General features: G+C 36.6%; 2 protein-coding genes and 1 long non-coding RNA gene across 6 annotated transcripts; 1 reads left to right on the top strand and 2 right to left on the bottom strand.

The window, feature by feature from the left end:
- Positions 1–18,977: 18,977 nt before the first annotated feature.
- Positions 18,978–40,651, bottom strand: LOC130948051 (uncharacterized). 2 transcript variants are annotated; one of them, XR_009072909.1, is made up of 3 exons: positions 40,438–40,651; positions 33,085–33,241; positions 18,978–19,118 (listed from the first exon to the last, which is right to left on the bottom strand). It is a non-coding gene; the product is annotated as an uncharacterized LOC130948051 (long non-coding RNA). The 2 variants fall into 2 exon arrangements; XR_009072908.1 differs by lacking the exon at positions 18,978–19,118 and adding an exon at positions 26,543–27,742.
- Positions 40,652–46,584: 5,933 nt separating this feature from the next.
- On the bottom strand, positions 46,585–55,181 carry LOC130951999 (DNA excision repair protein ERCC-1). Of its 3 annotated transcripts, XM_057880763.1 has the most exons (13): positions 54,969–55,181; positions 54,554–54,843; positions 54,342–54,450; positions 54,133–54,236; positions 53,349–53,448; positions 53,152–53,228; positions 52,598–52,697; positions 52,380–52,451; positions 52,198–52,266; positions 50,742–52,048; positions 50,439–50,499; positions 49,243–49,368; positions 46,586–46,949 (listed from the first exon to the last, which is right to left on the bottom strand). In XM_057880763.1, the coding sequence occupies exons 2-10, from the start codon at positions 54,814–54,816 to the stop codon at positions 51,716–51,718; spliced, it is 1,227 nt and encodes a 408-aa protein (XP_057736746.1). In that variant the 5' UTR covers positions 54,817–54,843; positions 54,969–55,181; the 3' UTR covers positions 46,586–46,949; positions 49,243–49,368; positions 50,439–50,499; positions 50,742–51,715. The 3 variants fall into 3 exon arrangements, with proteins under 3 accessions (XP_057736745.1, XP_057736746.1, XP_057736747.1); XM_057880762.1 differs by having other exon boundaries at positions 46,585–46,949; positions 50,439–52,048; XM_057880764.1 differs by lacking the exons at positions 46,586–46,949; positions 49,243–49,368; positions 50,439–50,499 and having other exon boundaries at positions 51,803–52,048; positions 52,209–52,266.
- LOC130951998 (probable serine/threonine-protein kinase PBL7) lies at positions 46,726–50,511 on the top strand. The gene is made up of 6 exons (XM_057880761.1): positions 46,726–47,035; positions 47,264–47,511; positions 48,313–48,701; positions 49,219–49,351; positions 49,664–49,753; positions 49,867–50,511. Exons 1-6 carry the CDS (start codon positions 46,726–46,728, stop codon positions 50,032–50,034), a joined length of 1,338 nt encoding a protein of 445 aa, XP_057736744.1. The 3' UTR covers positions 50,035–50,511.
- Positions 55,182–72,089: the final 16,908 nt, after the last annotated feature.

Raw genomic sequence — 72,089 nt, 5'->3', positions numbered from 1 at the left:
AATGCAACTACATGCTAAAATAATTCTACCTACTTGGTGAAAAAGTAAATAAATCTTTCAAGAACAAATATGAACTGGATTTCACTAATTCAAATCACAAAATACAATACAAATAACTTGCAAGAAGAAGATAGCTCATGAAAGCAGGGAACATAGAATTAAGCACTGAACCCTCACTGGTAGTGTATATCATTCTAATTCTCTCAAGTGTCTAGGGTTAATTCACTCACATCTTCCCTAGTCATGCTTTCTAAAACTTTGTTCTTCATCTTAACCAATCAACAAATATTTAGCATACCAATGCAAACATCATGAGGTATTTTCAAGGTTGTAATGGGACTAAGGTAAAGGTGAGGATATATGTATAAGGCTAAGTGAGCTAACAAAGTGAATCCTTGATTAGTCTAAGATCTCACCTAACATACACACTTTATATAATTTAAAATGTTTTACCTAGCTACCCAAATTTTTCCCACTTTTGTATTACACGCTCATGTATCAAACTTGTTTTTGAGTTTTGTCCCATGTGCGTTGATTCTTTTTATTTTGCATTTGGGGTTTTATATATATATATATATATATATATATATATATATATATATATATATATATTGTATTCCCTTATTTAATTACTTAATAAATTTTTTTTATTTTCTTATCAATGCACATGCTAATTTAATTATTTTGATTTCACATGAGCATGCTTCCCAAATTGTTAAATAACTTATTCAATTTAATTCCCTACTTTTTCTATCATCCCATGTTCCCATAAAATTCCCCACACTTAAATTATACACAATATCTATCTTAAGCTAACCAAGAATTCAACTTGGGATTTTATTTTGTTTTTCTACTTAAGGATAGTAATGTGGTTATAAAACAAGAGGGGAGTAAAAAGCTCAAGGTGGCTAACAAGGGTGACATAAAAGGGTAGGCTTTATTTGGGATAAGTGAGTTAATAATCAAATATGGCCTCAATCATATGCAAGCATGTACATACACTAAATAATGGACATATAGAATGGAACAAAGCAAGGATTACAATCATAGAGAAGAAAACACACAAGAATAGAATATTTATGGTTAAATATTGTAACCATGTATTTAGGCTCAAAGTCTCACAGGTTGTGTATTCTAGCTTTTAACTATGTTCCGAATACAACTTCCAAATAAGTTTAGCAGAAAAGTTTTGATTTAAATTAGTGAAATACTATAAAAATTTCTTGAAAAAGAAAATATTACTTTAACCAAGTGGTAAAATATGCAATCAAACATGCAAATGCAACAACTAACAAGTAAAATAAACCATTGGTGTTGAGATAGAAGAGTAACTAACCCATGGAGATCGGTATCGACCTCCCCACACTTAAAGATTGCACCGTCCTCGGTGCATGCTAAGATGTGCAGGTGGACGGGTTGCTTCAACTGATGCTTTTCTACAAAGATTGAGCAGATGAACTTGTTTGTCTCTCCAGTAAGAAGCTTTTCTTCTCCCTTCGTGGTGGCCATCCTGAAAGAAGAGGGAAAAGAAGAAAAGTAACCCAAAAATAAAGATAGAAAACAAATAGAATATGGGTGTTAATGCCAAATAATAAGGGTCTCAAGTACATGGTAACTACAACATGCAAGTGAGAAAACAATAAAAGCATATGGCACATCAATAGTACAAAAGTTGCAACAATGGGGAAGAGAGTGTGGGTAATGCAAGATAGTGTAAGTGCATATCAATGCAAATGGAATAATAATACCTCAATTTATATCAAATAATCTAAATAATCTAAATAAAAAAAATAGGGAAAAGCAATCATGAGTCTGAAATACCTCAATTTATATCAAATAAAGAAAATCATAACATGAATGGTCATTGAACAAAAAAAAGAGAAAATAAATAAATAAGAACATTGAACCTGAGATGAAGAAGAAATATTTCTAAATTAAAAAAATCCTAATCATAAATCCTAAGAGAGAGAGGAGAGAGCCTCTCTCTCTCTCTAAAACTACATCTAAATTATGAAAAGTGAATTATGAGTCTCATCTGAAGTTTGAATGGACTCCCCCACTTTATAGCCTCTAATCTGTGTCTTCTGGGCCGAAAACTGGGTCAGAAGCAGCCCAGAAATCGCTGGAAACAAATTTTGTCACGCTAATTTTCGCAGATGCGACGCGTCCGCGTGAAGCACGCGTTCGTGTCACCTAGCTGTACGGTCACTATAGCAAATTATATATCAAATCAAAGCCCCGGATGTTAGCTTTTCAACACAACTAGAACTGCGTCGTTTGGATCTTTGTAGCTCAAGTTATGACCATTTGAGTGCGAAGAGATCAGGCTGGACAGCTTAGCAATTTCTTCAAGTTCTTGTATTCCTTCCACTTTTGCATGCTTCTTTTCCATCCTCTAAGGCATTCCTGCCTTGTAATCTCTGAAATCACTTAACACATATATCAAGACATCGAATGGTAATAAGAGAGGATTAAACATAGCAAAATTAAGACCAAAGAAGCATGTTTTCAAATATAGCACAAAATCTGGAAGGAAAAAGTAAAACATGCGAATAGTATGAATAAGTGGGTAAAGAGTTGATAAAATCCACTCAATTGAGCACAAGATAAACCATAAAATAGTGGTTTATCAAGGACATTGTACAGCATAGATTTTACGTAGTAGGTGCGGAGATTAGGACCCGTATATACATTTTGCGCGATCACCCCTTCAGTCATCCGATTGACATTCCACAGTTTAACCCTGATATACCCTACGAGTTCCTGCTACATTAGCTCCACCCGGACGCTCCATTTAACCTATTCACTGACGAGCCAGCACCTCATTAGCATCCCGATCAGCCTGCGCATCAGGTGGATCCTGAGCCAGAACCCATGGAGGATCATATACTAGAGCCTATACTGGAGGAAGATATCCCAATAGAGCAGATATCAGTATCTTCTTCCGAGCTATCTTCTGAGGAGTCGTTCACTGCCTCTATTAGTGGACCGACAAGTGTTGATCAGACCAGTAGTACGAGTGCCAGCTCCCCTCCGGAGATTATCAAGATATCTGATGATGAGGACGAGGATCCTGAGGAGTATTCTGACGTGATTGTTATCTCCTTTGACGATAATAGCTTATGCTTGGGAGCTGAGGTTGTGCCTTTTGGTAGTTTTTTGTGTTAGCGTAGCTTTTGTGTTAGTCTCTCACTTTTAATTAGATTCACTGAGAGAATAGGGTGTACATAGTTGACTAGGATAGTTTCAGGTGCCAGCTTAGGCGTTTCCTATATGGACCAGGGCCCAAAGTGTTGATTTTGTATATAGTAGGAAGATGTAAAGGGTTGTACGCTAACCTATGATATGTATGACAGCACCTTTATATGTATGTGTGATCTATGCTATATGTCATGTTTATTTATAATTTTGGCGGACAGCGTACAAGACTCCCATTGGAATGTCCCCTTATCAGTTGGTCTATGGGAAGGCCTGTCACTTGCCAGTTGAGCTGGAACATAAAGCTTAATGGGCAATTAGGTATCTGAATCTTGATTCAGAATTTACAGGAATTAAGCAAATGCTCCAGTTAAATGAGCTTGATGAATTCAGATATTTAGCTTATGAGAATGCCAAGCTCTATAAGGAGAAGACCAAGTTATTACATGACAAGAAGATTGCCATTAGAGTATTTGAGCCAGGACAAAGAGTGCTGCTGTATAATTCAAGGCTCAAATTCTTTCCCGGGAATTTGAAATCCTGGTGGTCAAGACCGTTTGTGGTTACCAGAGCTTCACCATATGGTCATGTGGAAATACAGGAAGAGAATTCTGACAGGAAATTTACAGTGAATGGCCAGAGGTTGAAGCACTATCTTGGAGGCGAGATTAATCGCCAGAGGTCTGCTCATCTGCTGAATTAGCAGAACTGCTCGTCAAGCTAGTGACGTTAAAGCAGCGCTTGTCGGGAGGCAACCCGATAATTTTGTATCCTTAGTTATTTTCGTAGTGGTAATTTTCTTATTTATTTGATTTTTATTTAGTTCTATCTGATCATGCAGCTATTTGAGAACAGGAACTGAACACTTCAAAAAAAAAGAGACGAAGGAGAAACTTACTCGAGAGATGAGTAGGAGTGGCGCTGGAGCTATGCCTTACGCACAAACAAGATCACGCGTATGCATACCTCACGCATGCGCGTCGTTTACGCCTTTAGTCATCCACGCGTGCGCGTCTGGGACCTTGAAAATCGGCGTAAATGGGTATTTGGCAGAAAGTTGCGCAGGAGGGGAGCAGGAAGTGTGCTTTGCGCACAAATTGGCTCACGCGTACGCATTCATGACGCATGCGCGTCATTTGCACTTCTGACATTCTACGCGTACGCGTCAAGCACGCACACGCGTGGATGAGTGAAATCGGCGTAATAGGTGTTTTGGCCAGAAAGTTATGCTAGTGTAAGGCTGGAACTATGCTGGGCGCACAAACTCCAGCATGCGGATGCGTCCCTGAAGCGTTCGCGTCGTATTCCCATTCTGGCGTCCCTGACGCGTACGCGTCACATGCAACGCCCAATTGAACCACCTCAGCGCCTGATTTCAATTCATCCACCTCCCAAATCCTAATTCTCTCTTGTTCTTTTATCTTTTTCTTCTTCTTTCATCACCTTAATTGCTTTTATGTCTCTCTCTGTTTGCAGTTCCTCTTTGCTTGAGGACATTGGTGCACGAAATTGCAATCACACTTTTGCAATCCCGCACAACTAACCAGCAAGTGCACTGGGTCGTCCAAGTAATACCTTGCGTGAGCAAGGGTCGATCCCACGGAGATTGTCGGCTTGAAGCAAGCTATGGTTATCTTGTAAATCTTAGTCAGGATATCAGAAATTATCAGGATTGATTGTGAAAAGCAAAAGAACATGAAATAAGTACTTGTTTTGCAGTAATGGGGAATAGGTTGAGGTTTTGGAGATGCTCCATCTTCTGAATCTCTGCTTTCCTACTGTCTTCTTCTTCAAACATGCAAGGCTCCTTCCATGGCAAGCTGTATGTAGGGTTTCACCGTTGTCAGTGGCTACCTCCCATCCTCTCAGTGAAAATGTTCCTATGCTCTGTCACAGCATGGCTAATCAGCTGTCGGTTCTCGGTCAGGCCGGAATAGAATCCATCGATCCTTTTGCGTCTGTCACTAACGCCCCGCCTGCTAGGAGTTTGAAGCACGTCACAGTCATTCAATCATTGAATCCTACTCAGAATACCACAGACAAGGTTTAGACCTTCTGGATTCTCTTGAATGCCGCCATCAGTTCTAGCTTATACCACGAAGATTCTGGTTAAGGAACCCAAGAGATATCTACTCAATCTAAGGTAGAACAGAGGTGGTTGTCAGGCACATGTTCATAGTTGAGAATGATGATGAGTGTCACGGATCATCACATTCATCCGGGTTAAGAGCAAGTGATATCTTAGAATGGAAGCAAGCATGATTGAATAAGAAACAGTAGTAATTGCATTAATCCATCAAGACACAGCAGAGCTCCTCACCCCCAACCATGGGGTTTAGAGACTCATGCCGTGGAAGGTATACAATGAAATGTGTAAAAATGTCATGAGGTACTTGATACAATGTCAAAAGATCCTATTAATAGTAAACTAGTATCCTAAGGTTTACAGAAGTGAGTAAATGACATAAAAATCCACTTCCGGGCCCACTTGGTGTGTGCTTGGGCTGAGCAATGAAGAATTTTCGTGTAGAGACCTTTTCTGGAGTTAAACGCCAGCTTTCATGCCAGTTTGGGCGTTTAACTCCAAGTTTTATGCCAGTTCCGGCGTTTAACGCTGGAATTTCTGAGGCCGAATCGCTACGCCAGTTTGGGCCATCAAATCTTGGGCAAAGTATGGACTATCATATATTGCTGGAAAGCCCAAGATGTCTACTTTCCAATGCCGTTGAGAGAGCGCCAATTGGGCTTCTGTAGCTCCAGAAAATCCACTTCGAGTGCAGGGAGGTCAGAATCCAACAGCATCTGCAGTCCTTTTCAGTCTCTGAATCAGATTTTTGCTCAGAACCTTCAATTTCAGTCAGAAAATACCTGAAATCACAGAAAAACACACAGACTCATAGTAAAGTTCAGAAAAGTGAATTTTAACTAAAAACTAATAAAAAATATACTAAAAACTAACTAAAAGATACTAAAAACAATGCCAAAAAGCGTACAAATTATCCGCTCATCACAACACCAAACTTAAATTGTTGCTTGTCCCCAAGCAACTGAAAATCAAAATAGGATAAAAAGAAGAGAATATACTATAGACTCCAAAATATCAAAGAAACATAGTTCCAATTAGATGAGCGGGACTAGTAGCTTTTTGCCTCCGAACAGTTTTGGCATCTCACTCTATCCTCTGAAATTCAGAATGATTGGCTTCTTTAGGAACTCAGAATCCAGATAGTGTTATTGATTCTCCTAGTTAAGTATGATGATTCTTGAACACAGCTACTTTATGAGTCTTGGCTGTGGCCCAAAGCACTCTGTCTTCCAGTATTACCACCGGATACATACATGCCACAGACACATAATTGGGTGAACCTTTTCAGATTGTGACTCAGCTTTGCTAGAGTCCCCAATTAGAGGTGTCCAGGGTTCTTAAGCACACTCTTTTTGCCTTGGATCACAACTTTTTATTTCTTTCTCTTTCTTTTTCTTCTCTTTTTTTTCAAAAAAAAATTTTTTTTTTTTGTATTCACTGCTTTTTCTTGCTTGAAGAATCATTTTTATGATTTTTCAGATCCTCAATAACATGTCTCTTTTTTCATCATTCTTTCAAGAGCCAACAATTTTAACATTCATGAATAACAAATTCAAAAGACATATGCACTGTTCAAGCATTCATTCAGAAAACAAAAAGTATTGTCACCACATCAAACCAATTCAACTAGTTTCAGAGATAAATTCGAAATCCTGTACTTCTTGTTCTTTTGTGATTAAAGCATTTTTTTTTCATTTAAGAGAGGTGATGGATTCATAGGACATTCATAGCTTTAAGGCATAAACTTTAAATTCTATTAATTATGAATTAAGAACAAGACTCAAATATAGATATAAAATGAAACTAAAAATAGAAAACAAAACAAAGAAAAACGCAAAACATAGGCTCCTAATGATAGAGGTTTTCACAGAGTTAAGACTCAACAACCTTGATTTTGAGAAGTGGATGCTCCCTCAGCTTGAGAGGAGAGCTTTTGGCGTTTCATCTCTTGGAGTTCACGCCCCTGCTTCTCTTGTTCCTTCCATTGACTTCTTGGTGATTGGGTGTTCAATGGGTATGAATTCATCTACTCCCACTTTTACCCCAGCCTCTTTACAGAGCAAAGAGATCAAGCTTGGGTAAGCCAGTTTGGCTTCAGTGGAATTCTTATTTGCAATTGTGTAGATCTCACAGGCGATCACATGATGAACCTCTACTTCTTTTCCAAGCATAATGCAATGAATCATCACTGCTCTCTTGATGGTGACCTCAGAACGGTTGCTAGTGGGTAATATGGAACGCCCAATAAAGTCTAGCCAACCTCTTGCAATTGGTTTGAGGTCTCCCCTCTTGAGTTGGTTTGGGACACCCTTAGAATTGGTTATCCACTTAGTTCCAGGGAGGCATATGTCCTCTAGAACTTGATCCAACCCTTTATCTACTCTCACCATCCTCCTATTAAAGGAGTCAGGATCATCTTGCAGTTGAGGTAACTTGAAGATTTCTCTTATTTTGTCCAGATGGAAGTACATAACTTTCCCTCTGACCATGGTTCTGTAGGTATGGTAGGCGGTTCCAGTCATTCTCTGTTTATCTGTCAGCCACAGATTTGAGTAGAATTCCTGAACCATGTTCCTTCCAACCTTTGTCTCAGGATTGGTTAGAACTTCCCATCCTCTGTTTCGAATTTGCTCTTGGATCCCCGGATATTCATCTTCTTTCAGATCAAATTTTACTTCCGGGATCACTGACCTCAGACCCATTATTTTGTGATAATGGTCTTCATGTTCTTTGGTTAAGAACTTCTCTTGATTCCAAAGATTCTTTGGATTATTCTCTTTCTTGCCTCTTAAATTGGTTTGTTTTCCCTTAGGAGCCATGATATTGATGAATCTTGGCTTAGTGATCACGAAAAAGCACACCAAACTTAGAGGTTTGCTTGTCCTCAAGCAAAAGAAAGGAAGGAAGAGAGAGGGAGGAAGAGGAAATTCGAATGGTGTGGTGGAAAGAGGGAGCCAAATGTGTATTTATAAGGTGGGGAGGGGAGTTTTCGAAAAAAGAGAGAGAAATTTGAAAGGAGATTTGAGAAGATATGGAAAGAAATTGAGAAAAGGGTGAAATTTTTGAACAATGTTTGTAATTGATTTGAAATAAATTTGAAGAATGGTTTTGATTTTTGAAGATTTAAAAGTGAATGATGAAGGATTGAAGTGTGATTTTGTAGAAAAGTATGGGTAAGAAAAGGAAAGTTTGAAAAAATTTGATTTGAAAAACAAAATTGTGGTCCCCCCACCTTGCTGGCGTTAAACGCCCAGAATGGCACCCATTCTGGCGTTTAACGCCCATTTGTTGCCCCTTTTGGGCGTTTAACGCCCAGCCAGGTGCCCTGGCTGGCGTTAAACGCCAGAAATCCTTTATCACTGGCCGTTTTTCTAAACGCCCAAGATGCTGCACACCTGGCGTTAAACGCCCAGAATGGTGCCCATTCTGGCGTTTAACGCCCAAAATGGCTCCATTCCTGGCGTTAAACGCCCAGAATGGTACCCATTCTGGCGTTTAACGCCCAAAATGCCCCTTACTGGCGTTTTTTCGCCAGTAAGCTCATTTTCTCTGCTTTTTGAGCTGAATCCTTCTGTAACTCTGTGAATTCCTTCATTTTTGATACTTGCCTCTGTAAGAACTAATCATATAACCTCCTAATGACTGGGTTGCCTCCCAGCAAGCGCTTCTTTACTGTCTTTAGCTGGACCTTTACTGAAAATCACTCAAGTCTCAGTTTTGAGCATTCCTGCTCAAAATTGCCTTCAAGATAATGCTTGATTCTCTGTCCATTAACAATGAACTTTTTGTCAGAATCAATATCCTGAAGCTCAACATATCCATATGGTGAAACTCCTGTAATCACATACGGACCCCTCCACCGAGATTTGAGTTTTCCTGGAAACAATTTGAGCCTGGAGTTGAAGAGCAGAACTTTTTGTCCTGGCTCAAAGACTCTGGTTGACAATTTCTTGTCATGCCACTTCTTTGTCTTTTCCTTATAAATTTTTGCATTTTCAAAGGCATTGAGTCTGAACTCCTCTAGCTCATTTAACTGGAGCAATCTTTTTTCACCAGCTAACTGAGCATCCATGTTCAGGAATCTGGTTGCCCAGTAGGCTTTATGTTCCAGTTCCACAGGCAAATGACAGGCCTTCCCATACACCAGTTGGTATGGAGAGGTTCCTATAGGAGTCTTGAATGCTGTTCTGTATGCCCACAGAGCATCATCCAAGCTCTTTGCCCAATCCTTTCTCCGGGCTATTACAGTCCGTTCTAGGATTCTTTTTAGCTCTCTGTTAGAGACTTCAGCTTGCCCATTTGTCTGTGGATGATACGGAGTTGCCACTTTATGGCTGATTCCATATCTAACCATAGCAGAGTATAGCTGTTTATTGCAGAAATGAGTGCCCCCATCACTGATTAGTACTCTGGGAACACCAAATCTGCTGAAGATGTGTTTCTGGAGGAATTTTAGCACGGTCTTGGTATCATTAGTGGGTGTAGCAATTGCTTCTACCCACTTAGATACATAGTCCACCGCCACCAGAATGTAAGTGTTTGAGTATGATGGTGGGAATGGCCCCATGAAGTCAATTCCCCATACATCAAACAGTTCTATCTCTAATATCCCTTGTTGAGGCATGGCATATCCGTGAGGCAGGTTACCAGCTCTTTGGCAACTGTCACAGTTACGCACAAACTCTCGGGAATCTTTATAGAGAGTAGGCCAGTAGAAGCCACACTGGAGGACTTTAGTGGCTGTTCGCTCACTTCCAAAATGTCCTCCATACTGTGATCCATGGCAATGCCATAGGATCCTTTGTGCCTCTTCTCTGGGTACATATCTGCGGATCACTCCATCAGCACATCTCTTAAAGAGATATGGTTCATCCCAGAGGTAGTACTTGGCATCTGAAATCAATTTCTTTCTTTGCACATTGCTGTATTCCTTGGGTATGAACCTTACAGCTTTATAGTTTGCCATATCTGCAAACCATGGAGCTTCCTGAATGGCAAAGAGTTGCTCATCTAGGAAAGTCTCAGAAATCTCAGTAGAAGGGAGGGACGCCCCAGCTACTGGTTCTATTCGGGACAGATGATCAGCTACTTGGTTCTCTGTCCCTTTTCTGTCTCTTATTTCTATATCAAACTCTTGCAGAAGCAACACCCATCTTATTAGCCTGGGTTTTGAATCCTGCTTTGTGAGTAAGTATTTAAGAGCAGCATGGTCAGTGTACACAATTACTTTGGATCCTACTAAATAAGATCTAAACTTGTCAATGGCATAAACCACTGCAAGTAATTCTTTTTCTGTGGTTGTGTAATTCTTCTGTGCATCATTTAGAACACGGCTAGCATAATAAATGACGTGCAGAAGTTTATTATGCCTCTGTCCCAACACTGCACCAATGGCATGATCACTGGCATCACACATTAACTCAAATGGCAATGTCCAATCTGGTGCAGAGATGACTGGTGCTGTGACCAGCTTAGCTTTCAGGGTCTCAAATGCCTGCAGACACTGTGTGTCAAACACAAATGGTGTGTCAGCAGCTAGCAGGTTACTTAAAGGTTTTGCAATTTTCGAAAAATCCTTTATAAACCTTCTATAAAATCCTGCATGCCCCAGAAAGCTTCTGATTGCCTTAACATTGGCAGGTGGTGGTAATTTTTCAATTACCTCTACCTTTGCCTTATCCACCTCTATTCCCCTGCTTGAAATTTTATGCCCAAGGACAATCCCCTCAGTCACCATAAAGTGACATTTCTCCCAGTTTAAAACCAGGTTAGTCTCTTGGCATCTTTTCAGGACAAGTGATAGGTGGTTAAGACAGGAGCTGAATAAGTCTCCATATACTGAGAAGTCATCCATGAAGACTTCCAGAAATTTCTCTACCATATCTGAGAAGATAGAGAGCATGCACCTCTGAAAGGTTGCAGGTGCATTGCACAGACCAAAAGGCATCCTTCTGTAGGCAAACACGCCAGAAGGGCAAGTAAATGCTGTTTTCTCTTGGTCTTAGGGATCTACTACAATTTGGTTGTAGCCTGAATAGCCATCCAAAAAGCAGTAGTAATCATGACCAGCTAGTCTTTCTAGCATTTGGTCTATGAATGGTAAAGGAAAATGATCCTTTCTGGTGGCTGTATTGAGCCTTCTGTAGTCAATACACATGCGCCACCCTGTGACTATTCTTGTAGGAACCAGTTCATTTTTTTCATTATGAACTACTGTCATGCCTCCCTTTTTGGGGACAACTTGGACAGGGCTCACCCAGGGGCTATCAGAAATAGGATAAATGATCCCAGCCTCTAGTAATTTAGTGACCTCTTTCTGCACCACCTCCTTCATGGCTGGATTTAGCCTCCTCTGTGGTTGGACCACTGGTTTGGCATTATCCTCCAACAGGATCTTGTGCATGCATCTAGCTGGGCTAATGCCCTTGAGATCACTTATGGACCACCCAAGAGCTGTCTTGTGTGTCCTTAGCACTTGAGTCAGTGCTTCCTCTTCCTGTGGATTCAAAGCAGAGCTTATAATCACTGGAAAAGTGTCACCCTCTCCCAGAAATGCGTACTTCAGGGATGGTGGTAGAGGTTTGAGTTCAGGTTTGGGAGGTTTATCCTCCTCCTGAGGAATTTTCGAAAATTCCTTTGCTTCCTCTAGTTCTTCTTGATCAGGTTGAGCATTTTTGAAGATGTCCTCAAGCTCTGATTCTAAGCTTTCAGCCATATTGATCTCTTCTACTAGAGAGTCAATAATGTCAGCGCCCATGCAGTCATTTGGTGTGTCTGGATACTGCATAGCTTTTACAGCATTCAACTTGAACTCATCCTCATTGACTCTCAAGGTTACTTCTTCTCTTTGTACATCAATGAGAGTTCGTCCAGTTGCTAGGAAAGGTCTTCCTAGAATGAGAGTTGCACTCTTGTGCTCCTCCATTTCCAGCACCACAAAGTCAGTTGGAAAGGCAAAGGGCCCAACCTTGACAATCATGTCTTCTATTATGCCTGATGGATGTTTAATGGAGCCATCAGCAAGTTGGAGGCATATCCTGGTTGGTTTGACTTCTCCAGCTAACCCAAGCTTTCTGATAGTGGATGCAGGTATTAGATTGATGCTTGCTCCAAGATCACATAGGGCTGTCTTGGTGCAAGCGCCTTCTAATGTGCATGGTATCATAAAGCTTCCAGGATCTTGAAGCTTTTCTGGTAAGCTTTTCAGAATGACTGCACTGCATTCTTCAGTGAGAAACACTTTTTCAGTTTCTCTCCAATCCTTCTTATGACTTAAGATCTCTTTCATGAATTTAGCATAAGAAGGTATTTGCTCAAGTGCCTCTGCAAACGGAATCTTTATTTCAAGAGTTCTTAAATAGTCTGCAAAGCGGGCAAATTGCTTATCCTGTTCCGCTTTGCGGAGTTTCTGAGGATAAGGCATCTTGGCTTGATATTCTTCAACCTTAGATGCTGCAGGTTTATTCCTTACAGAAGTGGTTGAAGAAGCCTTGTTAGAGGGATTACTGTCAGCACTCTCAGGTGTCTGATCTTTCCTTGGCGTATGAACGCCAGGAATGGGTGAAGTTTGGGCGTTAAACGCCAACTTTTCCCCCTTTTCTGGCGTTTGAACGCCAGAACTGGGCAAGGAATGGGCGTTTAACGCCAGCTTTCCTTCCCTTTCTGGCGTTTGAACGCCAATATTCCTCTCTGGGCTCTTACTGTCCTCAGAGGGATTTTGAACAGTGGTTTGGTTGTCCTCTGTCAATTGTTCCTTGTTTGGCTTCTTGCTCCTTTGAGTAGTGGTATTCAGTGTTCTCCCACTCCTCAGTTGAACTGCTTGACATTCTTCTGTTATTTGTTTGGATATTTGCTGTTTTGCCTGATTCAACTGTAGTTCTATGCTCTTGTTAGCAACTTTAGTATCATGGAGCATTTCTTTAAATTCTGCTAACTGTTCTGTCATCAGGAGCAACTGTTGATTAAGCTCATTCATCTGTTCTTGAGGATTAGGATTAGTGACTAATGCCATGACTTCCTCTTTTGGAACGAACTCATTGCTAGAATATAAGTATTGGTTTCTAGCAACAGTGTCTATAAGCTCTTGAGCTTCTTCAATTGTCTTCCTCATGTGTATAGATCCACCAGCTGAGTGGTCTAAAGACATCTGAGCTTTTTCTGTGAGCCCATAGTAGAAGATGTCTAACTGTACCCACTCTGAAAACATTTCAGAGGGGCATTTTCTAAGCATACCTCTATACCTCTCCCAGGCATTATAAAGGGATTCATTATCCTCTTGTTTAAAGCCTTGGATGTCCAGCCTTAGCTGTGTCATCCTCTTTGGAGGGTAAAAGTGATTCAGGAATTTGTCTGATAACTGTTTCCATGTCTTTATGCTTGCTGTAGGTTGGTTATTTAACCACCTTTTAGCTTGATCTTTTACAGCAAATGGAAATAGTAATAGTCTGTAGACATCCTGATCTACCTCTTTATCATGTACTGTGTCAGCAATTTGTAAGAACTGTGCCAGAAACTCAGTAGGTTCTTCCTGTGGAAGACCGGAATACTGGCAATTTTGCTGCACTATGATAATGAGTTGAGGATTTAGCTCAAAGCTGCTTGCTTTGATGGGAGGTGTACAGATGCTACTCCCATATGCAGCTGTAATGGGGTTAGCATATGACCCCAGAGTCCTTTTGGACTGATCAATCCCTCTTAAGTCCATAATGGACAAAAGGGAAATGATAATGATTGCAAATAGATAAATTTTGTTTTTTTTTTTTTGAATTAAGCGAAAAAATTTAAAATAAAATAAAAGGAAATTAAGATAAAAATTCGAAAGTCAAAAAGAAAATAAAATCAAAGCAAATTGAGAACTGAATCAATTAGTTAATTAAAAAGATTTTGAAAATAGCAATTAAAAAGATATGATTGAAAAATTTTTATGAAAAAGATTTGTTTTTTGAAAAGAGGAAAGAGAAAAACAATTAAAAGACACCAAACTTAAAATTTTTAGAAAATCAAACACTAATTTTCGAAAATTTTAAAGGAAAAACACAAAGAGGACACCAAACTTAGAATTTTTATGAATCAAAAAGGGACTAAGAACATGCAAAAACGAAAATCAAGAGAAAAATAAAAGCATGCAAAAGACACCAAACTTAAAATATGAAACTAGACTCAACTAAAAGACTCTAAACCAACAAAAATAAAACAGTCCTAATCTAAGCAACAAGATAAGCCGTCAGTTGTCCAAACTCGAACAATCCCCGGCAACGGTGCCAAAAACTTGGTGCACGAAATTGCAATCACACTTTTGCAATCCCGCACAACTAACCAGCAAGTGCACTGGGTCGTCCAAGTAATACCTTGCGTGAGCAAGGGTCGATCCCACGGAGATTGTCGGCTTGAAGCAAGCTATGGTTATCTTGTAAATCTTAGTCAGGATATCAGAAATTATCAGGATTGATTGTGAAAAGCAAAAGAACATTAAATAAGTACTTGTTTTGCAGTAATGGGGAATAGGTTGAGGTTTTGGAGATGCTCCATCTTCTGAATCTCTGCTTTCCTACTGTCTTCTTCTTCAAACACGCAAGGCTCCTTCCATGGCAAGCTGTATGTAGGGTTTCACCGTTGTCAGTGGCTACCTCCCATCCTCTCAGTGAAAATGTTCCTATGCTCTGTCACAGCATGGCTAATCAGCTGTCGGTTCTCGGTCAGGCTGGAATAGAATCCATCGATCCTTTTGCGTCTGTCACCAACGCCCCGCCTGCTAGGAGTTTGAAGCACGTCACAGTCATTCAATCATTGAATCCTACTCAGAATACCACAGACAAGGTTTAGACCTTCCGGATTCTCTTGAATGCCGCCATCAGTTCTAGCTTATACCACGAAGATTCTGGTTAATGAACCCAAGAGATATCTACTCAATCTAAGGTAGAACAGAGGTGGTTGTCAGGCACATGTTCATAGTTGAGAATGATGATGAGTGTCACGGATCATCACATTCATCCGGGTTAAGAGCAAGTGATATCTTAGAATGGAAGCAAGCATGATTGAATAAGAAACAGTAGTAATTGCATTAATCCATCAAGACACAGCAGAGCTCCTCACCCCCAACCATGGGGTTTAGAGACTCATGCCGTGGAAGGTATACAATGAAATGTGTAAAAATGTCATGAGGTACTTGATACAATGTCAAAAGATCCTATTAATAGTAAACTAGTATCCTAAGGTTTACAGAAGTGAGTAAATGACATAAAAATCCACTTCCGAGCCCACTTGGTGTGTGCTTGGGCTGAGCAATGAAGCATTTTCGTGTAGAGACCTTTTCTGGAGTTAAACGCCAGCTTTCATGCCAGTTTGGGCGTTTAACTCCAAGTTTTATGCCAGTTCCGGCGTTTAACGCTGGAATTTCTGAGGCCGAATTGCTACGCCGGTTTGGGCCATCAAATCTTGGGCAAAGTATGGACTATCATATATTGCTGGAAAGCCCAGGATGTCTACTTTCCAATGCCGTTGAGAGCGTGCCAATTGGGTTTCTGTAGCTCCAGAAAATCCACTTCGAGTGCAGGGAGGTCAGAATCCAACAGCATCTGCAGTCCTTTTCAGTCTCTGAATCAGATTTTTGCTCAGAACCTTCAATTTCAGTCAGAAAATACCTGAAATCACAGAAAAACACACAGACTCATAGTAAAGTCTAGAAAAGTGAATTTTAACTAAAAACTAATAAAAAATATACTAAAAACTAACTAAAAGATACTAAAAACATACTAAAAACAATGCCAAAAAGCGTACAAATTATCCGCTCATCAGACATGCAAACCTTTATGTTGACGCTTCGCTTATGGCTTTTCTGTTTAGCACCAAAGGGAGATGAATGTGCTTCATGAAGGAATGAGATGACCACTAGCATAACTGAGGTGGTTGAGTTTCTTTCATTCTATTTCTCTTCCGTTCTTATTATGTTGTCTTCTGTTTTCTGTTGCTTTGATTGCTTGCATGATCTTTAGTACTTTTAGTAAAAATAAAAAAATAAAAAAAATAAAAATTTACCTCACGTATTGCTCACTGCGGTTGAATTTAAAAGAAAAATAAGTGATGTATCGCTTGAGAAATTGAGTTTATATTTAAGAGTAGTCTTATTTACTTAAATGTAGTGGTATTATTTGTGATTTTGAATGCATGACATGAACAATGCATATTTGAATTTGAATCAAAGGATGTTGATGTATAAGAAACAGAAATTTAGAGAACTATTATGACTTCTCTGAAATAAATAAAAATTTAATCCTTGAAGCAAAAGAAACAGCAAAAGAAAAAAAACTATAAAAGCAAGGTCCAAGGCTCTGAGCATCAATGACTAGGGAGGTTAGACATGATTAAAATCTCAAAGAGTTATTTTCCTAGTCATATGCTTGTGGTGTGATTATGTCAAATAATCCTTGAGATAGAATACTTAGACTCAAGACCAAGTGTGTTTAACAAAATATGCCAAAGGCTTTGAGCATCACTGTCTAGGAGTAACTAAAAGAAAAAATCAGAACTTAAAGAGAGTTCCCCAGTTAAGTGCTTGTGGTGTTTCTGTGTCAAGTAACCCTTGAGACAAAACATTTAAAGTCACGGCTAGGCTCAAGGTGCAAAGCACCAAAGAAAAATAAATTAAAGAAAATCATGTTATGTTCAAGGATTAAACTGAAGTATAAAGATCAAAGAATTCATAATATGATCCGGATTCTAATTCCGAATGACACTGACATTTCTCTGATTCAAAGGAGAGTGAGACGCCAAAATTGTTCAAAATTACAATTGATGGTTTCAGTGGCTAAGAGAAGGGGGGTTGAATCTTAGCCCCCTTTTAAAAGCTAACACTTGCTGACCTTCAGAAGAGACTTTTCTGTTTTTGCTCGTCACTGGACACGAGCAACTCGGTTTTGTCTCGTCCCTTGCCACGAGACTTTTTGTTTTGTCTCGTCACTTGGCACGAGATAATTCTGGCTTTTGCTCCTGTGTAGTTGAAAACAGAAATGGAGTAGAAAGAGAAGAAGATTGCACCAAGATATATCCTGGTTCAGCTGCTAAGTGCAGTGCAGCCTACATCCAGTCTCCATCACAAACATGATGGAATTTCACTATAATCAATCTGATTACAACTTGTAAAGTGCTAACCCAACTTACAAGGGGATTCCCACAGAATCATGAAACACAACACAGATGTACAAAGGAACTCTAAGACATCTATGGCTTTTTCTTTTAATTTTGCACTCTCTGCCTTTTTCCGCTCTATGGCTTTTTCATACAAACCTCACTGTTTGCCTTTTTTCCATGAGACTCAAGACATGACAAAATTAAACAGAAAAATACTAAACAGAAAACATTGAAGGAGAAGAGAACTGCTAGCTTAGGTAGCTCTGAGAACTCTGTGCCTTGCACTCTCAAATCTTACTCCTTGCTCCAAACAGTGGTTGTTCCCCCTTTTTAAAGAAGAGGAAAGCCTCCACACTTGAAGCCAAAACCGAACCAACTTTCTTCCTCCTTCAACAAACACAGAACCGGTTCGGCCACACAGAGAGAGAAGAGATAACCATGCATTAACCAACATGCAATTACCTCTAGTCCTTTCTTGATCATCACCCTACATCAATCCGAGCTCTCCATCCTTGGCTTCCTCTCCAAGATGGATTTCTGGCCCTTGATGCTTCATGATGATGATGACTTCATCTGCTTCAATCTCTGCCTTCAACCATCACTTCGCCACTCTAGCTACTCCCTGTGGTGGTTGATCAGAATCGAAGACAAGCCATGCTTCAAGAATTTCCCTCTTGGCCGAATCTTCAACTTCCCTTTTTGAGCATGAGAGGCTCAAGATTACCTCACCAAATCTAACCATATTTGGTAGTAATCTCAGCCACAGCTCATCTTTCTTTTGGTATGTTTTCTTGCCATCATTAGCTTGATGGTCTTAGGCGCATGCAACATCTTCCTTTCGGTGTTGAAGAACATTTCTTCCATTGTTTCCTGGACAAGGACCGAATAGAGAAGAAGAAAGAGATGAGAGAGAGAGTAAAAGAAATCTGAAAGAAAAGCAATACCAAGTGGTTGATCAAATTGATTAGGCATAGCTTGCTTTTACTTCCCTAACATAGAGTGGCGTGTAAGTCATAACAACCATCAATCACTTCAGCTGAATTTTTCTCTCTCATGTTCCCCATGCATTAATTAACAATGTAATAGATTTTGAAATCCATCACATGGTTAAAACTTGGTTCCGTTGGAAGCACTTGGCTTTCATTTTTCTTTGGTTTCGGACCAAGCTTGGAAACATTCATCACTTGTGAGACTTGGGCTTGTAGTATTGAAATTAAAGCTGGCCCAATTGGTTAACATTTGCTTTCCTGATGAGTTTTGTAGCGGATCAAGCATAGGAAGCAAACAAGAAAGCTTTTGATTGGGCTTGCAACATTAATATTTATTCTGGCCCAATTATAACTAGCTTTAATTAAAAACACAAGGCTGAACCAAAAATTGCAACAGTTGGGCTTTGTTAATTTTCTTTTATTTTGGCCCAACAAAAATCTGCACAACAAAATTATTAATTAAGCAAATAAGCATTACGATCAAATTAATAATTTTGTAATTTAATATTTCAATAATGTTTGTTCATCATCAAAATTAAATAAGAGTTTTCCAAACTCATCAATCTCCCCCTTGATGACAAACATTATTAAAATTGAAATGGAAAGAAATTAAAGATTGAGTAAGGAAATACTCCCTTTGAATTTGAAATTCTCCCCCTTTCAAATTGTCACATGGCTCCCCCTTAATATATGCCATTTTTATCAAGGGAAGCTTTAACCTGTAACAATTTAATCAAGCTTCAAGTAACAATGTTATTCAACATAATTATTTTGAAAATGTTGAATGCTTGATTTATGAGCAGAGTTTGGTGATAGTCAAAACTCATTTGATATCATAATTGATTTTCTGCTCAAGCATTTCATACAACAAAAAAACTATCCAAATATTTTTCAAAACATTTTCTTGTTTAGGATATCAGAGCAAAATAATATGATAAAAATATTTGAAGAACAAGACAAGGCAGTTTTGAAATTTTTTACACAAATTAAAGGAACTGCCAAAAATAAATTTTCAATCCAACAAATTTATCAATGATGAATCAACAGCCAGGCATCAAAATAATTCCAACATCATTATCATCCAAATGCCAAAATAGACTAATCATGATAAACAAATGCAATTCAAACAGCCATGACCATATTCAAACAAAAGCAAAATCACCATGCTTTCTTTGAACAAGGGTTATCATAAATTTTCAAAAAATTGAAAATTTCAACCCCTGTTCCCCTGTTTTCCAGCCCCTGTTTCGTTCCAATTTTAATTTTGGAACCTAAATTTCCTCCCCCTTTTGTCATCATGGGGCAACTGCAAACAGAATTTATTCTATGAAACAAAATATGCAAAATATAACCAATATCCCAAAATGATCTAATGTTTAACAGAGTATCACAAAAGTAATCAATCAAAAGTTCAAATAGGAACCGAATAACACTAGAATTCACATAAGACATCAGATAGATTGTACTCCTGATTCAGAATCAGCATTCTTGTCACCAGCTCCTTCGCCTTTTATGAGTGAAACCTTGTTCTCAACATCTTCATTTGTTATATCAACTTTAAAATATTCAAAGATGCAGGTGAGAAACATTCCATATGGAAGACTAGGCCTTTTTGAACTTTTGACAGATTTCCACATGTGCCTTATCATAAGGTATGCAAATGATATTTGAGATGAAGTAACGAGAGCAAAAAGGACAAGTCAGACACTGTTACCCGATATCGTGGTCCACTTTGTGGCATGAAAATATGAGATATGATTTTGTAAAGAAGAATTGTCTTATCTGGACCAAGTTCTTTGTGAGTTGGTGCCGTACTATCCATTTTGGAGAGACCTTCGCAGGTGTGATTTAGAGCCATCTGGTATGTGATCCCAACCCTTAAATCCCATTTCTTAGACATGTATGCTCTTGGTCCTTCTTCTTTGTAACCTAGAGCCATCCCAATGATTCTAGCATCAAGAGTGATATGAATCTTCTTCACATATGAGTGGATTGTGCCATCAATAAGTCTCATGTTGGCGTAGAACTCACGGACTAAACCTGGGTAAACTGGCTTCCGGATATGAAGCAGAGGAGTCCATTGAAGATTATCAAACAAAGAGGAGACATTGATCCCTTTGTTGGTGAGTGAGTCTAGGCTGACTAGATAAGTAGCACAGAGAGCTCGTTCTTTCAGAACTTCATTGTGGAATTCATGGGAAGCACATGAGTCGAACCTAGATGGATCATAGTGAGAGTGTGGCTTATGAAACTTTTTCTTGAAATCCCATGACTCCAAATTTGCTGGCTCCTTGGTGTCATTCAAGGCAATCCCTTTAAACTTCTGAGTGCTCTTTTCGGGTGTGTCCTTTTTGTTCATGATAATGAGAATGAAAGGGTAGAAGATGAGAGAGTGAATTGAACCAAATTGTGTGAGAGAGGATGGATGGAATAAATGTTGAGTGAAAGGAGAATCTGAGATAGTTAATGCACAAGGTGGGTGATTAATGACCATGGGGGTTTCCAAGAGTTTGAAAAGATGGTTTCCTTAAATCAAGGGATTAATTGAAAAAGAAGGATTTGATTTGACCTATGCTTCTTCCAAAAGATATGATAAGACAATCAAGAGATTCTGTGGATTTATTTTTCAAACAAAATGGGAAACTGACAAAACTGTTATGGTGGGGTCATGGAAATTTTGGTGGGGCCCATAAAATTTTGAATTCTACGTTGCCTCCCCCTTGACCACAGCTCTTCCATTGTGCCATTATTTTCATCTCGTCCAATCCTACGAGCAAAACAGAACAGAGTCACAAATTCACAGATTTTCAATGAAACTTAAATCAAACATTCCCAAACTTTTTCTCAAGGTACAGAATCTGTCTTCACAGAGAGGTTTTGTAAAAATATCAGCAATTTGGTCTTCAGATTTTACAAATTGAATATCAATAGTACCCTTTTGCACATGTTCCCTAATAAAATGATATTTTATCTCAATGTGCTTAGTTCTTGAGTGCAGAACAGGATTTTTTGAAATATTTATAGCACTCATATTATCACAAAATAAGGGTATACTATTGATTTTTAATTTGTAATCTTTCAATTGTGTTTTTAACCAAATTAATTGTGAGCAACAAGCAGATGCGGAAACATATTCGGCTTCAACAGTGGATAGAGCCACTGTGGCTTGTTTCTTGCTTGACCACATGTTGAGTGAGCTTCCGAGGAAGCAACACATGCCGGAGGTGCTCCTCCTATCCACCCGATCTCCCGCATAATCTGCATCACAAAACCCTACTGCACAAAAGTCATCAGATTTAGGATACCATAATCCATAATTACAAGTTCCCTTAATGTATCTAATGATGCGTTTAACAGCCGTAAGGTGGGATTCTTTTGGATGTGATTGAAACCTTGAACATACACCCACACTTTGGACTATATCCGGTCTAGAGGAGGTAAGGTACATGAGTGAACCTATCATTCCTCTATACCTTGTTTCATCCACATCTTGGCTATCATCATCCTTTTCAAGTTTAGTATTGGGATGCATAGGAGTGCCCATTGATTTGGAATTTTCTAGGCCAAACTTTTTTATAAGTTCTTTTGCATACTTTCCTTGATAAAAATACCACTAGGAGTTTGCTTAATTTGGAGCCCAAGAAAGAAAGTAAGCTCTCCCATTAAACTCATCTCAAACTCACTAGTCATGAGTTTTCCAAACTCTTCACACAAGGAAACATTGGCCGAACCAAATACAATGTCATCAACATAAACTTGAACAAGAAGGATATCATCATTAGATGTTTTAATGAATAAGGTAGTGTCGGTGGTTCCCCTTTGAAAATGATTTTCCAACAAAAAGGCACTAAGCCTCTCATACCAAGCTCTTGGAGCTTGCCTAAGACCATAAAGAGCCTTAGTTAATTTAAAAACATGATTTGGAAATTCTTTATGTTCAAAACCGGGGGGTTGAGCCACATACACTTCCCTATCAATAAAACCATTAAGGAAAGCGCACTTAACATCCATTTGAAACATTTTAAAATCCTTATGGGCAGCATAGGCAAGAAGCAACCTAATTGCTTCCATTCTAGCTACCGGAGCAAAAGACTCATCAAAATCAATACCCTCTTCTTGATCATAACCTTGGGCCACTAATCTAGCCTTGTTACGAACAACTTGTCCATCTTCACCAAGTTTATTTTTAAATACCCACTTAGTACCCGTTACCTTCTTACCATCCGGATGAGGTACTAGTGTCCAAACCTTATTTTTGTCAAATTGAGCAAGCTCCTCTTGCATTGCTTTGACCCATGATGGATCCTCAAGAGCTTGTTTGACATTATTGGGCTCTATTTGTGACAAGAGAGCAAGATTGCTAGGTTCGGTTGGCCTTTTGGTGGATGATCTTGTTGTTACTCCTTGAGAGGGATCACCAATGATGAAATCATGAGGATAACCCTTCATGGACTTCCATTCTCTAGGCTTTCGGACAGGTGTTGAGCTTTGATGAACTTCTGAATGTCTCACTGTTTCAGTTTCTCGTGTCTGCTCAGGAGACAAAATGGGAGTTTCTCCTTCAATCTGACGAGATAAAACAGGACTGACAGATTCTTCATTTTCAACAGTTTTGGAATTTTTTTTACTTGTTCCATCCTCTTCACAATCTGAATCATTTTCCTTCACAATACTGGGAATTAAGTTAGAATCACAAAAGGTAACATGTATGGATTCCTCTATTGTCCTATGCTCTTTGAGATAAACTCTATAGGCCTTGCTTGTGGTGGAATATCCAACAAACATTCCTTCATAGGATTTTGGATCAAACTTTCCAAGATTTTCTTTATTATTAAGCACAAAACATTTGCATCCAAAAACATGAAAGTACTTAAGATTTGGAGGGGTTCCTTTCCATAACTCATAAGGGGTTTTCTTTAGCCCTTTTCTAATGATTGTTCTATTCAAAATATAACATGCTGTGTTCACAGCTTCAGCCCATAAAAATTTAGGAATTTCATTCTCACATAGCATGGCCCTAGTCATTTCTTGAAGGCTTCGATTCCTTCTTTCAACCACCCCATTTTGTTGGGGTGTTCTAGGGCATGAAAAATTATGAGAAATCCCTAAGTCATCACAGAATTTTTCAAAGTCTTGGTTTTCAAATTCTCTTCCATGATCACTTCTCAAATGGGCAATTTTCAAATCTTTTTCATTTTGAATTTTCTTACAAAGGGTGGAAAAGGCATAAAATGCATCATTCTTATGAGCAAGGAAAAGTACCCAACCAAATCTAGAGTAATCATCAACCACCACAAGACCATAGTATTTACCTCCCAAACTTTGAGTTCTAGTAGAACCAAAAAGATCAATATGTAACATTTCCAATGGCCTTTTGGTTGAGATTCCATCTTTTGATTTAAAAGAGGATTTTACTTGTTTGCCCAATTGGCAAGCATCACAAGTAAGATCCTTATCAAACTTGATGTTCGGAATTCCTCTAACCAAATTCTTTTTGACTAGCTTAGAAATTTGGTACATGCTAGCATGACCCAACTTTCTATGCCAAAGCCATTTTTCAGATTCAAGAGAGGTAAAGCATGTTACATTTTGTTCCTTTAAATCCTCAAGAGTTAATCCATACACATTATTACATCTTTTAGCTTCAAATAGAACATCCCCAGTTTTCTCACAAACCACTAAGCAAACAAGTTTCTTGAAAATAACTTCAAAACCCAAATCACACAATTGACTAACACTAAGTAAGTTGTGTTTCAATCCATGTACAAGAAGGACATCATTTATACAAGATGAGAGATTTTTACCCACTTTCCCAACAGCTACTATTTTTCCTTTTGCATCATCACCAAAAGTGACAAATCCTCCATCATATTCATCAAGCTTTATGAAGAAGGCTGTCAGGTCATATGCCTAGAGCATCCGCTATCCATGTACCACGTGTTCTCTTTTCTTTTGGATGCTAGGCACACCTACAAAACAATGCTTAAGAGACCTTAGGTATCCAAATCCTTTTGGATCCTTTAACGTTAAACCATCTTCTATGTCCTAAGCCATTGTAATCAAAAACAACTTTACAAACTTTGTCACCAATCATTCTTTCACCAAAGAAACATTGGATAGGAAAGTGTCCATTTCAATTGCATAGTCTACAAAATCTTGGAGTTGCTGTTTTGTTAAAGTGAGTTGGGTTTTGATACTTTGTATCATTTGAAAATGAAGCAATGTTTTCAAAATGTGATTTTTCAGATTTATAAAAGCCCAACCCAGCTTTATCATAAAGAGGTTTTTGACTAGCCAAGATTTGATTCAAATTTTCAGAACTTTGGGTGAACTTGGCTAAGTCTTCCTTAAGTCTGTTAACCTCTTTAAGCAACTCTTCATTTTGCTTAAAACAATTCACATATGCAAGGACTGAATGGTCACTTTCACAACTTTTAATTTGGGCTCTTAACTGCTTATTTCCTTCAACAAGATCACAAGCAGTTTCGGCCTCTCTCACTTTTTCTTTTAGAAAAATGTTTTCAGCTTGAAGAATGGTGACTCGTTGTTCAAGTTCTTGATTTTCCAGTAGAAAGCATCTTATTTTTTCAGAAAAGTGGTCTATCATAAGATGAAGATCTTCAGTGTCAGGGTTATGAAAGACTACCTGGTGTATATGATCTGCCATAAGGCACTGTTGGGACTTGGTTTCTGATTTTTCATCATTATCATCCGAGTCATTTTCCAAATCTTCCCATGAGGCCATTAGTCCTTTCTTCTTTCCTTTTCTCGACCTTTCTTCCTTCTTCAACTTGGGACAGTCAGATTTGAAATGCCCCATTTCCTTGCAATTGAAACAGGTTACCTTGCTAAGATCTTTCTTTGTCCTCCTGGAGCTGCTGCCTTTGCCTTTGAGCTTTGCCATTTTCCTGAATTTTTTTGCAAACAACACAAACTCATTTTCAGAAGAGTTATCACTGGATTCATCATCCAGAGGGTTAGTCACAGAAGAAAATGCAATTCCTTTCTTTTTTGAATCTTTTTTCAAATAGGAATTTTCAAAAGCAAGTAAGTTTCCTCTCAAATCATCAAGTGTCATAGAATCTAAGTTACTACTCTCAGAAATAATTAAGGCTTTTGTTTCCCACTCTTTTGTGAGACATCTCAACACTCTTCTCACTAGCATAGATTCTGAATGTGTGATTCCAAGAGCATCTAAGCCAACAGTGATGATATTGAACCGCTCGAACAGTTCATCAATGGACTCTCCTTCCTTCATTGCAAACATTTCATATTCCCTGTTTAACATGTCTGTCCGAGTCTTCTTAACAATGGTAGTTCCTTCATGAGTGATTTGCAACTTGTCCCAGATTTCCTTTGCCGTTGTGCATCGTGATACCCGTCGGTACTCCTCAAAGCTGATAGCACAGTTGAGCAGATTGGTTGCCTTGGCATTTAACTCCACCATCTTCCTATCTTCCTCGGTCCAGCTTGCTTCTGGTTTAAGAGAGACTACTCCTTGAGCATTTGTGGTAGTTGGAAATTTAGGACCTTCCAAGATGATCTTCCAAAGTCTGTAATCCACGGCTTGTACAAATATCTTCATCCTCTCCTTCCAATAGGTATAATTTTTCCCATTGAAGAGGGGAGGTCTGTTGCTTGATTGACCTTCAGCCAGATTGTATGATAACACATTTGTGCCACTGTTTTCTGCCATGAGAATCTTTACTCCAAGCTGCAAAGCTTGATCTCTTTGAGACCAAGCTCTGATACCAATTGATGGTTTCAGTGGCTAAGAGAAATGGGGGGTTGAATCTTAGCCCCCTTTTAAAAGCTAACACTTGCTGACCTTCAGAAGAGACTTTTCTGTTTTTGCTCGTCACTGGACACGAGCAACTCGGTTTTGTCTCGTCCCTTGCCACGAGACTTTTTGTTTTGTCTCGTCACTTGGCACGAGATAATTCTGGCTTTTGCTCCTGTGTAGTTGAAAACAGAAATGGAGTAGAAAGAGAAGAAGATTGCACCAAGATATATCCTGGTTCAGCTGCTAAGTGCAGTGCAGCCTACATCCAGTCTCCATCACAAACATGATGGAATTTCACTATAATCAATCTGATTACAACTTGTAAAGTGCTAACCCAACTTACAAGGGGATTCCCACAGAATCATGAAACACAACACAGATGTACAAAGGAACTCTAAGACATCTATGGCTTTTTCTTTTAATTTTGCACTCTCTGCCTTTTTCCGCTCTATGGCTTTTTCATACAAACCTCACTGTTTGCCTTTTTTCCATGAGACTCAAGACATGACAAAATTAAACAGAAAAATACTAAACAGAAAACATTGAAGGAGAAGAGAACTGCTAGCTTAGGTAGCTCTGAGAACTCTGTGCCTTGCACTCTCAAATCTTACTCCTTGCTCCAAACAGTGGTTGTTCCCCCTTTTTAAAGAAGAGGAAAGCCTCCACACTTGAAGCCAAAACCGAACCAACTTTCTTCCTCCTTCAACAAACACAGAACCAGTTCGGCCACACAGAGAGAGAAGAGATAACCATGCATTAACCAACATGCAATTACCTCTAGTCCTTTCTTGATCATCACCCTACATCAATCCGAGCTCTCCATCCTTGGCTTCCTCTCCAAGATGGATTTCTGGCCCTTGATGCTTCATGATGATGATGACTTCATCTGCTTCAATCTCTGCCTTCAACCATCACTTCGCCACTCTAGCTACTCCCTGTGGTGGTTGATCAGAATCGAAGACAAGCCATGCTTCAAGAATCTCCCTCTTGGCCAAATCTTCAACTTCCCTTTTTGAGCATGAGAGGCTCAAGATTACCTCACCAAATCTAACCATATTTGGTAGTAATCTCAGCCACAGCTCATCTTTCTTTTGGTATGTTTTCTTGCCATCATTAGCTTGATGGTCTTAGGCGCATGCAACATCTTCCTTTCGGTGTTGAAGAACATTTCTTCCATTGTTTCCTGGACAAGGACCGAATAGAGAAGAAGAAAGAGATGAGAGAGAGAGTAAAAGAAATCTGAAAGAAAAGCAATACCAAGCGGTTGATCAAATTGATTAGGCATAGCTTGCTTTTACTTCCCTAACATAGAGTGGCGTGTAAGTCATAACAACCGTCAATCACTTCAGCTGAATTTTTCTCTCTCATGTTCCCCATGCATTAATTAACAATGTAATAGATTTTGAAATCCATCACATGGTTAAAACTTGGTTCCGTTGGAAGCACTTGGCTTTCATTTTTCTTTGGTTTCGGACCAAGCTTGGAAACATTCATCACTTGTGAGACTTGGGCTTGTAGTATTGAAATTAAAGCTGGCCCAATTGGTTAACATTTGTTTTCCTGATGAGTTGTGTAGCGGATCAAGCATAGGAAGCAAACAAGAAAGCTTTTGATTGGGCTTGCAACATTAATATTTATTCTGGCCCAATTATAACTAGCTTTAATTAAAAACACAAGGCTGAACCAAAAATTGCAACAGTTGGGCTTTGTTAATTTTCTTTTATTTTGGCCCAACAAAAATCTGCACAACAAAATTATTAATTAAGCAAATAAGAATTACGATCAAATTAATAATTTTGTAATTTAATATTTCAATAATGTTTGTTCATCATCAAAATTAAATAAGAGTTTTCCAAACTCATCAACAATGAATAAACCCCATTTTAAAGAGAGACATGAGCTTAACGAGCTCTCATTCTCATGCAAATTCAAATCCTAAGCCTGTATTATTTTGGTTGCTTGAGGACAAGCAACAATTCAAGTTTGGTATTGTGATGCGTGAGCATCTTTCTTATCTTTTTCTAGTGAATTTGCATTTAAATTGTTAAGTTTAATCAAGAATTAATTGTTTTTTAGCCACTATGGATGCTACTTTGAGTCTTGTACAATTTTGTATATTTTAGGTAGTATTTGGCTGGATCTGATGGAGAGGAAGCTTGCACAAATGGAAGAAGCTCAAGAATTAAAGCAGATGATCAGTGAGGAGCGACGCGTGCGCATACCTGACGCGTACGCGTGACATGCGTCACATGCAGAAAATACAGAAAACACTGGGGATTTCTGGGCTGTTTTTAACCCAGTTTTCGGCCCAAAAAGCACAGATCAGAGGCTACAGAATGGAGGACTCAGGGAACACTTCCTGTTACTTCCCAAGTTAGGCGTGGGTCCTACAAAGCAAGTGGTCCCCATCCATCACTTGCTAATTGTCATAATTAATTCTGATTTAAATTTAAATATTATGGGAAAATATATTAGTTTAGATATTAGATTTTAAATTAATTAGGACTAGATATAAAAGATATTAGGATTCTATACCAAGGAACATCCCCCATTCCAGACTACCAAAATACATTTTATCAGAATCCTTATTTTCTTCTCTGAACCATGAGCAACTAATCCTCCATTGTTAAGGTTAGGAGCTTTGTCTATTTGTATGGATTGATTTTATTGCTTTCTCTATTTTAATTCATGTATGGATTTATAATTTAAGAATTGTTTTCGCTCTTTATCTTATGAATTTGGGTGGAACGGAAGTATGACCCTCTTTCTATTTGAGTTCTTGTATAACTTGGAAAAACTCTTTACTTGAACAACAGTTTGAAAACACATTCTCCTAAATTTTAATTATCTGGACTTAACGGGATACGCGACATATAATCCTTTTATTTTTGGGTAATTGGAGTTTTTGTGGCATATAAACTGGAATTTGATTATCACCCTCTAATTGGAATTAATTGATCAAGAAATTGGTAGTTGATGAATTTTAGGGGAGACTAGAAAGGTCTAAGGAATTAGGGTCGAGTCACATATAGTTTGCCATAAATTAAATCCTACATTATTAAAATAGTTAGTAAAAAAAGTTAATCCGGAAAAATAGATAACTCTGAAACCTTAACTGCCCTCTCCATACTTTATTCCCAACCCATTTACTTTACTATTTTAATTTCTGTACGATTGTTTAACACTCTTTGAATATTCAAACACTCTTTTCTGTTTGTCTAACTAAGCCAATCAATCAATCATTGTTGCTTGATCCATCAATCCTCGTGGGATCGATCCTCACTCACCTGAGTTATTACTTGGTATGACTCGGTACACTTGTCGGTTAGTTTGTGGATTGTAATTTCCACACCACTTATCACCCGGAAACTTGGGTCAACTGGCCCAGAATTATCGATTGAAAGTCTATTAAGAGCTACCTTGCGACAAAGCACTAAGAGTCAAAATCCCGCAAAAGATCCTTCCCCTAATCCAAATAAGAAGTATAATGTCTACAAACCATATAAATTCAAAAAGAATCCTCATAATACAATTCGAATTTCAATTTTTGAAAATTGCTAATCCTAGGTATGCAAGATTCATGAAGGATAAGAGAAGCCCATTGTAACCACAAGGAGTATTATAAATTTCGCTTTTGTTTTCAAATATTAAAGTCTTTCAATTATTTTTCATCAAGCTAAACTTTGTTTATCTTTCTTTTTGCTTGAGGACAAGTAAAGTTTTAAGTTTGGTGTTGTGATGACATATCATCTTAAGCAGTTTTTAAGGTTTTTTTCTTATTTATTTTCTTAGGTTTCAATCAAAATTCTTATGTTTTTTAATAAAAATTAATAAATAATCAAATATTTGGAGTTGTGTTAGTGTTTTAATGATTTCAAGAGTTTTTTACCCAAAAATAATTAAGAATAAAAAGAAAAACTTCAAAATCAGCAAAAGTCTAACCTAAGGAAAGTGTGCCCCAAGGAAATAAAGAAGGCACTGATGAATCCATATTTTACGATATATTTTAGTTTGATTTGAGTGGATTTCATCATATAAACCCACATTTATTCATCCACATAGCATACTTTTGTATTCTCTCCCTAAATTGTGCATAATTGTGAAAACATGCTATTTTGTGCTTAATTTGATTAATTTTATCCCACTTTTATCCCATTCGATGCCTTGATGGTTTTATTGAGTGATTTCAGGTGTAATAGGTTGGAATGGCTTGAAAAGAGTGGAAGAAAAGCATGGAATTGGGAGAAAACATGAAGAAAACAAAGGAGAAGCACACATTGCCGTGTGCGTACGCACAACCTACTGTGAGTACGCACAAGAACCACAAAGCCATGTGTGCGTACGCACAACATTCTGTGCATACGTACAAGAAGAAAATCAGCATGTGTGCGTATGCACACACCTGTGCGTACGCACAGGTCCCAGCGTGTGACTCATTTAATGCAAATTGCTGGGGGTGATTTTTGGGCCTCCAGAGCCCAGTTTTAGACCTTCTGAACCTGATTGAGTGCTATATCAAAGAGGGCCTCCTTCCATGTGAAGGAGAGGAGCAATTAGGGTTAGTTAGCATCATGTAGGTCATTTTCTAGATAGAGAAGCTCCTCCTTCTCTCTAGAACTAGGGTTCCTTTAGTTTAATTTCTTGTAATTCCTATTTTTAATTCTTGTTTTCATCTAGTCTCTTCTACCTTTTCTTGTTCTATTGTCTTAATTTCTTTTGTTTATCTTGTTAATTTCTCATTTTTGTTACCATTTATGTTTATGCACACTCTTGTTATTTTAATTTTCAATTAATGTAATTTATGTTTTATATTCATTTAATGCTTCCTTTAATTGTTATTGTTATTTTCTTGCTTTTGGTAGCTTTAGAATTTAATTTCTTGCAATTTAATTTGATTTTATTTTCATACACACCAAGTGTTTGATAAAATGCTTGGCTTAGTCTTTATATAGTTTTTCTCCACTCTTGGCTTGGAATTGGTGACTTTGGTGACCCTTGAGTCATTGATGTCCATTATTGTTTGATACATTAGAGTAGTAAGTTGATTGGGTTTTCTTTAACTCTAAGTGACCCAATAGTATTGACTTAGGACTTAGAGATTACAATCAACTATGCCTATTTGACTTATCCTCGATGTAGGGTTGACTAAGTAGGATTAACTCTTCATAATCATCATGTGTTTGTGGTCAATGGCTAGGATAGGTAACCTTAGCTCTCAATTACTTGGCAAGAGGTTTTATTGCATTTGAATTCTCTTTTTCCTTGCTTTACTTGCCTTTGACTTTTAATTGCTTTGACTTTAATTTCTTGCATGATCATTTACTTTCTTGCTATTTACATTTCTTTCCTCTCTCTTGAATTCTCAATCCTCATCTCCTCCATAGCCAATAATTGTACACTTCATTGCAACTCCTAGGGAGAACGACCCGAGGTTTAATTACTCTCGGTTATTTTGATTTGAATTTAATATTTGATTGATGTTCAATTGTTGGGTTTGGACTATACTTGCAACGAACAATCTCTAATTTTAGTTTGGAAATCCGAACCTATGCTTTTGGGCATTGTCAGGCACGCACGCCTAGTGGATGGAAGCACACCTAGCAGACCCCCTTCGCGTTGCATGCACGCCCGCGCGGGAGGACCCTGCGCCGGACGGACAAGACCTGCTCCCAAAGGCCTCACCCTACTCCTGGTGGCCTCCTTTCGTGCCTCACCTCTTTTTGGCCAATTTCTCTAATACAAGCCCAACTCTAAACTAATTACAACTCTCAGGAATCAATAATTAAGGCCTAAACTTAATTATCCACATCATTAGAAGCTTTAATCATAGCCAGAACATTAAAGACTCTAGAAGATTAGTTACTAATTCTTTCTAGAAATAGAAGAGATTTGGTTCGTTTAGAATTTGAATTGTTGTTTTGAATTTGAATTCACAAGTCAATAATTAGTTAGCTTTGATAAGATTAGGATAGCTACCTTATCTTCCTCTCCGAATGATAAGATTAGTTTAGTTTGAAATTTGAATTCTAGAATTAAGATATAAATAAGTGAACCTTGTTCTTCTTTCTTTTCTTTAACTTTTTCATGGGTAACTAATCCTTTGTCAAAGGATTAGCAGCTCTGTTTATATTTTCTATGGGTTATTAATCTATGCTTATTTTATTTTAAAATTTTGTATTGATCTATTTCATGATTGAGTTATTCGTTCTTCATTCAGATTAGTATTATCGGAAGGTATGCTAATCTCTTTTGATTTCTTTTATTATAATTGGAAAATTTGATATTTGAATTAAAGCTAGAAAACTCTTTCACATGACCTTTTGAATTTGGCTAGGAATAGTGGTTCAATTAGTGTGCGACACATACATGATTTTTAATCACTCTAATTTTAAATACGTGACATATAATTTGGATTAGAACAACTTTTGAAAATTATGTTTTCTTTTAAGATTTAATTGGACAAGACTAACTTGAATACGTGACATATAATTTGACCTAAGGACTACTTTTAAATATTATTTAAATATAAAATCAATTTTTTTACTTAATCTCTTGATTAATTAATTGACGACTAATTAATCACTTGAGAAACTGAGGAGCCAAGGAATTAGAAATCAATTACTAAGGATTTTGTCATGAAAATTTGTTGCAAACTTCAAGGTAATTAAACAAGATTTAATTTCTCTAAAATCATAAACATGTTTGAAGTTCTTGACTCTCACCATTACTATCTTCTCTGAAGTCTGTGGCACTCAAGCATTCAACATTCAAGATTCTCAAAGATCTTAGCAAGACTCAATCTTGCCCTTCTCATCAATCATGTTTTATTAATCTAATTAGGATTTTAATATGATATTTTCTTGTTCAATCCTTTAATCCTCATGTGAACGATATCCACTCACCGTGGTATTACTTGAACGATCTAGTGTACTTGCTGGTATCCATGAGCTTCAATTTTTTCTCATCACATGTTCTAGCTCCGTTGTGTACATCTCATCCTAGCCAAAAAGTGCTGATCAAGATAAACTAGAATCTATAAATAATGATCTTCAAAAAGCTCTGAAAAAGTGATAAAATTTGTAAATCAGAAACAAAATTCTTTGAAATGTATACAGGTTTACACCGTTATTAGAGCGGCAAAAACATATACTACATAAGTAAATATTCCAATTTCTATTAAATGCATCTTTTGTGAAAGATTTCCAAACATGACTCATATGTTGTTCAATTTCTTCATGTCTCTTATAGCTATTTAATTTCTATATAATCTTCTTCATAATATGTCAAATACACCACCTATGAATTATTGTGGGCATACAAGTCTCAATAGCCCTTTGCATCAATATACGTTGATAAGTAAGAATGCCTTTTTGAGCCTTTCCTTCCATAAAATGAAGCCAACATCAAATAACTATTTGAATGATTGAATATCCTTATTTTTCATCAAAGTATATCCAAAAAGTGTAGAATGACCATGCTGATTTACACCAACAAAAGAACCAAAAACCAAATTATACCTGAAGTCAACAATGCAAAAACAAAATTAGGTTTGCACCAAAAAAGAATCTAATATGCACCGAAACTTATTTCAAAAAACACATAAACCAGAACAACAAATTGTCTGTTTATACTGTACGTGGAATTGAATAAAATAACATCTCTAAAATACACAAGCAGGCATGCTTCTTGTATTAGCCCAAAAATAATTTTGGATTGAGTGATCAAACTCAAGTTCGATCTCATAAAAGAAGTTTTGATTCTACTCTTTCATTCTTAAATAAGTATTTTTCAAATTCTTTGGCATCATCAAGTTCTTAAACATTACAAACTTCTCGTAGTGTAATTTCTCAAATTTTGTTCAATAAAACTTAATTCATGATGAACTCCTGCTGCTGCAACAAATGATTGATATGTTTTACTTGGTCTCATTCCAGCTTCATCATTATTCTTAATTGTACGATGTACAAACATGCTTAACTGCCTATAATCTCTACTTGATTTGGACAACATGGATGTGAATAATACAAAATAACCTTCAAAATAACACAAACACCAACATCTTTCAATATCTGTATATAAGTTTTTGCAGGATAATTTAATCCAACTGAGGGGTTTGTCTTTTGAGTTGGAGATATGTTTGATTTCTATTTCCCCCTTCTATTACATGTAATCAATTGGTTCTTAATTTCATTCCCTTCTTATTTGTGTTTCAAATTTTGGTAGAAAAATCTGCAAGTTTATAATAATCTTTATAGAAATCAAGCACTAAGATCTGCATCACAAACCAACAGACATGGACTGACTGATTTGGTCTTTATGGACTATGGTGGTCCAATCCAGGTTGATTAATGAAGGATCTATTATCGGGATTATATATGTACTCATTTTAAAAAGAAATAACTTGTTTGCCTCACTTGGAGCTGCATCGGATTCAAATCCTCATACTGGAATATAGAACCATATTAATAGAGTAATAGTAGAGGTGGGTGTGTTCACAAAGATTTACCATGGTAAGGAAGAAGGGGGAACAAGCACACTTGGAGAGCGCAGTACAGCGGATAGTTGTATGGAATTAATAGAATTTACTTTGTTGTTAAGTTAGTTAGAAGTTGTTGATTTGGGATTATTTGCTTGCTGTGGTATTATAGCTTAGGTGAGTTCTATATATATTTTTCATTGTGTACGGAGTACGTGGTCTTGTACTCTAATTCAATTTACCCAATTCTAATAATTACTTCTATACTCTTTAGTTCTCTCTTCTTTCTACTATCACAATTTCTTCTTACTCTGTGATGCTTTCTTTCTAAGCTTTCTTTTGTATCCTTTATTGTATCTAGAGTCACTTATTTTCTTTTCTGATCCATAATGAAATTACACTTTTGGATTCAACAAAGAAAACCTTCTCACTCATTGCTGAGAAACTTAATGAAGATAACTACTCTACTTGGAGATATCTTGCTATTCTTACTATTGAGAGTTTGGGACTAGAGAATCATATTGATCCAACAAAGATCCCAGAACAATTCACATCAGATGCTACCAAGAAAACTATTACTGAATTAGAAGAGTTCAAGAATTGGCGCCAACGTGATAGAACCCTCACAACTTGGCTAGATGCTTCAATGACAAATTGTTTCAAAAACAAAGTCATTCACCTATCTAGATTCTATAAATTTTGGAACAAAATTGATGAATATTTTCAGGATACTACTTCTGCACGTGTTCAAAGTCTAAAGAGTCAACTTAGATCCTATAAGAAAACTGGCTCAGCTATTGAATTTCTTGCCAAGATTCGTAAAATTGTAGAATCTTTATTTGCTATGGGTTATGAAGTACCAGAAGATGATCACATATAAGCCATCATTGATGGTCTTTCCGAAGAGTATGCGGTATATATTTCCTCTGTTGCAGCAAAAAGTGGTTCTTTTCGAGTAGTTGAGGCTGAAGCATTTCTTCTCTCCCATGAAGAAATGCTTGAGTGTTTCAAGAAACCATAAATTTGCATGCCCATAGCTTATTATGTTCAAACTCTTTCATCCAACTTTGATTACTCACGAAGCAATGCTAATAGATGTGGCCGTGGAGGACGGAATAGCTGTGGTAGTGGTCGTTTCAACAACAATTACAACAATAACTCAAGAATGCAGTGTCAGCTGTGTGGACGATTAGGGCATGTGGTATGGAGTTGTTACCACAGGTTTGATCACTCATTTAACCCCAATTCTGGAAATACCTCTGCAGCACCTCAGATTTCCTACATTAATTCTCAGTCACCACCACTGTCAACAACTTTTCATCAACTAACGGCATGCCTCACTGCTCCATCCTCCGACTGAGTGAAGTTCCATGGCTTACGAACTCTGGTGCAAGCCATCACTTAACACCAGATCCTACAAACCTCCTCTCTTCTTCGACAAATAAAATAGACTCAAATTAGGTATTTGTAGGTAATGGTACAGGTATCGCAATCAAGAATTTAGGTTCTTCTATTCTATATTATAAATATGCTAATGTCACATTTCTTTTAAAGAATTTGCTACATGTTCCTTAAATTTCACAAAATTTGCTAAGTGTATCTAGGTTTGCTGCTGAAAATGGGGTCTTCTTTGAATTTTGGCATGATTATTGTGTTATTCGTAATCAGGCTACCAGAGATTATCTCCTATAAGTCATATCTAGGAATGAAATTTATTTCTTTGACAATCTCAAAGTTCCTAAGCCTCTGTCTTTGAAATCTGCCTTAAGCTGCATTTCTAACTTTCAAAATTCTGCTACTTGTAATTCTACAGTACCTAGCAATTTAGACACTAGCTCATCAATTTTTAGTGTTTTCAATACAAAGTGTAATGAGAATAATAAAACGGTTTAATGCCATAAACGGCTTGGCCATTATGCAATGAATATAATCCATACAGTGATGAATAAATGTTCAATTCCTGTTTTACATTCTGCATCTTTACAATATATGTGTGAAATCTATCCCTTGGCTAAGATGCATCGATTGTATTTTGATAAAACTGAAACTATGTATAATAAACTATTACAATGTTTCTTTGTTGATCTTTGGGGCCCAGCCCCTGTGATTTCAAGACAACGCTTTAAATACTATGCTTGTTTTGTGAATGGTTTTTTCAAATTTACTGTTATTTTTCTGTTACAGAATAAGTCTCAAACATTATTAATATTTGAAAATTATAAAAAATTGATGGAAAAACAGACTGGTCATCATAATAAGGCATTACAAATAGATAAGGGATGTGAGTTTATGTCCAAGGCTTTTGTTAATTTGCTTGCTAATTGAAGCTATTCAATATAGAATGTAATGCCCTTATACACATCACTAACAAGGTAGTGTGGAAAGGAAGCATATACATATTACAAAAATAGAACTTTTCCTCTTAGCGACAGCATCTTTACCAATGCAATTTTAGGATGATGCCTTTATTACCTCTATTTACATCATTAATAGGTTACCAACAACAGTCCTTGACAACAAAAGTCCCTATGAAATCCTATTTAATTAATCACCAGATTTTGGTTTTTTTTTAATTTTTTAATGTATATGTTTTTCCTTCTTAAGACCATATAGGAATGCTAAGTTTGATTATAAGTCCGAAATGTGTCTATTTCTTGGTTATGATTCCAATCATAAAGGGTACAAGTGCATGGCCAAAGATCGCAAAGTTTATCTTGTAAGACATGTGACTTTTATTAAAAACTTATTTTCTTACTATTCAATGTTTTATAATTCTGCAACCACACACTCTTTAGATATACCAGATCAAAATCCAAAGCCTATAATATTTGAAATAAATCCAGCATCAACACCAATCATTGATACACAGACTTCTACCCCACATGCTTTTTCAACAGCTTTAAACTCATCAAATACTACACCTCTTTCTAGTAGTACTTCCACAAATCAGTCCCCTATGCACCCACATTCCTCCCCCTCACACACATTAGCCACTACATCTTTGTCTCAAACTGATACTCCTATCTCTATAAGTGTAGCAGACACATGCTTACCACCCATCATGCCCACAAATACACATTCTATGATTACAAGAGCCAAATCAGGCATACACAAATCCAGAGCTCTTTCGACTCAGGTTGCTGATCTTGTTCACACTATTCCAACAATAGTTAAGCAAGCTCTTAACTGTCCTCATTGGAAGAGAGCAACTGCTGAGATATAAGCACTTCAGAGGTGTAATCCATGGACTCTTATTGAACCACCATTGAATGCAACAATTATTGGAAGTAAATGGGTATTTACCATTAGGAAAAATAAAAATGGTGATATTCTTAGGTACAAAGCTAGGTTGGTTGGAAAGGAATTCTATCAAAAAGAAGGAGTAGATTATGCAGAAATTTATTTACCAGTGGTTAGGCCAACCACAATGAGAATTATTTTGACCATTGCAGTTTCATTAGGATGGCCACTATGACAGTTTAACTTCGATAATGCATTCTTGAATGGGAAGCTCGAAGAGACTGTCTACATGGCTCAATCCCAGGGATATGTTCATACCAATAATACTTTAGTTTGTAAACTAAACAAAGCCATATATGGTTTGAAACAAGCAGCTCGGGCTTGGTTCAAGACTTTGGCAGAAAATCTTTATAATTTTGGTTTCAAAAATACAAAATCCGATGTCTCATTATTTGTTAGAAATGATTCTACTAATGTTACTTATCTCTTAGTTTATGTGGACGATATAATTGTTACATGTAACAATTCGAGGAAAATTGAGTCTTTATGGCTCAATTGAATAATAAATTCTCTTTGAAAGATCTTAGCAGGTTCAACTATTTTCTAGGCCTTGAAGCTATATATCTTTCTCACAAAGACATTATGATATCTCAAACAAAGTATGTTAGAGAGTTGATATCCAAATATGGAATGGCATATTCTACCAACTCCAATGGCTACTGATTCAATGATCTACACCAATGATGCAGAACCATTTGATAATCCAACAAAATATAGATCCAAGGTTCGAGGTTTGCAGTATTTAACAATGACTAGACCCGATATTACATTTGCTGTAAATTGTGTGTCTCAATTTGTTCACAATTCAACTCTTCAACACTAGAAAAATGTCAAAAGAATACTAAGATATGTGCAAAGTACAGTGGATAATGGAATTGTGTTTACTAAGTCTGTTGCTTTTAGGATTTTTGGGTTTGCATATGCTAATTGGGGAGGAGATCTTGAGGATCAAAAGTCGATCACTGGCTTCTGCATCTATTTGGGTAATAATTTTGTCTCCTAGAAGAGTAACAAGCAAACTAAAGTCAGTAGGAGCAGCACAAAGGCAGAATATTAATCTATGTGTACAGCTCAAACTGAAATCATCTCAATACAACAACTTCTGGGTGAATTACATATTTTTCAGCCGACTCCACCTACGCTATACTGTGACAATCAGAATGGATGTCTTCTTGCTACCAATCCTATACTTCACAGTAGATGCAAACATTTGGAGCTGGACCTTCACTTTCTTAGAGACCTGGTGAATTAAAATTTTCTTTATGTAGTACATATTCCTTCTCCAGATCAGGTTGCAGATTGCTTGACTAAGCCACTGTCCCAACATTTATTTGACAGATTTAAGCGTAAACTAAGAGTATTTCAGAACCCATACCTCAGTTTGAGGGAGGGGGTATTAAAGAAAAAGAGCAAAGTTAGTTGTGTGAAATTAACAGAATTTAGTTTGTTGTTAAGTTAGTTAGAAGTTATTGATTCGGGGTTATTTGCTTGCTGTAGTATTATAGCTTACGTGAGGTCTATATATATTTTTTATTGTGTACGAAGTACGTGGTCTTGTATTCTAATTCAATTTACCCATTTCTAATAGTCATATCTATACTCTTTAGTTCTCTTTTCTTTCTGCTATTTTTTTCTTGCTCTGTGATGCTTTTTTTCTAAGCTTTCTTTTGTATTCTTTAGTGTGTTGTATATGACCAAAAAAAAAATAACTCATTGCTAGTAATCCAAATTACTACTGTAAATTAAAAACCATAAGCTAAAGAAATTGCTACTGTAAATCGGATGCACAAAAAAAATCAAGTTAATCGTTTAAAAACCTGGCAAATTTTATGAATGACCATCTAGTTCAAAAACCCTTTTAATACGTTGTAACATTTAAAAAAAAAAAAGAAAAATTGGTTGATTGGTCAGCTCACTCGTCTGTTTAATTAAGTGTTTGAGGTTCAAATTCCACCTTATATATACAGCAACTCATTAGCTAGCGATAAACTCTTAAATAAAGCTCAAATTCGCAATGCATTAATCATTGAACTACCGGACTAAGGGATATGATGGATAAACAAAACAAAATAAGCACAATGCCTCAAAATAACATTAACAGAAACAAAACTCTCCAACAAATTTAAATTATAACAAATATTCAAAATCTAATATGGGAGAAAAAAACTAAAGAACATAAATTATATATATATAAATATAGAAAGCATTTTTTCTTTAAAAAAACAACTAACAAAAATAGAAAATTTGTTCTACTTCTCGTTTTTCTTCTTTTTCAAATTGAAGAGCAACACCATAAAAAGAAGCAGCATGATGATCAGTCTCTATCTTCTACCTAGTAAGCATAGTAGTTTTTTTCAAGGAACCGAATGAAAAGTATTAAATTATAAAGTTACAATAACACTTGTAAGTTGTAAATGGGGACAACAATATACAAATATAGTTGGGACAATAATCTCTATCAAATGGAGTACAGACAAACCTGGTAAGGATATAGAGAACGGTTAGAAACGAACATGAAAAGTTACCATGTCCTGTAGAGGAGTAATTGCAGCGAATTGAAAGGCCTACACAATATTCATAAACATATTTTGTGTCTGAATTTTATGAAGTTTAGAAATATAAAAAACGGAATTTCTAGAAAGGAAAGGGAAGAATTGGGGTGATAGACTAAGAACAAAGAAAAGTGTGACCGCAGCAGTGCTTTGTAATATTGGTAATTGGTTAGGTTTTAGTTTTGACAACGATGATGTTTTGATTAGTGCTCTTGCTAATTTTTATATCAGCCATCCTATATAACCAATAAATATTTTAAGCTAATTCTTAGTTAATAATAATTTATACATTTGGATCCTCTAAAGTTTGAATTTTACTTTAGAAAGTAAAGTATGATCTCTAACCACATTAATTTCATAAGTGAGACAAAAAATAAATCCTTTATATTTATCAGACTTTACATATATAAATTAATATAAAAATAATTTAATATATGTATTAGTCAAATACTAACTAAAATTATTAAAAACTGCTGATACCTCAGATTTTCTATTTTTATATTTCAATTGATAAAACAAGGGACTGACTAAATGTTTTGGAGGGTGATCATAGTCTAGTAGGCGCAACTAGTAATTATTAAAACAATTTTTAAAAGGAGCATATCCTAAATTTGTCTCTTTCAATTTGCAAAATATAAAACAAACAAGTCCCTCAATAATAAAGTAAGGTGAATGTATTGTTTTTAGTATCAAGTGCCGTTATATTAATGTTAGGAAATTTTATTCCCTTAGAATATATATATATATATATATATATAAGTATAATTACATTAATTATTTTATATTTTGATTTATATAAGGTTATTTTATTATTGGATTAGGTAATAAAAAAAAATAAGTCAAGATTACTTATCGATTAGGTTTAATGAAAATAAAATCAATACTATTCTATTTTACTTGGTTTCAAGATTTAATGAAAATCAATAACCAAGTATACATAGAATTCTAGAATTTTGGTTTCTAAGGAAAGGAGGTTAAGACCGAAATACGAAAACTTAAAAACAAAGATTGAAATAGTAACTAAATTAAATTTTTTATTGTATTTAGTATAAAATATATTAGAATGAATTATGTCTATTATATTTAGTTTAAGATAAATATAGAGATTTAGAAGTAAATTTAGAATTCGAAAAGTTAGATAAGAGTATTTTTAAAAAGAAATGTTATATTATTTTTAGAAAGAAATGTTATTAAAATTTCAATCTCCATTTTTAAAAATTTTAGCTCTTTGTATTTCCATTTTTTGAACTGAAATATTATATCTTAAAATACTGAAATTTTAATTTCAATTTCTGATCATTACACACAATACTTAGTTTCAGTCCCAATACTTTTGTAGTCGTTGTCTCGTTAAAAAGTTGTTATTCATCTTAAATATTAGAATTAGGGAGAACCAATAGAGTTAGTGATCATGAATTCAAGTTTGCTTTTGTTCTAAAGTTTTTTTTTAATAATTTAATATAGATGGATCTAGGATTAAAAAATCTAAGAATTTCCAATAATTAAAGCTAACTACATTCTCGTTACAATATTTTTATTTTCGCACCTTCAAAAATGTGCTCTTAAATAGCTTCACTGGGATGGTTTATTACAAGAAATCAAGAATATAATATAAGACAGTAGAGGCTTAGAGTGGGTCTAATTCCATGCAGGTTTTAGTAACTTACAGTTTTATATTATTGATAAATATGAATAGTACGACAGTAGAAGTTAAAGTTACAAATATTACATATAGTAGCAAAAAGTAAATTAAGCTTTTACATTTAGGTAGTGCTGTCTACAGATGCAAACCATTATTTTTTATCGGTAAGTCTTTTCAAACAACATTTATTTTATTATAATCTATTTTGATATAAATATTACCAAACATAAATCACTTAACACAAACTTACTTTTCATCAAAATCAAGTTTGCAAAATTAATTTTATTCAAACTTCCGTTTGCAAACTGTAATCCAAACACACACTTATTGTGTTTTCTTATTTTTGGAAAGAATTTGTTTGGGTAACGTAATCATGGGGCATAGCATATTAACATGTGCCAACGATTCACAGCTCTTAAGTAACTCACTCAAAAGGGTAGCATAATAATAACATTAGCCTTGGTTGGACTTTGAAAGAGAATGTTTCCCTTTTGTAGTTCTGCTTAACTTATTTGGACGATGGAAATTAGTCATGTGATCTCAACCCATATGATTGGAGTAAATATCCATAGTCGTTCCTGAGATTTGTGTAAATACTCAATGTAACTCTCAAGATCCCGATATTTTTATTGTAGTCCCCCAGATAGAGCTCCGAGTACTCAAAGTGGTCCCTGGGCATATTTCTGGTGATGAGTCATCATTAGAGCGCTGACGTGGCGACGTTTTGCCACGCTGGTGGGCTCTAACGCTAGCTGAGCTGACTAATTTTCAATTTGTACTCACGTTGGTCCCTCCCATTATATTTAACCCTAAATCCCCAAATTTTCATAAAATTTATCTCTTCTTCTTGTTCATCGTTCTCTACATCGCATGATCTAGCTTCTTGCTGATATCATAGTCTTGCAAGATGTCGATAATCCCAAAATATAGAACAACATCGCTATTCTCTCTATTGTGATAAAGGGTCAAATGGCTGATTCCGACGGTTGTCTATTGATCAAAATCACTCCACTGGGCCTTGCGCTCTGCTCTTGCAGGCATATTGGCACCCAACCTAATCAATGGTTTCCTAAAACAAGTGAAACAAAAATTAATACATCAAGTTGTAGGGTGAAATTCTACAAAAACAGAAAGAACATACATGAAGAGGTACTACAAAAATAATTATCTTAAGAGATAATCACCATTGACATAGGAAATTATTGCCAAGCTAAAGGTAAAATAATAATAACTCTTTAAGTTCTTTCTAAAGAAATCAGGACCACAACCTGTGCTCACAACCTGCCACACTATCCCACCCACTTGCGTAAGATAATTCAAGCTACTTTCAGTTATTACCATGAAAATCATCAATTCAACAATACCATAGGAAATACTAGGCTTCTAGAATACCATTAAAAAGTCATAGCTCAAACATAGCATGCATAATTGCATATACAAGCCTATACAACATGTTAGGCTTTTTAAGAGACAACAACAAGAGATAACATCCTTCTCAGCCATCCTATTGATAATGAGCTTTGCATCTTCCACATTACCACACTTGCAATACATATCTAACAATGCATTGTTAAGGATAAGATCTTGATCATACTTCAGCTCATGGACATGGGCCTACATCCCTAACTTAGCCTGAGAATAAGCAGATATCAAAGTAGTTCATGAAACAACATTTCATTCGAGCATTTCGTCGAACAGCTTGTGTGCCTCTTCCAAGAGGTGGAATTTGACATACATATTGAGTAGTGTGTTCATCAAGAAGGTCTCTGGAAGGTACCCATTTGAGAAGTACCAGCACAGGTGGGTCAAGGAACTACAAAACCACAAGGCGCAAGTAGTGATTATGCACAGGTGAGCATGGTCGAGCCTGAGCCTGAAGATCTAGGCATTTTTCTCATCAAAATCGAGCTTGCTCTTATTCTTGGGGCGCTTTCTGAGGTCGGGAGTAGGGCCTTTGGGGGTGCTAGGGCGACGAATGGAAGCACGAAGGCCGTTGGAGGTGGAGGGTTGGGCATCGAGGTGGATGTAGGTTTGGAGAGCGTAGAGGAAGAGAATTAGGAGCCTGAAGAATGCGATGAAGAACGCGAGGAAGAGGAAGAGTTAAGCTGCATGAGTGGGGCTTTGTGCAATAACACCAACTGCGAGGGACCAATATGGGTATAAATTGAAAATGAGCCAACTCAGCTCTAGCCTAGCAAAACAACACCACGTCAGCGCTCCGGTGATGACTCGTCACCAGAAATATGCCCAGGGACCACTTTGAGTGCTTGGAACTCTATCTGGAGGACTACATTGAAAAAATCGAGATCTTGAAGATTACATTTAGTATTGCGCGAATCTCAGATACTACTACGGGTATTCACTCCATATGATTGGCATCCTTCCGTGCTAAATTGGGCACACCATTTTTATATTGAATCCCACTAGAAAACCAACTTTTTATTGATTAATATTATTAATTTTAGTTAATTTTTTAAAAAATTATTTTTCTATGTTATATTCGAAATTCTATTCTTACCTCTTTTTTCTTTTTCTTCCCAATACTACTTTTAAAACCACTAAAATTTTATCTCTTGTCGTCGGCTACTCAATAGTTGGATACCCTAATTGGCTCATTCTAAATACTAAGTTGTAAATTCTAAATTCTAAATCATAAAATCTAAATTTTAAATTCTAAATTCTAATTCCTAAATTTTAACTTTAAATTTTTAAACCATAAATCCTTCAAAAAATAAAGTTAAAAAATTAATTTCAACATTAAAAAAATTTGCTGATGTCAACTAATGAATCTTAACCAACATGGGTTGGTCGAGTGGTCAGCTTACTCGTCCGCTTAAGCAAGTGTCGGGAGTTCGAATCCCGCCTTGTGCATGCAGCAACTCATTGGCCAACGGCAGACCCTTAAATGGAGCTCAGATCTCCGACGGATTAGTCCTTAACCTGTCGGGTTGGGAGATACCGTTTGGATAAACAAAAACAAAAAAAACTAATGAATCTTAATTTCCTATACATGTTTTTTTATACTACCCTAAACCATATTTATTTCATTATTACATAGGAATATTTTATAAGTAGGCAAAACCATTCGTTAAAAAAATTTATATAATTTTTAAGTATTGCAAATTATAGTAAATGACCATTTTGACCACTTAAAAGTTTCAGATTTAAGAAAATATCTCTCAAATTAAAGAAAAAGAAATATGTGATTCTCAAAATATCACAAATTTGTGACAAAATATACCTTTAAAGGCCGCCAATTAGGTCATATGCATCAACCGGTGCAATTTGTTACAAATTTGTGATATTTGAAGACCAGGGACTCCTTTTTTTAATTTGGAGACCATTTTGCAAATCTAAAATTCTTTTGTTGCAAAAAAAAAATGGCCTTTTATCCTTTTGAATTCAAGTGGCTACGACATACAATAATTGCGTCTGGAAATGAAATTTTCTCTCGCGATACATGTGAAGACTATCATTATCATATTGTGTCTTGTTTTCATATTTTATCTTCTAGCTAGATGATTTAATATTAATGCAAGTAGCAACCCCCTAAAATCATGCCGAAATACAAAAGCAAGCTAGGAGAAAGAGTCAGTTAGTTGAAATGGCTTATCTCACTTTCTCAATCACAAGAGTTAATTGCTGTGTATAAAAGAATGTGTATGTCTTTGTTAAGAGCCACAAGACTTTAATTTTAATAATACCATCCACCAACGTATTATCATCACATTCTAGAAAGTGCAAAGTGATTCTTGTAATAATAAATATCTGAAAATTATGTAACTAATTAAAATTGTAAAAGACTCGCAGAAATACACACCATAATCAAACTGATAAACCAAAAGATATAAAATACTGCCACATAGTAACGAAGTATGTAATGATGCAATGGATCAGAAAGCATTGAATTCTCCTTTTTTGAGTGAAATGCAGGCATTGTTATTATTATTTTTATTATTATTGTCGGTGACCTGAGGGAAATGCCTATTTCTTTGAAGCCTTTTGTTCACTCCTGATTCCCCATCCTATCATTCAGTAGCAAATATAAACTTAACTATCAGATTACCATAAATCATGGTTTTGTTTTCTTATTCCAAAGAAGAATGGGAAAAGGACATGGTGTATAAAATTTCTGGCTTCAACAAAGGAGTAATAAAAGAGAAGGCCTATAATTAGGGAATAATTAAAAAGGGATAGCAATATAGCATGGTGGAAAGATGGTGCACAAGCTTACAATATTTTCTAATACAAAGAAAGAGACAATTCGTTAGAAAGATAACAAAAGAAGAGACGAGTGAAGTACACCAAAAAAAAAAAAAACAAAAACAAAAAACATAACTATTTGATTATTTGTTCACGAGAGAAAGAGAGAGAGAGAGAGATGATGACCTGCCCTCGTAGGAAAGGAAGCTCAAAACTAGCAAAGACTAACTTGCACCCCCTATTTGTCTTCTTTAAACAAAAACCCCTCCTAGACCCTCTCTTGCTTCTCATTAAAACCTCCTTTTCCCCTCAAACAAGAAGCCGTTTATATCAGTGTTTTTCTTTGTATTCTTAGTTTTCTTGATCTCTCATGGATGTTAATACTACTACTACTATACCAAGTGTTGACACAAAGAGCCAGTCATACGCACAGCACCAATTGCATTCAGAAAATCATGAGCATAGCCATGCTCATCTCCCCTCCAAAACCATTCTCATAGCCATTGCAGCGGCCACCACAGTTACCGTACTTCTCACCATTTTCTTTGTCCTATTCTTGCTCCGTCGACAAAAGTCTTCCAACAAGAGTGGAGCCTGCAAGGATAAGAATCCAAGAGGGCTTCATGACACAAGCAGCAGACTCATTGCTTCAACAAAGTTGAGCATTAGTTCTAGTCCAGGTAAATTGCAAACACTCAATTCATTTGCATAGTAACTATGTGTTTCTAGGCATGAATTAACTGCTTATGCAGATCATCACATGAATTTGCATTCCCAATAGCACATAAAGTAAATACTGCCAACATTAACTCAATATGTCCTTAAATGTATTAACATTCTTATTCTTATAAGGGGTAAGTTTAAGACATAGAAGGTAATGAATAAATGCTTGGAAACATTAATTTCAGATGTGAAGGGAGGGTGTCTTCAAGGAGGAAACCTTAGTAGGTCACCAGCAGCACCTAAATTCAAAGGAGTACAAGTTTTCACATACAAGGAGATAGAAGTGGCCACAAATGGATTCAGTGAAGCAAATGTCATTGGTAATGGAGGGTTTGGTTTGATGTACAGAGGAGTCCTAAGTGATGGTACTTTGGCAGCAATCAAGTTGCTACGCAGAGAAGGTAAGCAAGGGGAGCGTGCCTTCAGAGTAGAGGTGAGTTGAGTGTGTTAGCTTCATTTAATGATATAATATATCTCTTTTGTTTTTGGTTACCAATGCAATGATTTAATTTCTCCTTGTTTTTATCTAGCTCTATCCCTCTATAATTCTGTGTCTCCTTTCCTTGTATTAGATATAGTTTGCTCAGAGACATTGTTTTTGTCTTATTTATCAACTTGAAAACTTCTATTGGTTGCTAACGAAACTTGTGAACAAACAGAAAGTAAGATACAGGTTATTTTAATGTGAGAAAAGACTTCTACAACCAATCAAATGACAACCTTAATATACTGTCTGGATCCTATAGTAGTTTATGGGATCACATTTGACTGGACCCTTAAGTTTTTTAAAGGATATCATATTATTCTAAGTTTTAACATCTTAGCACGTTCAAAACTACAAGATTTTTTAGTACAGAAAAAAGATTAAATAGTATTATGCAATAAGATTCCTATATAAAATTTAACAGAAGTTACGGAAGTGTTGAATTCTAGACAAAAATCAATTTATACAAATTTTGTAACTTATTCCTGTTTTAAAAATATAGTGGCAGTAAGACATATTCTGTTATCTCTTATTAAAAAACTATTCTCTGTCGTATAGCAATCAAAACAAAGTTGGGACCATGAAGAAAAATATAGAAATGCAAACCCTTTTATCTCTATCTTTCTGAGTCTATTCCCACTTGCCAACTCACATTATGAGCTTTACTCAAATCTAGCACATGGGGTGTGAAGAATAGATGACATTTTCAATCTTTATTTAATTTTTTTCCACCCTTGGTATTTATTACAGGTCGATCTCCTAAGTCGTTTGCACTCTCCATACTTGGTGGAGTTACTTGGTTATTGTGCAGACCAAAACCATAGGCTACTCATATTTGAGTACCTACCCCATGGCACACTCCATCAACATCTACACTCCCCTAAGAACCAATCTCAGTCGTTGGATTGGTGGGCCAGGATGAGGATAGCCCTTGATTGTGCAAGGGCCCTGGAGTTCATGCATGAGCACCATGCAGTCTCACCAGTGATCCACAGAGACTTCAAGAGTAGCAATGTGTTATTAGATCAAAATTTCCGTGCTAAAGTGTCAGATTTTGGGTTGGCAAAGATGGGATCAGAGAAGATGAACGGTCAAGTTTCCACCCGTGTGTTGGGGACCACTGGATATCTGGCCCCAGAGTGAGTAATATTGAATACCCTATCTCATCAGTCACTGTGAGACACCTTGCTCTTCTTATCTTCACACCACTCAACTCTACTCTAACAGTACATTACTTGCAATGTCAAATAAAGAAAACCATCCACATGGTCACACTCAAGTCCCTATCATGCAGGCTGTAATTTCTTAAATAGTTATGGCTTCTACTTTCTATATGACAGACATAAATTTTATGTCGCATATCATTCAAATATTTTATATGGGATTAATTTGGCAATACTATCTGCATGAAAAAATGTTTTACACAAAAATTCAACCATACTGCATTGGCACAATTATTTCTCTCAACTACCTACTATCTTAACTGTCTTTAAAAAGCAAGTCATTGATTGGATGATAATATAAATTCTTTTATACGGATAATGCATGGCAATCATCTCTATATATAATGTATTTTTTTCTTATTTGTTCTTATTTGCTTCATAATTTAAAGCATAGTATTTTGTTTGTTTGTGTCATGAATTTGGCATAATGTAGGTATGCCTCCACGGGAAAGCTTACCACAAAATCGGATGTTTACAGCTATGGTGTGGTTCTTCTTGAATTGCTTACAGGGCGTGTACCAGTTGATATTAAGCGGGCCCCTGGAGAACATGTCCTTGTCTCCTGGGTTAGTTATAGAGCACTCTGGAATTTCAAAAAGATTTTGTTTAAGCTTAAAGAAGAAAAATATGCTAACTATTTATTTGAGAATATTAATCAGGCAACTAAGCTGTAACAGCTACCAAAGGCTGAGTTTGCCGTGATAGTAAAAGTGAGAATAAAATTAAGAATTAACTTTGTGAGTAAAACTGTGTACAACTGATAAAGAAATCCTTCGATTTTTTTTTTTTTTTTTACCTTTGTTTTTACCTTACACCAAACTCACCATTGCAATTATGGGTTCCAGAATTGGTAACATAAGATATCTATTATTCAACAGGCTCTTCCAAGATTAACAAACAGAGAAAAAGTGGTGGAAATGGTTGACCCGGATCTAAGGGGGCAATACTCAAAGAAGGATTTAATTCAGGTACTACTCTTTTTTGTTAAGTGAATTTAGTCATTGTTATCACTTGATGACTAGAGCTAACCATATTTCCAATAACTAATCATTTTTGGTTTCTGCTTCCATGGGATTAACAGATAGCCGCCATTGCAGCAATGTGCATACAACCAGAAGCAGATTATAGGCCACTCATGACGGATGTTGTACAATCACTGATACCACTTGCTAGGAACCCGGCTTCTCTTGGTTCATCAAGTTCTTTAAGGTTTCAGAAACAAACACCAAGCCCAAGTCCAAGTCACTAAGTTGCATTGTGGTTGTCTTTATTGAACTGAGAAAGTGCTTGGACAGACATAAGGGCCTCGAAAACTCGAATATATTACTCAGTGGGGTATCATCAAATCATTGAACTACGGAATTCTTGTCACCCTTACTTTACTGCCTTCAATGTAGAAAAGATGAGGGGGAAAATAATACAAAGCAGAAAGACGATTCACATCTTCCAGGCCAATAAGGACAAACTTATTTGCATTTAGCCATTGATGCAATTAGTTCTGGATATGAACAGAACATTTATTGTGTAATATGATAAAATTTAAAAGGCTCACTTCATGCACTCTATTAGTGTAAGTTCCTAACATGCTTCTATATTGAACTGTACCATACTTTGCAGACAAAAAATAAACAACAGTATAAAGCTTTTACTAACCACAAGGAGGGCAAATGAATCTAGTTTCTTTCTGGGACAGCTCAAGTTACAGCATTGGCACCTAAGATATAAGAAGTAAATGGGTACTGGCATAAGAATAGGGGTGACCTGTTTGGAATCACTACATTACAGGTTGAAAGTGAAGGAATTCCATAAAAAGCATGTAAGAAACCCTTATATTTTCATGAGAAAAAGATGAAGGAAAATGATAATGGCAGCCAACACTCAGAATCAAGATAAGTTAGTGCTACTAACCGGAGAAAACAAAGAAATAGCATAAAATTGATGAAATGAAACAATTACCTAAAGAGTATTTGCAATGCAGAGAGAACCAGGATCTCGAGGAGTGAAATGTCCTGGAAGACATTCTCATAACATAAAATAGAAATTATTTTCCTAGTGCCACCTAAAGTAGAGAAGTGCAATACCCCACCAGGAGCAGAAAATGGAAAGGGCATAATACACATCTTTTAGCAAGCAAATGGTATACAACTATTGTTATACATAGCAGTACGAACACTATATTTTGTCCTAAATTTTCTATAAGGTTATCGAAATTAAAAACATTTGATCTGAAAGTCAATTTTGTAAAAATGTACCTAAAGAGCACCAACTTTCAATCTTTTGATATAACTACACCCTCCAAGTCATTCTCCTTTATGCTTGGTTTCAGCCCAAAACACTCAAGAACATGAGAAGAACATAATAGCATGAGGAAAAAAATCAAAATAGTTGGATAAAGTCAACTCTAAAAGCAAGTTACTAACATAATTTCTTGAATGTGGAGAATGGAAAGTGAAAAAGAAAGTGTAATATCATGTACTAAAGAAGTTCCAAACCTAACGAACCATTTTAAGCGCATCCATGCATGGGCAGCAACCCAGATGCCTTCTACTAGAAATGATGAAAGAACATATAGAATTCTTAATCGAAATGGAATAAACCAATGAATTAAACGTAGTCATATTTAAAAGTTGGTGCTTGCTAAGTGCATTAACAATCAACAGTTAAATTCTCAACTCCAGAATCCCATTCCTAATTCTATATATGGAATCTGGATCAACGCTTATACCCCACCAAGGTTGTATGTCAAATACTACCCTAATGCATATGCAGGGCAGGAAAAGTCCACAATCAATTAAAGGCATTCTGATTTAGAATCAAAGTGCAGTGCCATGCTGGCTCTAGATTGTGGATTTATAAACCGAGCTTTCAAATTTTAAAAGAATATCATGCTTAACGGAAAACTTTAACCGCTGGTGGAAAGCATCATGTAATTATTTTTCAGCCTCTGATTTTCTAACAGCACCTGATTCTACTTTCTCCTCTACTTGTGAAGTCTTATTCCTCTTGCCAATTCTGTTAGAATATTTGGCAAAGGCTTCAGAGAGGGCAGATTTGACAGTAAGTTCAGGTTCTTTCTCCTTGCGTTTGTTCACATCTTCAGCGTCCTTTTGCTTGTCTTCATTCAAGGAGCAAGGTTCAGCATCATTGTTAGCTGATATATCAGGACTAGCTGTCTTATCCTGGACAGACGTCTCTGGAATGACTTGCCTGCTGGATTCCAATCGCTTGAAGGGTTCATGAAACGTGTCAAACAAGCGCTTGACCTGATAAGTGTAAAAAGTATTCAGTGCTCTTTTGATTACTGCCTATCACTGTGGACCAAGCCACTAAGACTGTAAATCATGCAAGCAAAGCCAAATAAAGTGAAGTGCAAACCATTTGTCATATCTCACTTTCAGCATTAGCTATATACCTTGCGCTCACCTATGCCAGGGCAGCGAGCTAGATCTTCCATAGATGCACCCATAATGTGAGACAAAGACTGAGAAAACAAGAATTATTCTTGATGAAAATGCTTTCAAAAATAAAACCAATGAATATTTATGTGGCAATATGAGCCTACAAAGTATATATTTTAAAAAAAGATATACATACCCCAAATGTGGTACCAAGGGTAACTACATCAGTCTTGTTAACATGTCGGACAGTTGTAAGGGCGTGTGTTAGCTACAGTTGAAAGTAAAACTGGTTCAGCATATTTGATGCCAATGAATAAATTATTTTTTCGACTTAAAAGAATGCACGATATTTTTATCTCAAAAGTACTAAAACCCATTATAAATTAATTCATCGACCATAAACCATAAGCACACCCGTGACAGATAGTCTGTATCCATTTGGCCTTGAATAATGTCTGCAGGCTTGTTTTCATATACTTTTATGGTCTCCAAGTAACGGCCACATTCCTCCAAGCTAGAATGACAGTAGAATGGAACGATATAAACTAAATTGTTAGGTAATAGGAATCTTACCAGATGCTACTACAGCTACTGAAATTAATTTGCATGTTACAGCAGTTGCAAGTTCCTTTAAATAGTAAAATTATGCTAAAACAACAAATGCAATTGAAACTACAAGAATCTTTCTCCTCTAAAATGTTCTTTTTTGTTACTGTATCACCTAAAACAAAAGAGAGGCACAAGGAACAAGCATGCAGTCATGAACCTTCATCCCGAATAAGACAATTGAATGATTGATAGCTATTCTGTATTTTCTAGTCAGTGTTTCATAATAAGCTCATCAGCTAGCCAATAGCAGATAATAGCATCATTTTTACACCACTAAGAGTTGACAAAAATAAAATAGAAAGACATTTTAAGCATGAAACTATGCAAACTTCACAAGTTAGAAGGAGCATTAATTTCACCTCCATCCACATAGAAGGGTGCAGTCATGAAGCAGAGCTGTTTTGGTAACTTCAAGAAGAGGCTTCATTACATCCTCCTGCAATCAATGAGGTAAAAAAATGTAATTTAGTTCATGAAGACAATATTTCCAGATAGATTTGCGGTAAGCATAAAATAAAATAGATGCAACTAGAGATTGGGAATATCTGTGCCTGACCACGTCAACATGGCATAAGACTACTCGAAGCTTGAAATTCTTCTGTAACTCCCTTATTCTATAATATAAATAGTCTGGATGCAGCAAATGATACCGGAGACTGCATTTGAAACATCCACTTGAGTCAAACTGATGCATAAATATATTAAACCAATCCTACTAGTGAGAAAATGAATTAGAAAATTCCAAGTAGCTTAGTTCATTACTAAATTAAGTCATGTGGTGAGTGTCATTTTTTTCTTAATACGGGACCCTAATAATAAAAACATTTGCATCGTCCTACTATTGATAGACCATGAACGAGGAGATTGATCATCAGCTTGCAATTTGATATGAAAGTTCAACAAACGAGGAAATAGCTGTGCATCACATTTTGAAAAAGATGGAACTTCAGTGATAAAAACGAATATGTTATGTCCACTTATTCTCTCTCATTCACTAAACAAACACATGCCAGTCCCCTCTTGGGTGTGAGACTTATCCCTTGTGGTTCCTAAATCTCCTCCTAAATGCTCATAATGTTGACGTAGTATACAAGAAAGAACGATTTCACAAAACATTTCTCTAATAGATCACTTGACTTCAAATCGGTTGAATAAGTTATATTTCTGGACAAACTAGCAAGGAATGCAACTTGCCATCCAACATAAGTATTTATTGATCACAACAACAAACATAACGAACAACAGCACTAAATCAGTGTAGTACTACCTCTAAATACAACAACAAAACAAGCAACCTTAAACTTCCCAAAAATTGAAAGGAAAAAGACAAAAAGCCTAACCTGAGATAGAGTGCACATGAGCTTTGACCCAGCAAGTAGTCACAAACAATATCAGCAAAGGTCCATCTAACATTCCTAATGTGTTTAAGCAACGGATTTCCTTTCTGCAAAATACAAGAAAACAAAAACGTTTACCAGATAATAAGAATATAAATAATGAAAATTAGAACAGAAAACTCAATAAATGAAAATAATCACACTGCTTAAACCTGTCTGTGGCTAACAAGGATGGCATTGCGACTTTGAGCGACTTGAGACGAAGCTGCAGCAGCAGAAGACGTCGAAGTTGAAGATGGAGGGTTCAATTGAGAACTTTCCCTAAATCATCAAATTAATCTTCAAATACTACAGATAACGATGTTTATACTTAACAATGGACCAAAATTCGTAGCAAAGAAAACCAAAAATGTGTAAAGTAAACCTTGAAATTGAAGAAGAAGCAGCGGTGATGGTGGTGGCGGCGTTGGTGGTAGGAGGCGGAGGAGCGTAGAACTCAGAGGATTTGACGAAGGAAAAGGCTTGGGAGAATGTTTGCGAGGGAAGGAAGAGTGAAGGTGGAGTTGATTTTTGTTGCGAGCTTTGGAGAACTTCTTCGTAGGAAGGTATCTTGATCACTACGGAGCTCTTCTTGTTCGCGCCGTCGTTGTTCTTCTTATTGTTCTGCTCTTTCAACTCATTCTCCATTTTCCACCTCCTCAGTTCACAGATTAACTAACAACAAGAAAAATTCATAGCTCACAGTTCACAAAATTAGCAACAACAAAAATTAATAGTTCACAGTTCACAAAATTAATGAAAAATTATTCAATTATAGTTAAAAAAAAAAAATTGAATACCAGGGACTGAGGGAGCGCAGAACAGGGCAGAGCTGGCGCAAGAGGGGGACAGGGAGCAGTGGAGCACGATCGAAGGCTGAAGGTGGAACAGAGTTGGCGTCGGCGGGACGACTGCGGGACGACTGCGGGACGGAGGCTTCGACGTTCCGACGGTGGTGCGCAATGGAGGGGAAGGAAGTTGCGACGGTTGGAGGGGATTAATGGTAAGGGATGTAAGGGTTACCTCGGAAATGGATCATTTCCAGTTTTTTCAACACTTGATAAAATACAGTGCAATCTCTTACCTTTGATTTTAATAGTGAGACCAGAAATAAATAAGAGAGAGAGTATGGTAAATGATTAGATTAAACACTGTACACCATCCAGTTTTTTATTCACTGGAGAGGATCCACTCCCGAGTTACCTCTCGTCCCTTAATGTGCTACAAAATCTAAGCTTAATGTAAAAAACCGGCCAGATTACGATTCGGTTCAGCCGACCGATTTCTAACCAGTTTGATGGTTCAAGAACGGTTTTTGAATTTTCCAATTTTGGCATTTGATTGATTTGTTTTTTCTTTTGGTTTGTAATTCGACCGATTCGATTGGCCGATTCGAATCGATTTTTAAAACCTTGGTTTTTCATCCAAAATAATCAACTACAGCGAGTTTATGGGAATTTGGAAAAAAAAAAACTCAAACTATTCAAACATAACAAAATTGACCTATGTGACCGGTTTGAGATAGAACGTGCATCTTAAACGCCTTTTAAGGGGTACATGTGTAGATAGCTTGACATCTTTTTGGCTTGAAAACATGTTGATTTATTTCTTGGACTTGGAAAATGTTTGCAATATTCTTTAGTAATTTCTGAAAGATTCGCTTACCTTTTATCTACTTGTGACGGCTTGCATTGGTTGTTGTGGGTCATCCACTAACCTAATACTATTAGAGTCGTTGTCTTACTTCCTTCGCCGTTCCACTTCACATAACGTTTGCTGCAAAAAGGAGGGATTCCTCTGTCAAGAAAAGCTTTCTTAGTTCACCACTTTGTCGACTCCACTCTCCTACACAACAACTCGTTCGTTGCTTTAGGAATCTACATTCAATCTTCCAAAGAAGTTCTGCTAGTATAACCTCATCCGAGTAGTCACTCTTCTCATAGTCTATGTCTAGTCTATTTTGGACAGAGCAATAAGAAAGGACCAAAATACCAAAGATTAAGGATGACAAAATCCACAAAGATAAACATATACATAGTAAGGTTAGAAATCAAAATAGTTCCCAAAAAGACATTTAAGTTGGAAGAGCGCCTAATTTACACCCTAGTTTTCATATTTAAGAATGTCCTCCCGTTGGATTCAGGAATTGGATTATTGGAATAAAATATGTATTTGCTATCATCAGTTCAATGAAAACCAAGGGTTCTCACGACCCAGACCGGCCCAAAACTCAAACCGAGTTGAAGGCATATTCTTACTTGGTTAGAATTTTTCAAATTTATTTGTTGTCATTTTTGAATTACCTAACCCGATATAACATTGTTTTTCATAATAAAAAATATACATATATTGGGTCGACCCAATTTAACCAAATTTAGGTTGTTGTCAGGTTCGTATCGGGCTAAAATACAATTGATTACCTTTTGTAGTTTGGTTTGGGTCTAATTAAATTCGGTCCAACACATGAACACAATTATCACGTAACATGTGATATAACTTTAGATTTAATAGAAAATGGTTGTCTTAGAAAGTGTTAATTCAAAAACGCTACATGGTCATCGTTAAAGTCATTGTTTACTTGCTAATCCATGGTAGTCATCAACTCGATCATAGTACTCTAGTCGTCCGATAATAAACTAAAACCCATACCTTTAAAAATATTCTGTTACCTCATAGCAGGAAGTAGTAATTCCTACTGATCCGCTAACATTTCTAAAAAAAAAATACTAGCTGGCATAACCTACTTTTGTTGTGTGTATTAAGGGTGGTAAAACGGGTCGAATCCGTCGGGTCAATCCGCTAGTCCCATTAAAAAAGGCGGGTCGGGATAGGATTTGGAGCCCATTAAATTTTTAAAAAACCACCAAATTGGCGGATTTTTGCGGAACGGGGCGGGCTGGTCTGCCGGGCCGAAAATTTTATTTTTCTTTTATTTTTATTAAATAAAAGAGTGATTATTATTATGAAATTAATAATTATAGAATTTTTAAACACTTTTTTTCATTTTTTATTTTTATTCTTCTTTTAGTTATTAACTTTATTTATTTTACTTTACAATTTCGTATATATGCTCAAATTATGTAACTTATTTTTTTAAATAAAGATAATTCTATTGACAAATATTATTTTAAATAATTTTATTGAAGTTAAAAATTAAAAAAAATAAGAAATATATTATAATTTGACTATTTTTTTGTATTTAATTTTTTAATTATTTTTTTGGCTAATTTTAATGAATTTTATTTTTCAAAAAAAAAAAAACAGTCAAGCGGGCTAGCCCGCCGTCTTGCCAATCCGCCATAAAGTGGAGCGAGCTAGCATTTTAAACCCATTTTAGTTGGCGGCGCAGGCTGGTCCGCCCCGTTTATAGGGCGAGCCTGGGCGGGACAGGACGGATTGAGACGGACCAACTTACTTTGCCACTCCTAATGTGTATAATACATATAGATTAAACATGAAGTTTATCGTCTACTTTTACTCTTTTCAAAAAGGTGTTTTCGGTTTTAAAATTTATACTATAAATGGTGGCATCTTAATTTACTTGAAATCCAAAAAAAAAAAAAAAAAAACAGAGCCTAACTTTCGCTTATTCTCCTTGGCACACGGTTGGATTGAGATATATTCATTGTATCAATGACAATCTCATTATTCATCATAATGTTTATTAACCCCTACTATAATAATATATGCCACTTCACCCATACAATGCATTGTAAGGAAAGAATTTATCATCAAAAGTATTATTTAAGTATATAAAATAATTACGAATTATAACTATTAAAAATAAAGCAGTAATTCGATCAAGTAAATGCTTCATTGAGACATCAATTTCGTACGTTAGCTAACATTAACAAATTAAAGACATGCTATAAACTTTTGCACAACTTTCCTTACATTATTTTGTTGAAAGTAACTACATGAATATAAAGGAACGAGATAATTAACAAAAACACAAGTCTTTAGAAAGATATATCATGCTACATGTTCAAACTCTGGCCATCATGAGAACCATCGTTATCGAATCATCAAAAGAAGCCTAAATTTTACCTTCAGGCCCAAATCTCTAAATTAAGGTAGCCCACAGAATACTTGATATACAATGATGCCATTATTTACCTACGTATGACTAGTTAAGATGGTAAAAAAAAAATAGAAAATCTATTTATAAAAGTCATACAATTTTACGGATGTCTTTTTGTTCACAAGTTTAATAACACGTTGTGTGGATGTAGTGTGGATAATGTAAGAACGAGAGAATGGAATCTTAAATTGTTGCAGTATAATTTACGGGCTACTATTATTTGTTGTGGAGATTTGAAAACGGAACAATAACTGTTGAAGATGTCCGTGCAGGAAAAAGAAATAAAGAGATGGTGTCACTATATACTGGGAAGTGGATTGTCTTTTTAATGAATTAGTCAAACACATTTTACATATTTTTTTATATTTTTAATATTAAAATTATTTCTAGATTTGTATTCTTAAAAAATGAATATATATTACTAGCGCATCATTTATTGAATTATTAGAACAAAGTAATTATACACATAATTTTATTATAATATTTAAAAATTAAAAAAAATTAAGCCATTGTTTAAATTTTTTTGAAAAACTTAAAATAGTAGAAGAGTAATGATTGAAAATGAAAATTTATTTTTCTGATTCTCTTTCTAATACTTACATATATAAGAATATATATATATATATATATATATATATATATATATATATATATTATTTTTTAAAAATACTAAAAAAGAAATATTTTAATTTTTTATTAAAAAATTAGAAAAACAATTAGAAGAATGAGTTAAAATTTCTAATATTTTCTAAAATGAATAACCGATAAAGATATATGATATTTATTAAACATTTATTTTATTTTAACTAGCAGATTTTTTTTGGTGAGTGATTTTAACTAGCAGATGAGCATGCATACATAATATTTGAAATTTTAAAAAAAAGTTTTTTCTCAAAATTTATTTAGTTAAAAGAAATAATATTTTATTAAAAGTAGTGCTTTGGAAAAAATTAAAATTGTCATACAAAATATTTAGAAATTTTAAGACAACTCTAAAACTTGTTAAATTTTTTTTTTAAATATTTAGTATTCGCCTTTTCGTTCTTCGTTTATCAATTTTCGTTCTCTTTAATTCGTGTGTTAGTAAAATATGGATTATTAGGGTTAAGTTCTGAAAGAAGGAAGTAGTTTATAGTTTTTTACCCAAAAAAAAATATAAAATTTGAATCTCCCTACGTTACAAAAATTTGGAAATGTTAAAATGTTATAATACCAATAACAAAATAAGATACAGATAATTTAATTATTTCTATTATTTTGTATGAAGAAAATTTTATGTATTAACATCGATGCTGTATAAGTTGTCTCTCTTTGTAGCAAGATGCAAAGGCAGACATAATTCTTGCATGATAAGACTATTTGGACTATTCAAAGTTGTGTGTGTCCTGATACATAACCCTATTACATTCAAAATTCTTTATCGTGGTAAATTTATTAAGAGGGTTATTTAGCATGTCATAAATTTATTTAAAGTTAAAGTAGTTGATATACAAATTAGTTTCAATGTTCTAATATTTTAAAAATTAATTAAATTAGTCTTTATATAATTTTTTTTTAATTTTTTTTAATATTAAATTTTTAATAAGTTTTATATGGTAAAAAAGATGAGATCTAAAAGAATAAATAAAATCCTCGACTGGTAAATTCTAACACCAATAACGTTTAACCAAAAAAATTGTAGACCAATTTTGATAAAGGTGAACTACCCAATATGTCTTACCAGGCCAGCCAAATCCCAATGAAGGAAGAAGTTGCAAAGGTTGAACATGTGAGGTCACTGCTTGCTCAGGTCCATGCTATGGCCTATGGCAACATGTCTGATGTCGCCAATAGTGAGGTCAATCCAGATCCTGCTAAGTTGATCCATTCGTTAAATTTGGCGGACAAGCACCTACGTATTGAACTTTTTGCTTCGCCAAGACATATGTTACCCCTATTATTTTCACCAGCAATGACTCACGACATCGTGCTTTAACCTAATGCTATACATGTTGCACTCTAACCATGAAAGGCGTTGAATTTGGGCTAGAACCTAACCGGAGTAAAATTGCTGTTAACGGGATGTGTGTCCGCTTCCATCTCATTTTCGTTATCTGGAGAGGCTTTTGGCCACACGCTGCGAAGATCAAAAGTGAAGTATTCTGCTCGTCAATTTATGACGAGCTTCGGCAGACATCGTTATGACAGCTACGCAACAGGCTTTACTATCCACAACCTGTTTACCAAAAGCAAATAAGAGAAATATAACACCTTCACTACCAGAATGTCACGCTTTCGGTTGCTCTTTCTGATAGCAAGGATATTACGACGACTTATCTATATATAACTATTGTAAAACCCGATTATTTAATAAATAATTAACTCATAAATTAAGATTTATTCTAAAAAATTAAAAATGTGATTTTGATGGTTTAATATAATAGAGAAAATTAAAACGAGAATTTCAAGACTAACTTTAAAGAATTTGGCACAAGATTCGGTCAAATGGACCAAACCGGACCAACTGAACCCGTATTAGGCCCTTGGCCCAACCCATGCTCATTAAAACAAAGAACTCAGCTCCCATTTCTTCCCCAAAGTGAAACACATGCTGCAAAGACAGCAAGAGGGAAGAAAAGAGTTCCAAAATTCTCAAATCCCCATTCAATCTTCAAACCCTTGTAACTTTTGATCCGGAGCTCCAATTGCCGCACCGTTTACGGCCATGCGACCACGGCGTCAAGCTCTACAAAGCCCACAACTTTATTTAGAAGGTAAGCCACGATTTCAATTCACTTTTCCCAGCCCTTGAATTTGAATTTTTGTGTAAAAAGTGTTGAGATTTTGAGCACTTTAATGTTATAGGATCTAATTAGGTTGAGGAGAAGGCTCAATCTCACCTCTTTGATCCTTGGGTAAGGTAAGAGGTCTAAAATCCTAATGAAATTTCTGACTTTAGGCATTTGGGTATTGAGTTGTTGTGTTTGGATGTGATAATTGTGGTTTAGGTAGTGTGTATGTGAATATTGAAGCTTGATTGAGGTATTGGAAAGCTTGGAGTGGGCTTGTGGTGCTGGAAATCTAACCTTGGAGGTGTTGGAGCCTTGAAAATTAAGGAAAAAATGAAATTGGAAGTGTTCCGGATTGAGCAGAGAATCGGCCAAGGTATGGTTTCGCTTTCCTGTATCTAAAATATAATGTGGTTGTGAAAACTTAGGCTAGTGACCCTAGGATAGGAATTGAATTTGTGATAATGGTTGATTGGTTGAAATGGATAACATTGATTATGTGATTATTGGTTTTGGAAGGTGTAAATGATGTTCTTGTTGTTGGTGCTTGTCAATTGTATATGATGATGATGATTGATATGTTGTTTTGAAGTTAAGATTGGGCTTGATATGGATATTTGATATTAGGTATTGAATATTGTAGAATTGGAAGTATTGGGTTGGAATTTGATGAAAATAGGGAATTGGTAGGGTGATGAATGTGTATTGTATATTGTTGTACTTGAAATATTGAGTTTGAAATTGATTAAAGTGAATAAATTTAGTAGGTTGTAGATTGTTTGAGAAATTTGGAATGTGGTTGAGGTTGAATTGATAAAGTGTTGGTTGAATTGAAAGAGGTTTGAGAAGAGTTTGTTGTGAAAGTTGAGGCTTATTGGTTTTGGATGAAAATTGTGGTAAGTTGAGAATTTAGTGAACTTTTGTGAAAAATGAATTTTTAATGAACTTCAATGGATCATATCATGAGCTACCGTTTTTGAAATTTAATGCATTTTATATCAAATCATAGATAAATTTAAAGATCTTTAAATCGATATAAATTTTGTAAAAATTTGAACCTTGTAGGGAGAGATATGATCATTGGAAGTTTGGGTTTGAAATCTGAATTCTGTGAATGCTGCAGAATTTGTGATTTCTGACTTGTGTGCGCACGCACACCCTGTGGATTTTTGAACCTGTGCGCATGCACAACCTTGTGCGTACGCACACACAGGGATATGGCTACTGCTGGGAGCGTTAGCACGCTCTGTGCGCCCATACAACCAACGAAGTCTTGTAAACTGTGCACGTGCACAGCCTTGTGTGCACGCACTCGTTGGGAAACATGTTCTGTTGAAGGCGTTCGCATGCCTTGTTCAAGCGAACAGAATTGGAAAATTTTACTCCTGTGCGTACACACACTTCTATGCGTACGCACACATCTTGAAAATTCTTCTGGGCGTGCGCACGCACACCCCTGTGCATACGCACACTGCCCTGTTTTCTTATAAACACCTTGTTTTTAAATGTTTCACCTTCCCAGCAACCTTGTAATCTTTCGTGACCCCCTTTTTAGCAAAATATAACTTTTGTGTCTATTAAAACCAACTTTCAAACTTCTAAGCCTCCATTTTCACCTGTTTAGTCCTAAATCCTTATAGTAAGCCTAGTAATGAGAGGAAGCTAGGAAGGGTAGTAGCTTCAGGGTGAAGTAAGGGGAGAGTTAATGATGAATTGTGATTAATGATGATTGTATGAGTTGCTGAGGGTGATAATGGAAGTGCGGTGTATGCCATGAGCCGAAGGGTTGTATTTAATAATAATTATTTGCTGGTTATGGATTATGTTATAAGCCGGATGGCTATGATAAATTGTGATTTGTGGCTGGAAATAAAAATGAGGATGTGAATGATTGTTTTATCTTGAGTTCTCTTTCTTGAAAGTGCAACCCCAGAGATGGTGGAAGGTGAGGATTCCCTTCCTTGGTCCTCCTGGTATTGTAAAATCTCCCCCAGCAAGATGGTGGGAGGTTAGGATCTCCTCCTTGGTTCTTCCTGGACATATGAGAACGTACCTCCTGGATAGATACAAGGGTTGTGGTTTCGCCCTAGTTGCTCCAGGTTAGTTAGTATAGAGGCTCCCCGGGTGAACGCAATGGTTGTGGTTTCGCCCCACTTGCCTCGGGTTATGATGAGTGATGATATGGTCAGAATGAATGATTATGGAATGTTATGAATGAATATGTGAAATGATTATCTGAGATACGAGTTTTCCTGGGTGAAAGCAGTGACTAGCCACCTCGTGCTCCAAGTTGAGACTTGATACTCTGTTAACCCTATGTCACAATGGTGGCTGGACACTGTGAACGTTCCGGATGAGCTCGCCCCTGTGGATAAACACCAGTGTGGGTGTTGTATGATTATAATTACGATTATGATTATGTTTATGATTGAGAATTACTTGATTGGGGATACGCGACAGAGGAACCGTCCAATGGTTAGCTACCAGGACTTGTCGGGTTGACTTTATAACCGACAGACGAGACTCATCAGCCACTAGGACAAGCATGCATCATATGCATCTATATGTCTTGTTTGGATTGCCTAAGTGATTGCATAACTAAATGCTACTTGATTATTTGCTATATTTGAATCCTATTTGTGATTTCTCTATTTGTAATAATTGTGTTTGTTGTATTTGGTTTCGCTGGTGGTTGGGAGGTTCGTAGGAGTTGGAAAGGGAGTTTTAGATAGCTCTGAAGACCCTTAGCTAGTTGCCTATTTTAATTTCATGGGTTAGTTATGTTTTTAAGATTTAATTATCTGTTGGAAGTTCTAGGATTGCCTTCGCCTTTGCTAGAACATTATATGTTAGATTTGTGGGCACTGTTACAATGCTCAGAACCTCCGGTTCTCACCCATGTGGGTTTTGTGGTTTTTAGATGCAGGACAGGCGGCACCTCGATGAGGCATGCTGGAAGCTTCTACTGTTGCGAAAATCTTCATCTTTTGGGTTTATTTCAGTTATTGTATTTGATTAGATACTTATTATCTCCACTTATTATATATATGTTGTATTAGCTCCTCTTAGAGGTGATTTTGGAGACTCAGGTTTTGTAACTCTGTATTTTGGGTTTTCCTATATATCTATATATGTATATACAGTTATTCGCTCAGACCGATTTACCTTCGCGAGCCGAGTCTTGAGTTTTGTTACATGTGTTTTGGAACTCTTGGTATATTAACTCCTTAGCGTGTTCTATCTTGCTTCGTTTGCTTTATCGCTTCGTGAGTGTTATGCTTTTCGATTTTGACGATTTTTGCTTTATCCCCTTCTTCAAATGCTCCTAGTTATAATTTTTTTTCACTATATTATATATGTAATTCTTCTTTTAGAGGTTGTAGCGTCTTGCCACCTCTGTTTTACATCCTAGGTGTAAAGCTCTGTGTGGTAGGGTGTTACATTATGGTATCAGAGCAGTTTATTCCTGTAGAGCCAGAGGGACGGACTGACTATTCTTCTAAGCATACTCTGAGTTGTGTTTATGTGCTATTTAGGATATCTGCCTGATATACATAGCATAAAGTTCATGAGCATGCATTTGGAACTTTGAAGCACTAGACTTGCGATATTGAGACTGATCACCTTGATATCACTTGTTTGGTGTGAACAGGAACCAAATGGCGCCTCGTGGATGCAGTCGGGGGCGTAATCGGGGTCGAGGATGGGGAGGCAATGAGGTAACCGTATCGGTAGATAGTCTGATCGAATTCCTAATTGCGATGACAAGTATGGCTGCTGCTATTAGTACTGTTGCTGCTACCGTGATTAACCAATCTTCGAATAGAATGGAACAATGAACTGGGCGCGGCACAGAAGGCGGTACCGGTCATAATGGGGGAGACACTAACCAGAATGTCTGAGTTCCAATGGAGATAGTGAGTTATCCGAAGTTAATTAACGCGGGTCAAGTAACGGGAGAAAGCTCAAGAAGGACTGTGGTGCCAAGGAATGACCACCGGAAATCTGTCACCAAGAAAGAGGGAAAGAAGATGAAGATTACACCAAGGGGCCAAAGTTTCAAGAGGGGCCATTATGCCACTTTACGTTCTCAACACTGGAATAATGACTGAAGAAATGACGACCGTCAGGGTCTGAATTCAGAAGGGCAGATTAGTACTCAACCGAAAGACTTAAAGTGTCACAGATGCAAAAAGTATCATCCAAATAGACCATGCAGGGCCAGACTAGCCGTATGTTAAGAGTGTGGAAAGCCAGGGCATATAGATCGAGATTGTCCACACAGAAAACGTCGGGAGGTAGCCGAATCTGACTCTCAGATCCGAGGTAAGCATGAACAAGCAGTTGAATTTCTGACTACCTTGCATACTATTTCCTTGTTTGCCATTAGTATGTAATACTCATTCGTGATGCATGACAAGTTTTTGGTAATCATAAAGTCCAAGCAGATGGTTGGGCAAAGACTGTTAACTGTTAAGACAAAGTGATATTTAGTTAGCTTAGAGAAGTTGTTAGGCTCTAGAAGGTTAAGAATCAGAGTGATGCAACGGAAGTAGGTTAGATTATATATAAGGGATTGGAAGTATTGAGGACTGTGCGGAGTTATTACTTGAAACCCAAAGACAGTAAACTACGAGGAAGAGTGGTGCACGAAATTGTGATCATCAACAATGGCGCCAAAACTTGGTAGTGCTCTCAAACGTGAATCACACTTTGTCACAACTTCGCACAACTAACCAGCAAGTGTACTGGGTCGTCCAAGTATTAAACCTTATGTGAGTAAGGGTCGATCCCACGGAGATTGTTGGTATGAAGCAAGCTATGGTCATCTCATAAATCTCAGTCAGGTGGATTCAAATGGTAATAATAGTTTTCGAACATAAGGATGAATAAATAGAAAATAAAGATAAAAATACTTATGTAAATCATTGATGAGAATTTCAGATAAGTGTATGGAGATGTTTTGTCCCTTCTGAATCTCTGCTTTCTTACTGCCTTCCTTCGATCCTTCTTACTCCTTTCCATGGCAAGCTGTATGTAGGGCATCACCGTTGTCAATGGCTACTTTTCATCCTCTCAGTGAAAATGGTCCAAATGCTCTTATCACAGCACGGCTAATTATCTGTCGGTTCTTGATCATGTCGGAATAGAATCCATTGATTCTTTTGCGTTTGTCACTACGCCCAACAATCGTGAGTTTGAAGCTCGTCACAGTCATTCAATCCTTGAATCCTACTCAGAATACCACAGACAAGGTTTAGACTTTTCAGATTCTCAAGAATGGCCGCCAAAGGGTTCTAGCTTATACCACGAAGATTCTGATTAAGGAATCTAAGAGATACACGCTCGGTCTAAGGTAGAACGGAAGTGGTTGTCAAGCACGCGTTCATAGATACGGATGATGATGAGTGTCACGAATCATCACATCCATAAGGTTGGAATGCAGCGAATATCTTAGAATAAGAATAAGCATGAATTGAATAGAAAACAATAGTACTTTGCATTAAAACTCGAGGTATAGCAGAGCTCCACACCTTAATCTATAGTGTGTAGAAACTCCACCGTTGAAAATATATAAGTGATGGTCCAGGCATGGCCGAATGGCCAGCCCCCATAAACGTGATCAAAGGATCATAAGGTAATCCAAAAATAATCCAAAGATGTCTAATACAATAGTAAAATGTCCTATTTATACTAGACTAGTTACTAAGGTTTACAGAAATAAGTCTAAATGCAGAAATCCACTTCCGGGGCCCACTTTGGTGTGTGCTTGGGCTGAGCTTGAGCTTTACAAGTGCAGAGGCTTCTCTTGGAGTTAAACGCCAAGTTGTAACGTGTTTTTGGCATTTAACTTTGGTTTGTGACGTGTTTCTGGCGTTTTACTCCAGAATGCAGCATGGAACTGGTGTTGTCATCTAAGCTCAAAGAAAGTATGGACCATTATATATTGCTGGAAAGCTCTAGATGTCTACTTTCCAACGCCGTTAAAAGCGCGCCATTTGGAGTTCTGTAGCTCCCGAAAATCCATTTCGAGTACAGGGAGGTCAGAATCCAACAACATCAGCAGTCCTTTTTCAGCCTGAATCAGATTTTTGCTCAGGTCCCTCAATTTCAGCCAGAAAATACCTGAAATCACAGAAAAACACACAAACTCATAGTAAAGTCTAGAAATGTGAATTTTGCATAAAAACTAATGAAAACATCCCTAAAAGTAGCTAGATCCTACTAAAAACTACCTAAAAACAATGCCAAAAAGCGTATAAATTATCCGCTCATCACAACACCAAACTTAAATTGTTGCTTGTCACCAAGCAACTGAAAATCAAATAGTATAAAAAGAAGATAATATACTATAAATCTCAAAATATCAATGAATATTAGTTCTAATTAGATGAGCGGGACTTGTAGCTTTTTGCTTCTAAACAGTTTTGGCATCTCACTTTATCCTTTGAAGTTTAGAATGATTGGCATCTATAGGAACTCAGAGTTCAGATAGTGTTATTAATTCTCCTAGTTAAGTATGTTGATTCTTGAACACAGCTACTTTTATGAGTCTTGGCCATGGCCCTAAGCACTTTGTTTTCCAGTATTACCACCGGATATATAAATGCCACAAACACATAACTGGGTGAACCTTTTCAGATTGTGACTCAGCTTTGCTAAAGTCCCCAGTTAGAGGTGTCCAGAGCTCTTAAGCAGACTCTTTTTGCTTTGGATCACGACTTTAATCACTCAGTCTCAAACTTTTCACTTGGACCTGCATGCCACAAGCACATGGTTAGGGACAACTTGATTTAGCCACTTAGGCCTGGATTTATTTCCTTGGGCCCTCCTATCCATTGATGCTCAAAGCCTTGGATCTTTTTTACCCTTGACTTTTGGTTTTAAGGGCTATTGACTTTTTCTGCTTGCTTTTTCTTTTTCTTTTATATATTTTTTTGCCACTTTTTTTTGCAAGCTTTTGTTCTTCACTGCTTTTTCTTCCTTCAAGAATCAATTTTATGATTTTTCAGATCATCAACAACATTTCTCTTTTTCATCATTCTTTCAAGAGCCAACAATTTTAACATTCATAAACAACAAGATAAAAAATATGCACTGTTCAAGCATTCATTCAGAAAACAAAAAGTATTATCCCCACATCAATATAATTAAACTAATTTCAAGGATAATTTCGAAACTCATGTACTTCTTGTTCTTTTAAATTAATAACATTTTTCATTTAAGAAAGGTGAAGGATTCATGGAATTATTCAAAGCCTTAAGACATAGTTGCTAAATACTAATGATCTTGTAGTAAAGACACAAACATAGACAAACATATAGCATAAAAACCAAAAAATAGAGAAATAAGAACAAGGAATGGGTCCACCTTAGTGATGGTGGCGTCTTCTTCTTGAAGGACCAATGATGTCCTTTAGCTCTTCTATGTCTCTTCCTTGCCTTTGTTGCTCCTCCCTCATTGCTCTTTGATCTTCTCTAATTTCATGGAAAATGATGGAGTGCTCTTGGTGCTCCACCCTTAATTGGTTCATATCATGACTCAATCCTTCTAGAAAAGTGTTGAGTTGTTCCCAATAGTTGTTTGGAGGAAAGTGCATCCCTTGAGACATCTCAGGAATTTCTTGATGATGAGCTTCCTCATGCGTCTCTTGAGATCCATGGATGGCCTCTCTTGTTTGCTCCATCCTCTTCTTAGTGATGGGCTTGTCCTCTTCAATGAGGATGTCTCCAACTGAGTAGCATAGATGGAAAATGAGATGAGGAAAAGCTAGCCTTGCCAAGGTGGAAGGCTTTTCGGCTACTTTGTAGAGTTCTAGAGAAATGACTTCATGAACTTCTACTTCCTCTCCAATCATGATGCTATGGATCATGATGACCCGATCCACAGTAACTTCGGATCGGTTGCTAGTGGGGATGATGGAGCATTGGATGAACTCTTACCATCCTCTAGCCACAGGCTTAAGGTCCAGTCTTCTCAATTGAACTGGCTTGCCTTTTGAGTCTCTTTTCCATTGAGCTCCTTCCACACATATGTCCCTAAGGACTTGGTCCAATATTTGATCAAAGTTGACCCTTCTAGTTTAGGGGCGTGCATCTTCTTGCATCATAGGCAAGTTGAATGCCAACCTTACATTTTTCGGACTGAAATCTAAGCGTTTTTCCTGAACCATTGTAAGATAATTCTTTGGATTCGGATTCATACTTTGATCATGGTTCCTATTGATCCATGCATTAGCATAGAACTCTTGAACTATTAAGATTCTGACTTGTTGAATGGGTTGGTCAGAACTTCCTAACCTCTTCTTTGGATCTCATGTCGGATCTCCAGATATTCATTCTTTTTGAGCATGAAAGGGACCTCAGGGATCACCTTCTTCTTGGCCACAATTTCATAAAAGTAGTCTTGATGGACCTTTGAGATGAATCTCTCCATCTCTCGTGACTCGGAGGTGGAAGCTTTTGTCTTCCCTTTCCTCTTTCTAGAGGTTTCTTCGGCCTTAGGTGCCATAGATAGTTATGGAAAAACAAAAAGCTATGCTTTTACCACACTAAACTTAGAATGTTGCTCGCCCTCGAGCAAAGAAAAGAAAGAATAGAAGAAGAAGAAGAAGAAATGAAGGAGAGGGAGAGGGATGTGTATTCGGCCAAGGGGGGAAGAGAGGGTTGTGTTGTGTGAAAATGAAGAATGATAGATGGGTTTATATAGTGGAGGGAGAGGGTAGTAGGTTCGGTCATTAGGGAGAGTTTGGGTGGGAAAATGGATTTTGAATTTGAAGGTAGGTAGGGTTTATGAGGAAGAGTGGATGGATGTGAGTGGTGAAGAGGTGATGGGAAAGAGAGATTGAGGTGATTGGTGAAGGATTTTTTGGAAAGAGTGTTATTGGATTGTGTGAAGAAGAGAGAAGGTGAGTTGAGGTAGGTAGGGATCCTGTGGGGTCCACAGATCCTGAGATGATCCTGTGGGGTCCACAAATCTTGAGGTGTCAAGGATTTATCATCCCTGCACCAATGGGGCATGTAAAATGCCCTCTGCATGCAATCCTGGCGTTCAACGCCAGATTGATGCTTGTTTCTGGCGTTCAACGCTAATCTGCAGCATGTTTCTGGCGTTAAACGCCAGTTCCATGCTTGTTTCTGGCGTTTAACGCCAGCTTTCCTCAAGGTGCAATCCTGGCGTTTGAACGCCAGACTGCTGCTTGTTTCTGGTGTTCAACGCCAGATTCATGCTCTATTATGGTGTTGAACACCAGCCAGATGCTCCTTACTGGCGTTTAAATGCCAGTAATCTCTTCATCCAGGGTGTGCTGTTTCTTCTGCTGTTTTTTATTCTGTTTTTAATTTTAGTACTTATTTTGTGACTCCACATGATCATAAACCTAATAAAAAATAAAAGAAAAATAAAAATATAGATAAATAAAAATTGGGTTGCCTCCCAATAAGTACTTCTTTAATGTCAATAGCTTGACAGTGAGCTCTCATGGAGCTCACAGATCATCAGAGCATTGTTGGGACCTCCCAACACCAAACTTAGAGTTTGAATGTGGGGGTTCAACACCAAACTTAGAGTTTGGTTGTGACCTTCCAACACCAAACTTAGAGTTTGATTGTGGGAGCTTTGTTTGACTCTGTATTAAGAGAAGCTTTTCATGCTTCCTCTCCATGGTTGTAGAAGAAGATCCTTGAGCTTTAAACACAAGGTAGTCCCCATTCAATTGAAGGACTAGCTCTCTTCTATCAACATCAATCACAGCTCCTGCTGTGGCTAGGAAGGGTCTTCCAAGAATGATGGATTCATTCTCATCCTTCCCAGTGTCTAAGATTATAAAATCAGTAGTGATGTAAAGGTCTTTAACCTTCACTAACACGTTGACGTTAGGATTTTTTCTAGTAAAGAATTTTATAAAAATAGTCGTGTTGTAGATATAGATTCTAAACCAACAGAAATCCCTTCGTGCAAACATTTTGGTTGTCACAAGTAACAAACCCCTTTAAAATTGATAACCGAGTATTTAAACCTCGGCTCGTCTTCTCAAGGAACTGCAGGGAAGTGTGTTCTTATTATTGGTTATGGAGATTATAAATTGGGGTTTGAGAATGAGGAATGAATATGGCAAATAATTTAAATGGCAATTAAAATAAATAAATACTAAGGCAAATCCTTTGGCAAGGTATGAGAAATTGGAAGTCCAGACTTAGTTATTCTTATCAATAATAATGAAAGTTGAATCTTAATTCCACTTAGTTAACCTTTGCTAAAGCAAAGGAAAGTCAAGGGACTAATTAGTTTAACCTTCGAATCCTATTTATTTCCTAAGAAAAGGTTGGGATTATTGAAGTTCAGTTCAATTAGCAAAGATAACAGTTATCAATTATGTTGAGCTAAGATAACTCCTGAGTTACTGATTTCTTAACCAAGACCAAAAGGAAAAGGAATTAAATCTACTGGAATAAAAATGTCTTCAGATTGGGAATAATCAATAACATAAATAAAAGAAAGCAATATTAACTGAAATACCTCAAATAACATTAATTCGAAAGAGTAATCTATAACATAGAAGAATTCATACTAAATTGAAAAGCAAGTAATGAAAAAGGAATATTGAACCTGATAAAAAGATAATCCTCAAAGCAAATAAAATCCTAAATCTAAATCCTAATCCTAAAGAGAGAGGAGAGAACCTCTCTCCAACTAAACCTAAATCATGGAAAGTGACTAAAATTGGAAACTCCCCTCAATGGATGCATTCCCCCACTTCATAACCTCTGGTCTATGCCTTCTGGACTTGGATTTGGGCCAAAAAGGGCTTCAGAACTCGCTATGAGCGTTTTCTGCAATTTCTGGTGCGTGGCCTCTGTCACCCGTCCGCATGGGTCACGCGGTCGCGTCAATTGGAGTTTTCCTTGTCGCGCGGTCGCATCAGTCATGTGGCCGCGTCATAGGTGTTCTTTTTTAGGTGCGCGGTCGCGTCAGTCATGTGGCCGCGTCGCTGCTTCTTCGCGCTTGGCATGCGGCCGCGTCGTCCATGCGGTCGCTGCCAGTTTCTTCAGAAACTCCGTTTTGTACTTTCC

This window comes from Arachis stenosperma, chromosome 9, assembly GCF_014773155.1.
Source record: "Arachis stenosperma cultivar V10309 chromosome 9, arast.V10309.gnm1.PFL2, whole genome shotgun sequence".
Taxonomy (NCBI): Eukaryota; Viridiplantae; Streptophyta; class Magnoliopsida; order Fabales; family Fabaceae; genus Arachis; species Arachis stenosperma.
Note: the sequence above shows the minus strand (reverse complement) of the source record. Positions and strands in the feature narration are given on the sequence as shown.

What these genes read in the sequence shown, in the direction of transcription:
- LOC130951998 (XM_057880761.1), top strand. Translation starts at nt 46,726, where the DNA reads ATGGATGTTAATACTACTACTACTATACCAAGTGTTGACACAAAGAGC. An exon ending in GAGCATTAGTTCTAGTCCAG is followed by an intron (nt 47,036 to 47,263) that starts GTAAATTGCAAA and finishes CATTAATTTCAG; the next exon opens with ATGTGAAGGGAGGGTGTCTT. An exon ending in CAAAGAAGGATTTAATTCAG is followed by an intron (nt 49,754 to 49,866) that starts GTACTACTCTTT and finishes TGGGATTAACAG; the next exon opens with ATAGCCGCCATTGCAGCAAT.
- LOC130951999 (XM_057880762.1), bottom strand. Translation starts at nt 54,816, where the DNA reads ATGGAGAATGAGTTGAAAGAGCAGAACAATAAGAAGAACAACGACGGC. An exon ending in ACCCTTCTATGTGGATGGAG is followed by an intron (nt 52,698 to 53,151) that starts GTGAAATTAATG and finishes CTGTCATTCTAG; the next exon opens with CTTGGAGGAATGTGGCCGTT. An exon ending in ATACAGACTATCTGTCACGG is followed by an intron (nt 52,452 to 52,597) that starts GTGTGCTTATGG and finishes TTTCAACTGTAG; the next exon opens with CTAACACACGCCCTTACAAC.